This window comes from Nicotiana tabacum, chromosome 16, assembly GCF_000715075.1.
Source record: "Nicotiana tabacum cultivar K326 chromosome 16, ASM71507v2, whole genome shotgun sequence".
Lineage (NCBI taxonomy): Eukaryota > Viridiplantae > Streptophyta > Magnoliopsida > Solanales > Solanaceae > Nicotiana > Nicotiana tabacum.
In genome coordinates, this window is record NC_134095.1 from 29209408 (window position 1) to 29281496 (window position 72089).

Sequence of the window (72089 nt, forward strand, 5' to 3'; positions counted from 1 at the left end):
TAATTACATTATTTATGCAGAAAATGAATTTTTATATTTTTATAATGTTAATTAATTATTTTTAATAATTTTAGTGCACAAATGATATTTTTTTATTTATTAATTGCTTTTATAAATTATTTATTTATTAAATATTGGGTATTTAAAGACTAACCTAAATTCTACCTATTTTCGGACCAACCCCCAGCCCAATTACCTAATACACTAGCCCAATAACCCCAGCCCAATCCTAAGCAACCCAACTCAGTCCAAAACCGACCCAACTCTCTTCAAATCCCGGTCGTTGATCAAAAGTGATCAACGGCTCACACCACCTCCCCCTCCCCCATTTCCTTATATACCCTCACCCTAAGCCTTAATCCCTATTTCTCTTCAACCACTGCCTTCAAACACCTCTTTCTCTCTCTCTCTCTCAGAAACCCTAGCCGCCTCTCAAAAAACCTCTCTGAATCCGTCTCGACCATGGATTTTTCCATGATTCTCTTACCTTTTATGTGTTATATCGCCATCTCCTACGAATATATGTTATCTCCTTGTACTTGCCTAAACATGGCAAGTACTATATCCCGGATTTCGGCCATTTCCCTTTTGACCGCTTGAATCTGGACATGAATCTCGTCCATATACTTCACGACCATGGCTATATGGGTCTGATTAGCCGAGATTTCGGCCAATATTTGATTTCTGCCAACTAGGGTTTGAGTTTTCCTTTGTTCCTTACCGATTCTTAACTGATACTTTCCTTTTCTATGTTTGACTACTCTTTTTTCTTATGTTTTCCTATTTTCTACTTTATTCTTTGCCTTAAATTTGACTCTAAATGATTTTGGTACTTTTGGTGTTATTTGTATGTTTTCTTTATTGATTTACTGAACCCCTTTGATTTGTGCTCTAAAACAGATTTTTATTGATTCCAGATTATTTTTTCCTTATTTGTGTCTAAATAATTTGTTTTTCATGTTTACTTGTTAATTTCTATCACTATATAAATCCCTTCCCCCATTCCCTTTACACAGACTTTCTGGAACTCGGTAGCTTCACTAAATATAAAGCTTTACTCTGATTTACATTCTATATTCTGACTTTGACCGGCTGGAAGCGAAGGCCATTTAGTTCTAGGATCTTGCTACTCAGAATATTGTGGATTTCTCTTATTTTTGTGCATTTTTGCTTAACTGGTGAGTCACTTGACTTTAGAAATTTCATTATTACATGTCTTTGAATTGCATGTGTTCTTACTTATGAATCTATGGTTCAATATGTTTCTGAGTTCCGTTAGGTATTGTTCTATCAACTCCACATGTTTTAGTCTCTCTAACACTTAACTGGTCCTAATGCTACCAGTTCTGAAGTTATTTATTCCTAGCCTAATTAATCTGGACTCTCTTGAGGTTTATTCAGTTAGTATGTTAAACTCTTGAATGCTCATGAACATGCTTACTTAATTTGTCTTGAATCCCTCTAATGGATGCCTCACATTTGTGTAACATGTATTATGGCCTTCATTGTTAGTCATAATTTGCCTTATGGTGTTACTCAAATATCCCTCTAGTAGTTGCTTGTGATTTGGAATAGTTGTCTCATCATGTTTGAATCAGTACTTTGAGATATTAGGCTAAACCTTTGATACAAACTGGATCATCTTTTGCTAATTAGACTACTATAACAATGCTTGAATGCCTATGCTTGCTATTTGACATGATTTTACCTTCTATTCTGAGTAATAGCTTGCATATGTGTCCTAATTTATGATTGTAACCTCACCCTTTTGCTAATATGATACCATGTTCTCTCTATGATTATTTGGCTCATCACAATGTTGTCCTGTTCTCTTGATAATACTAGGTTGTGTATTTAGCATAATTCAACTATGTTTCGACCTATTTTGCACCTGTGAACAGTAATCTTTGTTAATCATGTCTCAAATTTTTCTTTTAGCATGTGACTGCTTCTGTGCTAAGTGTTGAACCCGTTTCTCAGTTTACATTAAGCTTGTTCTTTTAATCAACTATCTGCCTGGCTTGCTCAATTTGGTTGTGTCTGTTTAAACTCTTCAATTCCTATTTCTCAATTTTGGTCCTTTCTTTCACCTGTCACCTAAGTTCTTTGAATCTCATTCTTAGCCGGCTGAAAGCCAAGGCTACTTAGGTTCTGTCCTTTGACCTCCCTAGTGTGAACACTGCTCAGGGTTCATTTGAGACCCTTTTAAATTCTGACACACTAGGGCTTGGTCCTTAGTTTCTCCTTTGAGTTATCTCTGTTAACCTCCCTAGTGTGAGTACTGCCCGGGGTTCTTGAAGCCCTTGGGAACTCTGATACACTAGGGTCTTGGTTCTATATGCTCAACTCTGTTTTTAGACCATTGGGGGAATCCCTCAAGTCTTGGCTGCCTTATGTCCATGAACATATGATTTTGGGGCTATTGTGAACTGTGAGAATGAAGGCCTGGCCTGACCAGGTGTACCTTTGGGCCTGCTATAGGCTCCCTATAGCTATTCTACTTTGTAATTTATTCTATTCATTCTGGGTTTGTAATAATTTTGGTAATAACATTTTGGGGTATTAGTGAAATTGGGGAAGGGGCTTTTATCCTATATTTGCACTGAAATGGGTAGAGGTCCTACTATAGGTTCATTAGTTAGTTAACATATGTTATTATGTTCAAACACGTTCAACTATCATGTGTTAGAAATCATGCCTATAGGTATTTTATCTTTGCTCAAAACGTGTTACTTTTCAGGTATTGTAGAAATCTTGCGTATAGGTATATTGTTATGCTCAAAATGTTCAATTCTTATATGTTATCCATCCTGCTTATAGATTCTTCATTTGGTTAAAATATGTTCTATACCTACTTATTAGAAATCACGCCTATAGGATCTAAAATCAGTTTCAATTATAGAACTCATGCCTACAGGGTTTGAATCAGTTTGATTAATTGTCCTACTCGTTTCTTTAATATTCTTCAATGTTGTGCTAATTATCATCACTAGAAACCATGCATATATGACTCAATTAACCAATTCTGAACATAATCCTGTGATTACCATTATTAGTTACTGCATAAAATGCCTAGATATCATGTCTATAGGTTTAATATCTTATACCTGTAATCAGTAGGCAACCATGTAGGTTTCAGAGATTGTAAACTGCCCGCTCATTAAATCCAAATTCACATAGAGATCCTGCCTATAGGTTTATGTAACTTTAACTTGTTAAAATTTATAGCTATCTTCGTTAATCAGGTTTTGCGTGCATTTGTTGTCTAAGTGCGGAGGCCAACTTGAGCCCTTATTTGCTTATAAGTGAAAGTTCAAAAAGTTTATTTCGTCTAGTATTTTTCCTTTGGAGAAACCTAAGTTAAAGTCTAGAACCACCCTGAAATAGAGGTCCAAATGCCTCCTGGACCATAGGCATGGGACGGGTAGTGCACGCATAGAGGTACGACTTGGAATTGACTAGTGCACTTTAGGTAAACAACTTAAAGTTAGTAATCGGGTAGCAGGAGATGATAGTTTGTGCCCGCTGAATAATATGAGTAACACCCTATCTCGAGGGAGTTACGAAGTATTATTTATGTTGTACGGGGTGATCCTTTAGGCTAAAAAACTTAGGATCCCCCCATCTTTGTTTTAAAATCAATCATTTATTTGTCCTTCTCTTAGACTAATTCATATAATTCAAGTTCGGCTGGGATCCACTGTTGTGGACCTCAAGGAGTGCCTAACACCTTCTTCTCAAGGTAATTTGAGCCCTTACATGATCTTTGGTGACACAACTAGTTAATCCAGAGTTATCTGCAAATAGGTGCCCTAAGAACCTTAATGCGTTAGGTGGCGACTTTCTCTTTTAAAACCCTTCCTTAAAAGAGTTGTCAATGTCGAAACCCGATTTTGCGAGAAAAAAGGGGCGCGACATATCCTGCCAAACGTAGTCATGCATAAACTAAGCCTAGATCCTAACATCCTTTCGGTGAGCCAGAAAAATGCCCTATTGCCGAGGTCAGAAACAAATTTGTCAAAGAAGAGGTAACTCGTTTGCTTGATATCGATTCAATCCGAGAGGTAAATTATCTTGACTACTTGCTAACATAGTGGTAGTTCCAAAGAAGAAGAATAAATTTCACATGTGCGTAGACTATAAGGATCTAAATAAGGCGTGCCCAAAAGACTCGTTCCTATTGCTAAACTTTAATCAAATGACTGATGTGACGACCGGGCACAAGTTGATGAGTTTCCTCGATGCTTACTCCGGGTACAACTAAATCAAGATGAACTCGGAGGATCAGGAAAAAACTTCGTTCATAGCGAACTTTGGCACATATTACTATAATGTGATGCATTTTGGGCTTAAGAACGCCGGAGCCACTTATCAGAGGCTTGTAAATAGAATGTTTGAGAAACAAATAAGAAAAACCATGGAAGTTTACATAGATGATATGCTGATTAAGTTTTGGAATGCACGTGATCATCTTAAACACCTGCAAGAAACCTTTTGACATCCTAAGGAAGTACAACATAAATCTTAAGCCCAAAAGTGCACATTCAGAGTCAGTTCCGGTAAGTTTTTTGGGTTCCTGGTGTCACAAAGAGGGATTGAAGTCAATCCTGATAAAATTAAAGCCATCGAGGACATCCCTGACCAGCTATCAACCGTGAAAGAGGTTCAAAGGTTGACAGGAAGACTGGTCGCTTTAAGCAGATTTATTTCTACGTATTCGAAGAAATGTTTTCACTTCTCAAAAAGAAAAATAACTTCGAATGGACTCCGGAATGCCAGTAGGCTCTAAAGGATTTGAAAAGGTATTTATCGAGCCCTCCATTATTATCAAAATCGGAGGAAGGCGAACAGTTGTCGATTTACTTACCGGTCTCAGAGGTAGCAGTAAGTGCCATTTTAGCCCGTGAGGATGGAGGTATGCAATTTCCTATCTATTATGTTAGTAAAATTATAACGAGAGCGGAAAGTGGCTACCCATATCTTGAAAAATTGGCCTTAGCTCTCGTAGTCGCCGCTAGAAAGCTTAGTCTTTATTTCCAATGTCATCCGATAGCAGTGGTGACAACCTTTCCCCTGCGGAATATCCTTCACAAACCTGAACTTTCAGGTCGACTGGACAAGTGGGCAGTCGAAATGAGTAAATTTGACATATAGTATAAACCTAGAACTGCGATTAAGTCACAAGATTTGGCCAACTTTGTGGCTGATTTCAGTCCATGACTGCTGCCTTTGGCTACCAAAGAAGTAGTAGTGGTGTCAGAATCGACATTGGGAGTTTGGACCTTGTTCACGGACGAAGCTTCCAATATGAAAGGGTCTGGGCACAGTGTAGTATTAATCACACTTTCGGGAGAAATCCTAAGGCAAGCCATAAGAACTGTATCTCTGAATAATAATGAAGTCGAGTATGAGGATTTGATTGCAGGATTGGAGTTGGCCCGAGGACTGGACTTTGAGGTCATAGAAATCAAGTGTGATTCCCAACTGGTAGTAAATCAGGTCCATGGAATCTTCAAATCCAAGGAGGAGCACATGTAACAATATGTAATTAAAGTCTAGGCTCTGCTCACACATTTCAGGGAATGGTCAATTACCCACATTCCAATGGGAGAAAACACGGAAGCAAATGCATTAGCCAACCTGGGATCGTCCACAGAATAGATGGGATTGGACTTCGTTACGGTCGTGCAGCTTATGCATTTGGTATTGGACATGGATGGATACTATAAAGTGAACGCGACCAATTTGGTTTGGGACTAGAAGAATGGGATCATTGACTATCTCGAGCACGGAAAGTTACCCAAATATCCCAAGGAATCCCGAGCGCTACGCACTAAAGCAGCCCGATACTGCTTCAAGGGAGGTCAATTGTATAGAAAATATTTTCAAGGCCCGTTGGCCCGATGTTTGGGAGCCTCCGAAGTTAATTACGTCATGAGAGAAGTTCATGAAGGGATTTGCAAAAACCACTCGAGTGCAGACTCCTTGGTATTAAAGTTAGTTAGGCCAGGATACTACTGGTCCCGAATGGAACAAGACGCTAAGGAATATGTTCGAAAATATGATAAGTGTCAATGCTATGCACCGTTGATGCACCAACTGGTAGAGTTATTGCACTCGGTTTTATCACCTTAGCCATTCATGAAGTGGGGAATAGGCATAGTCGGACCGCTGTCGCCGACCCCTGGTAAGGTAAGATTTCTTTTGATTTTAGCGGACTACTTTTCTACGTGGATTTAAACGGGTCCTTACTAGAAAATCAACATGCGCAAAGTGGTAGATTTCCCGTGGGAGAACATAATTTGTAGGTTCGGGATACCAAAAGAGATAGCCTGCGACAACGGGCCACAATTTATAGGCTCAAAGGTCACAAAATTCCTTGAAGATCTAAAAGTCAAAAAAATCACATCATCAACTTACCACCACAGCGCAAAAGGTCAAGCAGAATCAACAAACAAGGTGATAATCCAAAATCTCAAAAAGAGATTGGAAGCAGTCAAAGGCAAATGGCCCGAAAAGCTGCCAGGAGTACTATGGGCGTATCGAACAATGAACAAATCAAGCACGGGGGAGACTCTTTTTTCTCTTGTATACGGAGCAGAAGCCTTGATCTCGGTAGAAGTAGGAGAACCTACCCTGAGATATTTTCGGGCAGATGAAGAGACAAACTACAAAGCATTATTGGTCAGATTGGAGCTGCTCGACGAACGTAAGGACTTGGTGCATATAAGGAAGCCAGCCCAAAATCAGAGAACGGAAAGACATTACAATCGAAGAGTCAACCTCCATTATTTCAAAGTACGAGACTTGGTTTTAAGGAAAGTAACTCAAAACACCCGAGAGCTCAATGCAGGAAAGCTAGGTCCGACATGTGAAGGCTTCTATCAGGTTTGAGCTGTCACCGGAACAGGGTCATACGAATTGGAAAATTAGGACGGATTAAAGTTGCCGAGCAACTAGAATGTGGCCACCTCAAAAGATATTATTGCTGATGAGCACCACTATTGCGGATAAATGCACACGCAAGTATACACGGTCATCAAGTAATAAAGTGATAAGATAGAGTGTCAAACCCACGAGGACTTATTATCAACTATTAATTAGATTAAACTATCCTAATTATCTAAACATGAATTGAACTCAAAAGTAGTGATGCTAAACTATTTTAACTAAAAAAAATAATTAATGAACTCTGAACAAAGGAAGATAAGATTTTTATGTTATCAATGTAATGAAAACAATCCAGAGTTGTGGGCTATCTAATATTTCTATTGTATTCTTCAATTGAATTAACAAATTAATTTATCTGGTTTATTGGTTGACAGGGTTAATATTGCTTGTCACACCTCCTTTTTCCGCACCCGCGAGGGTGCAAGGGAGTTTTTCCAATTAAAGGACAATCGAAACGGGATTGGTTTATTTATTTCAGAGTCGCCACTTGGGAGATTTAGGGTGTCCCAAGTCACCAATTTTAATCCCGAATCGAGGAAAAGAATGACTCCATGTTACAGTCTGCGTACCAGAAATCCGGATAAGGAATTCTGTTAACCCGGGGGAAGGAATTAGGCATTCCCGAGTTCCGTGGTTCTAGCACGGTCGCTCAATTGTCATATTTAACTTATTTATCTGATTTTAATACAATTATGAACCGATGTGCCAATCTTAACTTTTTACCACTTTATTATTAATATTTTTTTAAAAAATAAAATAAAATAAAATTGTGAACATCGTTTAAAACATGTCTTTGGATTACGTCACATGAAATGCACCCGCAATCCGGAACACATTTTTATTCAATGTTTTAGGATTTAGATTTGGGTCGCATGAAATGCGCACCCGAGTTTAAGAAGGTAAAATTAATCAAATCGCGCCTAAAGAGTCTAGCGCGTCATTATCTTTGGGGAAGGAAGTGAAATTCACTAAACAATCCATCCCAAATTCTAAGTAATTTTTTTTAAAATAATTAAATAAATAAATGAGATTGGAGAATCCTGTAAATTTGTATTATTTACATCTATTTATTTTTAGCGAAATCCTTCCTTATTTTAAGAATATCCTTTAATGATTACCTTTTTATTATTACTAAGTTTGTCTATAAATATAAAATCAATATCTACATTCTTGAAAATAACATATTAAATAGAAGAGAAAAACAAATATTAACAGAAAGTAATAAAAATTATAATCATAAATACAACATGGAATTGTCGAAAAATAAAATAAAAAAAATAAGAAAAAAACTAATTATCCCATAGTTGGATTAAAATTTAAATTGTTAGTAAGACTTAAGCTTATTGAAACTAATTATTTACAAATACTGAAAATTGAAAGAAAGAAAAAAAAACTTGATTACTAAACCATATTTCTAAAAAATTTAAACAATTTAACCTTAACTAACTTTGTTTTAATTCACATCATGTCCTAATACTTGTTCGCAAACTAATTCATGTTTTAACTGAAATTGACTACATGATTCCGATTAACTTATCGTTGACGAAAAACCTTATGAATAAGGAACTTAGTTAATTTTTGCCAAACTGATTCAATAATGCCATTTTTTACGTTATTTCTTCTATTTTTATTATTAAACAGTTTTAATTAATAATCAGGCTTAAATATATTTCCTAATAATCTGGTTAAGGCGTTATTTAGCTTATTTAAACTAATTATTTACAAATACTGAAAATTGAAAGAAAAAAAAAACTTGATTACTAAACCATATTTCTAAAAAATTTAAACAATTTAACCTTAACTAACTTTGTTTTAATTCACATCATGTCCTAATACTTGTTCGCAAACTAATTCATGTTTTAACTGAAATTGACTACATGATTCCGATTAACTTATCGTTGACGAAAAACCTTATGAATAAGGAACTTAGTTAATTTTTGCCAAACTGATTCAATAACGCCATTTTTTACGTTATTTCTTCTATTTTTATTATTAAACAGTTTTAATTAATAATCAGGCTTGAATATATTTCCTAATAATCTGGTTAAGGCGTTATTTAATATGTCGCTATAATATGCCTAGTTATGCCAAATGACAGTGATTTACAGAATAATAATACATGAATAACCTAAATACAATACAAAAAATTAAATTAAACTAAATTAAAAATTTAACACTCCATTCTTCATTTCAGCTTACAAAATGCCAAAATTACAGTTGTGTACCTGATATTGTCAATATAAAAAGAAGAAAGTCAGCAACGTAATACTTAACACAACAACAGCAACAATAACCAGCAATAACCAGTCAACGAAAATCTCAGTGACAGCTTTGAAAAATTCAAAATAAAATCCAGGAATGCCGAAAATAACGGACAGAAACCAAGGGAAATTTTCAGATTTTTGAAAGGCTAGTTAATCTTCAACCCTTAATTTCTACACCTGTATACCAGAATATTTATCAGGTGTGTACTACTTTCTCTTCTAATTTTCAACTTTTTATTTTTTATTTTTTTTTTGTATGTTTTTCTTTTCTTGAGAGTTTCAATGTTTTTTCGGAATAAATGTTCAGCTCCTTTTTTTCTCTAATCTCTCTTTTTTTCTGTCTGTCTATCTGATTTCAAGACTTCTATATATATAATCCCCACCCTTTAATCAATTAAAATCAATCCTTTTCTCTACCAAACCCATTATCTTCCCACTCATCCCCATTACATTAAATAAATATATCACACCACCCCATTATATTTTGTCCCCCATGCCTAACATAAAATAATGCAAGATTCCCCTTTAAATTAAATCTTGCCCCCCTTTATATTAAATAATCATATCACAACCCACCCCATTTCATTTTGTCCCCCATGCTTCAAATAAACAATTACAAAATGTACAATTCCTAAACTACCCCTTCCGACCTTACTGAAATTACCAAACTACCCCTGAACGTATTACAAATTTACCAAACTACCCATCAGCTATAACACATCAATTAATCAAACTTAACCAAAATATAGACAATATGATCAATTTCTAACAATGTTCAAACAACAATATGAACACGGATGAACATCATAACAACAATATCACATGAACATGATTTTAACAACATTTCAACAACAAATCACATGAACATGATTTCTTCAACATTTCAACAACAAATCACATGAATACAAATTGAACAACAAAGAACAACTAAAATTTGATTGAACAATATTTTAGCAACAAACAATCCTATTTTCGGATTCAATAACAACAACAAACAAGTATATTTAGATTTCTAAATTCAATCATATTGAACTTAAAATACACTCTAACAACATTACAACAAACAATTCTTATATTAAACTTTAAACAAGATTATGAGACCAATTCAAGAAATAATCACAAATGGTAAACAAGAAATCAAACTATAAACATTTCGGATTCAAAATCAAACAAACATAATATGAACATGAATTAAATCTAAAAATAAAAACGACGGATTCAAATGACTAAAACCAACATACTTCCCTTATTATAACTAAATTCTTTTAGGCAAATGACAAAACAAAAACTAAGAAGAAACAATTATGAATTTAAACTTGAACTTAACAATATTAACAATTTCCGGAAAATACATCAAATACAATGAAACAAATTGAAGAAACAATTAATTAAATTTTAATTTGAATCTAACAAATATTAAACTAACAAATATTCACTTAAACAATAATACAAACATGAAATAAATATGAAAACAACTAATTAAACTTCTATTTTGAAATCTGAAAATTAATTTTAACAAAGCACATGAACATGAACAAACTAGAAAAACGATTTCAACGATAAACAAAACAAGAATCGAATCATTTAACGATTTTGGGTCCGACAAATATCAAACAAAAAATATGTACAAAATTTGAAACATAAACCAACTAACCGATTCAAAAACAACGACGAAGACGAAGACGATGAAGCGGCATGAAGCAGCGATGGGAATTGCTGCGACGAGCAGCAGCAACAAATGGAGCAGCAACTGCGGCAACCATGGCAGCAGCTGTCCGTCAAGGAGGACGACGGCGAGAAGAAGAAACATCGGCAGAAGAAACGTGGGCAAAAACGATCAACAATGGCACGTTTGAACGATGAGGAGACAGTTACGGCGAGCAGAAGGAGTAGAAGAAACATCCACGACAGTAGCACGAGCAGTTGACGCAGCAGCAACTTAATGAAGAAGCCATCACGAACTCGACTGGACTGAAGCAGTAGCATCGCTACTGCTTGACATCGAAGCTTGAAATGGACGCAGCAGCAGCTCAGACGTGAGGAGGAGCAGCGGCGACGGTGTGGTTTGGACGATGAAGCAGTGGGCAGTCCATGGTCGAGCTTGAGCTCGTCAATGGAGAAACAACGCTGGGGCGATGGACTATCGTGGTGGTTGTGTCGTTTGGTTGTGTATGTATGTGTGAGTGTGACGACGTGGGGGGGTGTTCGTGGGGGAAGATGGTCGACGTTGCAGGCTGGGGTTTGTGGGGGGAGGCAGCCATGGATGGGGTGTTTTGAAGTTTTGAGGAAGAAGAAGGAAAATGAGGAGGGGGGTGGCGGATGACTTAGTAGTTTTAGGGTTTTCTCTTCTAATTTTTTTTTTATTTGTTTGTTTGTAAAATAATAGGGGTGTTGGATTATGGTCTGGGTCAACCCAGTTCGAAATGGACTGGGTTGTAGGGAAGATTTGGCCATTTTTTGGGCCTATGGCTTGAAATCGAAGAAGAGGCCCAATTCCGACTTTCTTTATATTTTCGCTCTCTTTCTTCTGTTATTTCTCTAAAACTAAATTATAAAAATACTTAAACTATTATTAAGAACTAAATTAAGTTATAAAAGCGCAAATTAACTCCCAATAATAATTAACGCACAATTAAGTATTAATTAAGTATAAAAATTGTATATTTGGACATTAAATGCTAAAAATGCAAACGATGCCTATTTTTGTAATTTTTAATTTTTGTAAAACAAATTTAATTAATATCAATTGTAGAATTAAATCCTACATGCAAAATGCGACATATTTTTGTATATTTTATTAATTTAGCAAATAAACACGCACAGACAAATACAAATAATTATTCAAAATATCACAAAATATCACAAAATTGTACACCAAAGAAAAATCATTTTATTTTTGAATTTTTTTTTTTTTTGGGAGTAATTCTCATATTGGGCAAAAATCACGTGCTTACAGCTGCCCCTCTTTGCCCGAAGACACGAAGGGTTTTCGTGCAAAGATAAAGCGAGCGATTTTTGCCCATCCGAGTACTCCGTGTGAAGCATTTTTGAAAAAGATTTGACCGAACCTTTGCTTCAAAGGTTTCCTACATATCCTGGGCTAAACAAGAATCAGGTCAATGTAGTTCGGGAAGTCTTGGTAGCTGGGACTACCATGGGACTGCAATGTTACTGCTGTTGCATGCTACTTTTACTGTTTGCTGACCTCCTTATTACACCATGCTTAAAAAAATAAGAAGCTAGACTAAGCTAGAAATTACAGAATCTTATCTATTTTCCCCCTTGCTCCGGTTGCCTTGCTTTTTGTCGGTTTGTGTTTCCTCTGGTGCCTTTTTACCAAGACTTCTGGCCCTTGGCTTTTTTTTTTTGAATACCAGTTTTCATCATTTTGTTCGGTCCGCTGGGGACATGGCTTTCTTCATTAAGCTTTTTGGCGGTTCCTCCGGGGACACGATTATCTTCATCAGATTCATTAGGATGGGCATGATTTAATGTTCACACACCATTTTTCAAGACGCGTCTTTTCTTTCTTTTGACTCATGCGCTTGAATTTGCGCTGGGACTTCTTGTTGCCACCTTCTGCCTTCCGGTGTTGGGATTTTTATTGTTTCCTGCTGGGGATTCTTGTTGCAACCTTCTGCCTTCCGGTGGGGTTACTGACTTCAAAATCTGCAGTATAAGACTGAAAAGTATTCCTCTCGTTATACAGGTGGGCGCCTGGAACATGAAATGAAAAGAGAAATGCATACCCGCATTATACTGGTGGGCGACCTAGAACATGAAATGAAAACATAAATGCATACCTGCATTATACTGGTGGGCGACCTAGAACATGAAATGAAAACATAAATGCATACCCGCATTATACTGGTGGGCGACCTAGAACATGAAATGAAAACATAAATGCATACCCGCATTATACTGGTGGGCGACCTAGAACATGAAATGAAAAGAGAAATGCATACCCGCATTATACTGGTGGGCGACCTAGAACATGAAATGAAAACATAAATGCATACCCGCATTATACTGGTGGGCGACCTAGAACATGAAATGAAAAGAGAAATGCATACCCGCATTATACTGGTGGGCGACCTAGAACATGAAATGAAAACATAAATGCATACCCGCATTATACTGGTGGGCGACCTAGAACATGAAATGAAAAGAGAAATGAATACCCGCATTATACTGGTGGGCGACCTAGAACATGAAATGAAAACATAAATGCATACCCGCATTATACTGGTGGGCGACCTAGAACATGAAATGAAAACATAAATGTATACCCGCATTATACTGGTGGGCGACCTAGAACATGAAATGAAAAGAGAAATGAATACCCGCATTATACTGGTGGGCGACCTAGAACATGAAATGAAAAGAGAAATGCATACCCGTATTATACTGGTGGGCGACCTAGAACATGAAATGAAAACATAAATTCATACCCGCATTATACTGGTGGGCGACCTAGAACATGAAATGAAAACATAAAATGTATTCCCGCATTATACTGGTGGGCGCCTAATTGGTGAAGAATAATTTGAATTTGTTTCCTCGATTCTCCGAGAAAATTTCCACTTGTGGCAGAAATTTTCTGCCCCAATTCTGGCGATCTTTCTTATGGCGTATCTTTAGGCCATCATCAACACTTTATTTTCCTGTTCAAATCAAAGAAAATTTAGTTAGTTTTTTTTTTTGATTAAATATGGCGAGTGGTCATGTCATTCCTGATGGGGATGATTGTTCCCTTTCCCTTATTCCTGTTCGGCGTTCTCAAAACTTGTTGGGGATGATGTTATTTGCTGGGGATAACATTCTGCTGGGGATGGTTTTTCCATTTATCCCTTCACCATTTTGTATCTCAAAAATTTCTGGAGGTTATTTTGCCGAAGATGGATTTTCCTTTCTTCCCTTCCCATTTTGTGTTGTCCGACCACCTCGGAGCTTGGTCGATATTCGGTCGGAGTCCTCTGGGGATCGTCTTGGAACTTGGCCCACAATTTCCTCAACATGTATTTTTTTTTCCGGCTCTTCCCCGTACTTTCCTTGCCATTTTAGGACAGTATTATTCGGCCTGGCAATCAACGTCTTTTGTCTTATTGCCTTGTCTCTGGATTGCCCTTTTCACATTTTATGTTGTACCATTTTGGCAACTGGTAGTAAGCTCTGAAAGACCTTTCTTAAAACATAAATTTCTAGAAAAAAATTTTTAAACAAAGAAATGAAAAGATAGAAAAATGAGAAAATCTTTCTGAACAAATGATGGAAAAAAATGAACTTATCTGGGTGATATAACCGATTCCAATGATCATGTTGTGCATTCCAGATTAATCAACCCAGTCTATTTGTGTCGATCAAACTTTCTGATGTCTTCACTTGCTGGGGATAAATAGGTGCCCAATTCTTCGCAAAATGCGGATCTTTTCCGTCAATCTATCTTGTCACCTTATAGTGCCCTTCGCGGGGTTTTCACTAACAAGGCTCTCTCATTTCTCACAACTCTCATCGCCTTATGGTGCCTGTGAAGGTTTTCACCGATAAGACTCTCTCATTTTTTATTTCTCAGCTTACGTCGCCTTATGGTGCCTGTGAAGGTTTTCGCCGATAAGACTCTCTTATCTTATTTTCTCAGTTTGGAATTGGAGTGTTGCCGATAAGATTTTTCTCTGCTGGGAATTCTTATGGCTATCAATTCTTTCAACTCATGATCCTCATGCAGTCGAGGATCGGCGTTTTATTCTTGGTTTTCATTTGCCTGTCTTAACACCTCTCGGATACTGATCGGGAGGTCTTTTTTTTTTGGACATCAATATAGGTTTTAGAAGAAAAGGATATAAAATTCAAAATAACTTTGATGGGTAAAGTATTACAACTCTTGGAATCAAACTCTTTTTTTTCAAAATTTAGAAACATAATTTCTGCCCCAGTTTTCTTGCTTGGGGGATTTTTCTTTTGATTTTTTTTTCCTTTTTTTTTTACCTTATGACCGAGCCGTGAGGCGCCTACGTATCCTCGTTGAGGAATCAGGTCGAACGTAGTTCACTGACTCCTTTGTTTTCTTGCGACCTTCAAAAAAAAAAATTCATATATTTTTTCATATTTTTTCATTAATGATTCCAAGAGAGGGGTATAAAAAGATAAGTATGGCCCAAAGGGGTAAAGCAAAGGTTAAAAGTGTTTGGATAGAAGAAAGAATTGCCTCCGTCATTTCATTATCTGATAAGCACTAAGTACAAACAAACAAATAAACAACAAAAGAAATTACACATAATATCTTTTGACTGCATCAGAATTGATAGCCATGTCGACGCATCTTCCTTCAACATCTGTCAGACGCAAAGCGCCATTGGATAATACTCTGGTCACAATATACGGCCCTTGCCAATTCGGGGTGAACTTGCCTTTTGCCTCAATCTGATGTGGGAGGATCTGTTTCAATACTTGTTGCCCTACTTCAAATTTCCTGGGGTGCACCTTCTTATTGTATGCTCTTGCCATTCTCTTCTGATATAACTGGCCGTGACATACCGCTGCCAATCTTTTTTCATCCATTAAACTCAGCTGCTCTAGTCGGGCTTTGACCCATTCATCATCGTCAATCCCGGCCTCAGCGATAATTCGAAGGGAAGGAATTTCAACTTCTGCTGGTATTACTGCTTCGGTTCCGTATACCAACAAATAAGGAGTCGCACCTATTGAAGTACGAACAGTAGTGCGGTATCCTAACAACGCAAATGGTAGCTTTTCATGCCATTGTCTGGATCCTTCAATCATTTTCCTCAATATCTTCTTTATATTTTTGTTGGCTGCCTCAACTGCTCCATTCGCCTTGGGCCGATACGGGGTGGAATTACGGTGTGTAATCTTAAACTGTTCACATACTTCTCTCATCAAGTTGCTGTTAAGATTAGCACCATTGTCCGTGATTATTATTTTTGGGATCCCAAATCTACAAATGATATGGGAATGGACGAAATCCACCACTGCCTTCTTGGTTACAGACTTGAAAGTTTTGGCTTCAACCCACTTAGTGAAATAATCGATGGCTACCAGAATGAACCTGTGACCGTTCGAAGCTGCCGGCTCGATAGGCCCAATGACATCCATGCCCCATGCTACAAATGGCCATGGTGCGGACATTGTGTGCAATTCTGTTGGTGGAGAATGAATCAGATCTCCGTGTATCTGACACTGATGGCATTTTCGTACGAAACTGATACAATCATGCTTCATAGTGAGCCAATAATATCCCGCTCGCAGAATCTTCTTTGCCAACACATATCCGCTTATATGGGGCCCACAGACTCCAGCATGTACCTCTGTCATCACTATCATGGCTTGACCTGCATCAATACATCTCAGCAATCCCAGATCTGGGGTTCTTTTGTACAAAATTCCTCCACTGAGGAAAAATCCATTTGCCAGTCGTCGAATGGCTCTCTTTTGATCTCCGATTGCCTGCTCCGGGTATATTCCCATCCTGAGGTATTCCTTGATATCATAAAACCATGGCTCGCCATCCATTTCTTCTTCTATTATGTTGCAGTAGGCATGCTGATTACGAACCTGAATATACAATGGGTCAACATGGATTTTGTCTGGATGGTGCAATATCGATGCTAAAGTGGCCAAAGCATCGGCAACCTCATTGTGAACTCTCGGGATGTGTCTGAACTCCACTGATCGAAATCGCTTGCTCAGATCGTGCAAACATTGTCGATATGGTATAAGCTTCAAATCCCGTGTTTCCCATTCACCCTGGATCTGATGTACTAGGAGGTCCGAGTCTCCCAAGACCAAGACGTCCTGAACATCCATGTCTGCAGCCAATCGTAGGCCCAAAATACATGCCTCATATTCAGCCATGTTGTTGGTACAATAGAAACGTAGCTGAGCTGTAACAGGATAGTGATGTCCTGTTTCTGAAATAAGTACTGCTCCTACTCCAACTCCTTTTGCATTAGCAGCCCCGTCAAAGAAAAGCTTCCACCCTGGTTCCTCATTCAGTTCTAACTCCTCTATATGTATCACTTCTTCATCAGGAAAATACGTCCTCAAAGGCTCGTATTCTTCATCAATAGGATTCTCAGCCAAGTGATCGGCCAATGCTTGAGCTTTCATGGCCGTCCTCGTCACATAGACAATGTCGAACTCTGTGAGTAATATCTGCCATTTTGCCAATCTTCCTGTGGGCATAGGCTTCTGGAAAATATACTTTAATGGATCCAGACGTGAAATAAGGTAAGTAGTATGTGACGACAGATAATGCTTAAACTTCTGTGCTACCCAAGTTAGAGCACAACATGTCTTCTCAAGTTGAGTGTACTTATTCTCATAGACTGTAAACTTCTTGCTGAGATAATAGATGGCTTGCTCTTTTCTTCCTGTGATGTCGTGTTGACCCAACACGCAACCAAACGAATGATCCAGGACCGTTAGATAAAGGATTAATGGCCTCACCGACTCAGGTGGAACCAATACAGGTGGATTGGATAAATAACCTTTGATCTGGTCAAATGCCTCCTGACATTCTGCCGTCCATTCTATCGCGGCATCTTTCCTCAGCAATCGAAAGATGGGTTCACAAGTTGTTGTGAGCTGAGCGATGAATCTACTGATATAGTTCAACCTTCCCAACAGACTCAGTAATTTTGTTTTGTTCCTCGGTGGCGGCAATTCCTGGATGGATTTGATCTTTGACGGATCCAACTCAATGCCTCGCCGACTGACGATAAATCCTAACAGCTTTCCAGATGGAACACCAAATGCACATTTGGCTGGGTTGAGCTTAATGTCGTACCTTCGAAGTCTTTGGAAAAACTTCCTAAGGTCTGCTACGTGGTCTTCCTGACGCTTGGATTTGATGATCACATCATCTACGTACACTTCGATCTCTTTGTGTATCATATCATGGAACACAGTAGTCATTGCTCTCATGTACGTTGCCCCAGCGTTCTTCAAACCGAATGGCATTACCCGATAACAATAAGTCCCCCATGGCGTAATGAAAGTTGTTTTCTCTGCATCTTCTTCATCCATCAAAATCTGATGATACCCAGCGTAGCAATCCACAAAGGAGCCGATTTCTCGCCCGGCGCAATTGTCGATCAAGATATGGATATTGGGCAATGGAAAGTTATCCTTTGGGCTTGCCCTGTTCAAATTACGGTAGTCGACGCATACCCTGATCTTCCCATCTTTCTTTGGTACTGGCACCACATTAGCCAACCAATCAGGATATCGAGAGACCCGAATAACCTTTGCTTGCAGCTGCTTGGTTACTTCTTCTTTAATCTTCACACTCATATCTGTCTTGAACTTCCTCAGTTTCTTCTTGACGGGAAGGCATGCCGGGTCAATGGGCAATTTGTGAACCACTACCTTGGTGCTTAAACCCCGCATGTCGTCATACGACCATGCAAAAACATCTTTAAACTCAATGAGTGCTTTGATTAATTCTTCCCTGATGCCAGGCTCAATGTGGATGCTGATTTTGGTTTCTCGGACATTATCCGCATCCCCTAGATTTACAGCCTCGGTGTCATTCAGATTAGGCTTGAGTTTCTCTTCAAATTGGGATAGTTCTCGGTTTATTTCTTCGAAGGCTTTATCCTCATCATATTCAGACTCATCGTCATAATCGATCTCTAGTATCATTAAATCAGAGTCAGATTGATTTATTAGACTAGGTCGAAGATCCGTCGTGCATGCCATGTCATTAGAACCAGTAAAAAGAGAACTGTTCAGAAAGAGAAAAGAATAAAACAAAATTAAAATGAGACAAGAAAAGAATTTTATTAAAATGTGGAGTAACAGGGTTCACACTTTTACAAGACAAAATAAGATTTGGATTACACCCTGAATAATACGAAAAATAAGAAAGCAAAAATCAAAGCCTACTACCAGGACTCTCCCCGAGTAGGAAGAGGAGTAACCGTCCAATTGTTGGTTTTGGCCTCAGGCCCCATAAACTGTATGTCTGTTCCGCTGGAACCCTCTCCGACTTCTACCATATTGACATCAGTGAACAATCTTTCGAAGCTCTGATTCAGATCCCCGTCAATCCCAATCAATGGCCCGAGAACTTTCGGGACCGGTGACCCCTTGGCGCTTGCTCTAACAAAAGATCTTGAGAGACGTGGCACAGGTTTGGGAAGAAACCAAACTTTCTTCTTCATTTTCCGCGCTCGTTTTACATCTGCCACAGTCAGTTTGAACCCCAACCCAAAGGTCTCCAAATTCTTGGGCAAGGAAACAGGTTGAACAATTCCCTGAAGTTCAGCTCCCAAGCCTTTTCCTGGCATAAACCCATTACCCAACATTTCTGAAACCATCATAACCGTTGCGGAAGCTATCCTAGGATGCTGAATGATTTCACCCTCGGGGATCTTGTTTGCCGACACTGCATTAAAAATCTGGTAGACCCAGGGACCTTTGTCATCATTGGTCTCTATGAAGGGTACAATGGCGCCTCCTACGGTGCACGCAGTGTCCTCGCCGTGCAACACGACCTCTTGTCTATCCCACTCGAACTTGACCATCTGATGCAAGGTGGATGGCACTGCTTTGGCTGCATGGATCCACGGTCGTCCCAACAGAAGGTTATAAGATACCGTAGCATCTAATACCTGGAATTCCATGGTAAACTGGACTGGACCGATGGTCAACTCAAGTACAATATCCCCCACGGTGGCTGTTCCATTTCCGTCAAATCCTCGGACGCAAATGCTATTCTTGTGGATTCTTCCGTGGTCGATCTTCAATTGGTTCAGGGTGGATAATAGACAAATATTGGCACTTGAGCCATTATCCACCAATGCCCGAGTAACTGCCGAATCTTCACATTTGACAGTTAGGTAGAGAGCTTTATTATGCTCCGTGCCCTCCACTGGCAGATCATCATCTGAAAATGTTACCCTGTTCACCTCGAAAATTTTGTTGGCAATCGTTTCCAGGTGATTTATAGAAATCTCATTGGGCACATGAACTTCATTCAGTATCTTCATCAGGGCCCGACGATGTTCATCCGAATGGATTAATAATGATAGCAGTGAGATCTGGGCCGGTGTTTTCTTCAACTGTTCGACCACGGAGTAATCCTGCACTTTCATCTTCTTTAAGAAATCCTCAGCTTCTTCTTCTGACACAGGTTTCTTTGTTGCAGCTGGATTGGGTCTTCTCAACTCCGCCGGAGCAAAACACCGTCCTGATCGAGTCAGTCCCTGCGCCTCACAACTATTCTCCTCCACTTGTTGTCCCTTGTACATCACCACTGCCTTCTCATACTTCCAAGGCACAGCCTTGCTATCAATCACTGGTGTTTGGACTACTGGTTTTATGATGACCGGTTCCCTGCAGACCCCTTTCACAACAACCACGGGTGCAGATGATGCTCCCGTTATTACCAACTTGGCTGGTTCTGGTTTCCTTGTAGCGGCAGATGGATTCTTCCCCAATATCACCACTGGCTTGACATCTTCTCCCTTCAACTGTACCCCTGCTTCCTCATTGATCGATTTTTCTTTCGGAGTGGCACGGATCATCATCACTGTCTGTGAGGGTTTCTTCGGCTCCCCTCCTTCGTGCACAAGCTCGATTATGTGGGCTTCAGGGTGCTGTGGCAATGGGTTCTGGTTAATGTTGGGTGTCTCCGGTGCCTGTACCTCGATCTTGTTGGTATCAATAAGATCTTGTATTGCATGTTTCAGCCTCCAACATTTCTCGGTATCATGTCCGGGAGCTCCCGAACAATATTCACATCTTACCGAGTGATCCATATTTTGGGATAAGGGATTTGGTAATCTAGACTCAACAGGATTTAATAAACCCAACTGCCTCAATTTGTGGAACAAGGCAATATAAGTTTCCCCCAACTCAGTAAAAGTTCTTTGCCTCTGCAATCTATCATTTCTGGCGGCCGGATTTCCCCTGAAACCCATCCCTGGAGGGTTCCTATAGGCTCTTGGTGGTGGATAGGTGTTTTGTGGTGGTGGGTATGTGTTATGTGGAGGTGGGTATGTATTGTGGGGAACCGGCGCGCGCCATTATGGGCGAACCGGAGGTTGGGTGTATGTCTGGGCTTGATGGACGGTGAAATGTTGTTCTTGTGGTTGGTAGTAGGGTTGTGGAGGGTAATTTGGAATGTGTGGGTAGTTTAGACGATGGGGTCTGGGTTGGTAATGAGGGGAAGGACCTCTAGATCTGGACCAATTGTCGGCCTCTAATGTCGTGACCTCCTCTCTCCTTTTCTTCCCTAGCGCACCTCCCGTGCCGCTCTGAATGGCCTGAGTTGTTGCCTTAATTGCCGAATAACTCAGGATCTTATTGGACTTAAGTCCCTCTTCTATCATACCTCCCATTTTCACCACTTCATTAAATGATTTGCCAACTGACGTCACCAAGTGACCAAAGTAAGTTGGCTCGAGAGTTTGTAAGAAGTAATCCACCATTTCTCCTTCTCTCATTGGGGGATCAACTCTGGCTGCCTGTTCTCTCCATCGGAACCCAAATTCCCGGAAGCTCTCTCCGGGTTTCTTCTCGAGCTTTAGCAATGTGAGACGGTCTGGGACTATCTCAAGGTTGTATTGGAAATGTCCTGCGAAAGCCTGTGCCAAGTCATCCCAGGTGTACCACCTGCTCGAATCTTGTCTTGTATACCACTCTAATGCCGACCCGCTCAAACTCTGGCCAAAGTAAGCTATTAATAGCTCATCTTTGCCCCATGCTCCCCTCATTTTGCTACAAAAACCCCGTAGATGTGCCATAGGATCACCATGCCCTTCGTATAAATCGAACTTGGGCATCTTGAACCCTGCTGGTAATTGAACGTCAGGGAAAGGGCATAGATCCTTGTAAGCCACGCTGACCTGGTTACCTAACCTGTGTATGTTCCTGAAGGATTGCTCCAGGCTTTTAAATTTCCGCATCACCTCGTCCTGCTCTGGGCTCTTAGCCGGCTTTTCAATCTCCGCCGGGACCTCAAAGTGGGGATTATAGGTATGTGGCTCGGGTGCTTTGAATGTGAGTTCAGGGGGTAATATTGTGTATCGTGAGCCTGAAACAGTGGCTCACTAGATGATCTGTGCAATGGGGCTGGGGGAGGTGCCACAAAGACGGGAACATTTGGTGGAGGAGGGTTTTGAGTGGGTGGTGGAGCTTGGGAATCATAAGCCTCTCTTCCCTGATAATAGTGATGGCTTGGGAAACTTGTTGAAGGACCGGGAGAGGGGTATTCCGGCGTGTGTGTTGGTTGGAGGGTAGGAGTAACGGGTAGTTCTTGCCCCTTCTGGGCTCTAGCTAAGGCTATCTGCATTTCATTCATTTCTAGCCTCATTTTTTCCATTTTCTCCAGGGCTTCCTTCAGCATCTGATTGGCCGTTTTTTCTGACTCAACGCTGTTGTCTGACCCAGTCATGCTTTCTGGTATAGGACCTTTTGATCTTGTTTGATAATGGTACGGTGCCAGTACGCTCTAACAACTAACTGATATTGATTGGAAAAACAACAAACTTGTCAGTGTTAGAGTCTTAACAGATATTGTAATTGCACGTTATGGGGATGCAATGCTCCTAGGCAGTTAATCATTTCTAACATGCTTTTGCTCTGACCGCATGCATCATCCCGGCTTATTTTTGCTCTGACAAATATATATATATATATATATATATACAAATATATATTCTTCCTCTTTTTTTTTTTTAATTACGGTCGAATCCTATAGAGATTGTCTACGTATCGTGACCCCGCACGAATCAGACCAAGCGTAGTTCGTGCTATAAGACAATTTTTTTTATTACTCAAAATAATGCTATTACAAGCCATCACAAAAAAAATACAGACTTCATATATATATATATATATATATATATTTTTGAGAATGTTTGAAAAAAAAACATATGGGTAGACAACAGACTCGAAAAACAAACAAGTGCAAGATTGAAGTAGGGATACATTAAAGCTTTGAATTTTGGTGCCCGCGAGGCATCATTTGGCCTTTCCGCGGGCTTGGGGGCCAGGCTTCTTTGCAAGCTTTTTAGTTCCTCCATGATCTGATGGACATAACCCATGATTGAGGCAAAAAGGATATCACGAGGCATCTCTTCACATGTTAGGCACTTCGTGGTGATATAGCGCCCTATATCATTGATCCTACCCCTGATTCTATCCCTCTCTATGCACAGCTATTCTATCCGTTGATTCTTTAGTCCCAATATTCGAGTATTGTCAATGAGCTGCTCTTGGAACCTCTCCATTTGTTCTTCCATCCGGGCTATCGACTCATAGCAGCGTTCTCTATCTGTTCTAGCATCTTGGGCTTGTTTCAGGACCCGATTATTGAGAATGGAGTTTATCTCTCTCAATGTCGCAACACTCATTTCGTAGTCCCTTTTTACTTGCCATAGGTGCTCTCTCCGTGATGTTGTAACTGTGCCCCACCTGACCCGCATTCTTGTTATACAAGCCTGGGATCTCTCCAAGTCTTCTCGGCTTTGGCTGACTTGATTTCTCAATTCCGCTATCAACCTTTCATCAGAGCGACATTTCTGTCGGTCGCTATCACTCTTACTGACTTGGTGAATTCGGGCTTTCAGTGCCTGGTTTTCTTTGGCTAATTTGTTCTTCTCACCCTGCTCTGAGGCTACTTGAACGTTGTTTTCAAACATAAGCCTTTCAATTTGTCGCTTCAGCTTCCCGATTTCAACCCGGTAGCCTTCCTCTCTTACTAACCAGCCCCACTGTTCCTGCGAATCATCCGTAAATTGTTGGACGTGAGCTCTTTTGGCAGGCCTCTGACGAATCTGGAACCTTTTCCCGAACCAAACATCGTATTTTGGGTCTACCTCACCCTTAGCCAGCTCTCGAACCATAGTCTTGGGTTCAAGGAATCTACATTCGTGCCACAACTTTCTAATTTTTCCTTCGGGGAACACGACTCCTGGACTCAACTCAATGGCGTGCTTGCTTAGATCCTCATCAGTGGGAATTACCTGAAATCTTCCTAGTTGGCGCAGTACCCGATGAGGAGCATATGGCTGGATGCTATGAAGTCCCATCAAAAGAACATGACATTCCTCGGCCGCCATGTATATTACCTCAGTATCATTCAACCACCCAAATGCCCATTCAACTTGGTCGGCTGTTGTTGACCTCAATTGTGCAAGCTATGCTTCGACGCCTTCTGGAAATATGACGCCTGTCATTCGTTTCTCAAAGCCGCTAATGCAGTTTCTCTCAGTCAACCCGTGGTTCATGTATCCCACTCGGTGATGGAGGTGTTCTTGCATCCACAGCTGGAGTAACAGATTGCATCCCTGAAAGAACTTGCCTCCTTCTCGGCATATAGTTAAAGCTCGGTAGATTTCGGACAAAATCAAAGGAACCACAATACTGTCGGTTCTTTTGATTGCAACATCGGCCATCCCTACAAGGCCTATTTCTATTTTTTATCTTTGCGGGGACAGACCACAACTCCCAGAAATGTTGTGATAAATGCCAAAGTACGTCTTGCTTCCCACTTGATTCTGTTCCCAGTGTGAATTAATCCGAGGTTTGGTTCTTCCAAACCCTGAGGAATTCCGTACTGTTGATACAAGAATTGGAGAGTACAACATCCCTTCGACAAATCATCATTCTGCACCTTCCGACTAATGCTTAGCAAATCCAAGAACGCGTGCGGAGATACTGGTCTTGGTGAAAGTAAATACTGCCCTCTTAGTTTCCCATTCAACCCCGCATATCCGGCGACTTCCTCTAGTGTAGGTGAAAGTTCAAAGTCAGCAAAACGGAGCACGTTGCGGGTTGGGTCCCAGAACGGTATTAGAGCCTCGATGATATCTGTCCTTGGCTTGATAATCAACAGATCGACAAAACCTCCCAAAACTCTTTCCACTATCTTTATACTATCTTTTCCCATATCATTCCACCACATGTGGAGTTGCAAAGGGACCTCGCTACAGACTGAGAATGGTTCATTTTGACTTGTGCTCATCCTACACATTTATTATAGTGATTAAAGAAGGAAAAACTTTTATATGACTTAAAAACTATCTATATTCTAAAGAAATATTTTTTGGATTTTAACTTTTTTTTTTTTTTTTTTGAAAAAACTTTTAAGGAGAAAGGAAATATTTTTGAACTATTATTCTGAATTTATGAAAGAAATACTACAGAAAAAAAAATATTTTTGAATTTTCTTTTGAATATCTTTTAAACAAATAATTGGGATTTTGAGATTAAAAGGAAATATTATTATTATTCTTTTTTAAAAAAAAAAATTGAGGTCTAAAAGAAAAACTTTCTAAAGAAGTGAGTAATGTTAAATATTTTTGGATTTTTTTTTAATACGGTGAGCCGAAACCAAAGAGGTTTGCCTCTGATCTCACATCCGGTGAGAATCAGACCCGCGTAGTTCAGGCTATAAACTAACTAATTTTTGAAAACAAACAAATTTTTTCCTTTTTCTTTTATAGCAAAAAAAACTATTTTCCTTTTTCATTTTTTTTTTTGAAAATAAAGCAAATTAAAATAAAAGACTTATTCCTACACATTTTCTGCTTTCTAAGCAAACAAACAATTAAAAAGTAAAAATATATATGTTTTTTTTTAAAATTCGGCAGCATTTCGACAGTACTTGGACACTGATTTTTCTAAATTAATCATCTAACTCTCCACTTGCTATTTTTATTTTATTTTATTTTAAATTATTATTATTATTATTATTTTACACTCCCGAGACTCAGAAGCCGGTCAACATGCAAGACCGAGCAAACAAATGCACATAAACAAATAAGATGCATCAGGATGGTCTTTATTTCAGGTTGCTAGCCCTAGACGGACTCAACCCCTGTGTTGAGTCCCCTAAGTCAAAATGCACATGATGCAAATAAGCGTTCCTATTAGGGATCCGGCATGAAGCTGAGTTATTCTAGGTTCAGAACTTGGGTGTTTGTTCTAGACCTGGCTTACCCGAGCGGACAGCTCGAGCCGAGGGGGAGGCAGCGTACCGGGAATACAGAAGTTTCACCGGCTTTGCAACTTATCCAACCTCGTTCTAAATTGGGAATTTAGACACTATACAGAAAAGAAGTCACACGAAGTGCACCCTTCTTCATGATTTAGAAGACTCAGAGAGGGGATGGGTTTCGGCACAATTTATATACAATTCACACAAAATCAACGCGGTAAAAGCAGTTAATTAGCACATTAAGCACAGATCATGTAACAAAATCAAACGAAGCCAAATACAACAATTATTCAAAGCTCGAATTCTGAACCCTGAACCAGAGATTCTGGGTCCGCAGTCCCCGTTCCCAGCAGAGTCGCCAGAGATGTCACACCTCCTTTTTCTGCACCCGCGAGGGTGCAAGGGAGTTTTTCCAATTAAAGGACAATCGAAACGGGATTGGTTTATTTATTTCAGAGTCGCCACTTGGGAGATTTAGGGTGTCCCAAGTCACCAATTTTAATCCCGAATCGAGGAAAAGAATGACTCCATGTTACAGTCTGCGTACCAGAAATCCGGATAAGGAATTCTGTTAACCCGGGGGAAGGTGTTAGGCATTCCCGAGTTCCGTGGTTCTAGCACGGTCGCTCAATTGTCATATTTAACTTATTTATCTGATTTTAATACAATTATGAACCGATGTGCCAATCTTAACTTTTTACCACTTTATTATTAATATTTTTTTTAAAAAATAAAATAAAATAAAATTGTGAACATCGTTTAAAACATGTCTTTGGATTACGTCACATGAAATGCACCCGCAATCCGGAACACATTTTTATTCAATGTTTTAGGATTTAGATTTGGGTCGCATGAAATGCGCACCCGAGTTTAAGAAGGTAAAATTAATCAAATCGCGCCTAAAGAGTCTAGCGCGTCATTATCTTTGGGGAAGGAAGTGAAATTCACTAAACAATCCATCCCAAATTCTAAGTAATTTTTTTAAAAATAATTAAATAAATAAATGAGATTGGAGAATCCTGTAAATTTGTATTATTTATATCCATTTATTTTTAGCGAAATCCTTCCTTATTTTAAGAATATCCTTTAATGATTACCTTTTTATTATTACTAAGTTTGTCTATAAATATAAAATCAATATCTACATTCTTGAAAATAACATATTAAATAGAAGAGAAAAACAAATATTAACAGAAAGTAATAAAAATTATAATCATAAATACAACATGGAATTGTCGAAAAATAAAATAAAAAAAAATAAGAAAAAAACTAATTATCCCATAGTTGGATTAAAATTCAAATTGTTAGTAAGGCTTAAGCTTATTGAAACTAATTATTTACAAATACTGAAAATTGAAAGAAAAAAAACTTGATTACTAAACCATATTTCTAAAAAATTTAAACAATTTAACCTTAACTAACTTTGTTTTAATTCACATCATGTCCTAATACTTGTTCGCAAACTAATTCATGTTTTAACTGAAATTGACTACATGATTCCGATTAACTTATCGTTGACGAAAAACCTTATGAATAAGGAACTTAGTTAATTTTTGCCAAACTGATTCAATAACGCCATTTTTTACGTTATTTCTTCTATTTTTATTATTAAACAGTTTTAATTAATAATCAGGCTTAAATATATTTCCTAATAATCTGGTTAAAGCGTTATTTAGCTTATTGAAACTAATTATTTACAAATACTGAAAATTGAAAGAAAGAAAAAAAAACTTGATTACTAAACCATATTTCTAAAAAATTTAAACAATTTAACCTTAACTAACTTTGTTTTAATTCACATCATGTCCTAATACTTGTTCGCAAACTAATTCATGTTTTAATTGAAATTGACTACATGATTCCGATTAACTTATCGTTGACGAAAAACCTTATGAATAAGGAACTTAGTTAATTTTTGCCAAACTGATTCAATAACGCCATTTTTTACGTTATTTCTTCTATTTTTATTATTAAACAGTTTTAATTAATAATCAGGCTTAAATATATTTCCTAATAATCTGGTTAAGGCGTTATTTAATATGTCGCTATAATATGCCTAGTTATGCCAAATGACAGTGATTTACGGAATAATAATACATGAATAACCTAACTATAATACAAAAAATTAAATTAAACTAAATTAAAAATTTAACACTCCATTCTTCATTTCAGCTTACAAAATGCCAAAATTACAGTTGTGTACCTGATATTGTCAATATAAGAAGAAGAAAGTCAGCAACGTAATACGTAACACAGCAACAACAACAATAACCAGCAATAACCAGTCAACGAAAATCCCAGTGACAGCTTTGAAAAATTCAAAATAAAATCCAGGAATGCCGAAAATAACGGACAGAAACCAAGGGAAATTTTCAGATTTTTGAAAGGCTAGTTAATCTTCAACCCTTAATTTCTACACCTGTATACCAGAATATTTATCAGGTGTGTACTACTTTCTCTTCTAATTTTCAACTTTTATTTTTTTATTTTTTCTTTGTATGTTTTTCTTTTCTTGAGAGTTTCAATGTTTTTTCGGAATAAATGTTCAGCTCCTTTTTTTCTCTAATCTCTCTTTTTTTCTTTCTGTCTATCTGATTTCAAGACTTCTATATATATAATCCCCACCCTTTAATCAATTAAAATCAATCCCTTTCTCTACCAAACCCATTATCTTCCCACTCATCCCCATTACATTAAATAAATATATCACACCACCCCATTATATTTTGTCCCCCATGCCTAACATAAAATAATGCAAGATTCCCCTTTAAATTAAATCTTGCCCCCCCTTTATATTAAATAATCATATCACAACTCACCCCATTTCATTTTGTCCCCCATACTTCAAATAAACAATTACAAAATGTACAATTCCTAAACTACCCCTTCCGACCTTACTGAAATTACCAAACTACCCCTGAACGTATTACAAATTTACCAAACTACCCATCAGCTATAACATATCAATTAATCAAACTTAACCAAAATATAGACAATATGATCAATTTCTAACAATGTTCAAACAACAATATGAACACGGATGAACATCATAACAACAATATCACATGAACATGATTTTAACAACATTTCAACAACAAATCACATGAACATGATTTCTTCAACATTTCAACAACAAATCACATGAATACAAATTGAACAACAAAGAACAACTAAAATTTGATTGAACAATATTTTAGCAACAAACAATCCTATTTTCGGATTCAATAACAACAACAAACAAGTATATTTAGATTTCTAAATTCAATCATATTGAACTTAAAATACACTCTAACAACATTACAACAAACAATTCTTATATTAAACTTTAAACAAGATTATGAGACCAATTCAAGAAATAATCACAAATGGTAAACAAGAAATCAAACTATAAACATTTCGGATTCAAAATCAAACAAACATAATATGAACATGAATTAAATCTAAAAATAAAAACGACGGATTCAAATGACTAAAACCAACATACTTCCCTTATTATAACTAAATTCTTTTAGGCAAATGACAAAACAAAAACTAAGAAGAAACAATTATGAATTTAAACTTGAACTTAACAATATTAACAATTTCCGGAAAATACATCAAATACAATGAAACAAATTGAAGAAACAATTAATTAAATTTTAATTTGAATCTAACAAATATTAAACTAACAAATATTCACTTAAACAATAATACAAACAAGAAATAAACATGAAAACAACTAATTAAACTTCTATTTTGAAATCTGAAAATTAATTTTAACAAAGCACATGAACATGAACAAACTAGAAAAACGATTTCAACGTTTAACAAAGCACATGAACATGAACAAACTAGAAAAACGATTTCAACGATGAACAAACAAAACAAGAATCGAATCATTTAACGATTTTGGGTCCGACAAATATCAAACAAAAAATATGTACAAAATTTGAAACATAAACCAACTAACCGATTCAAAAACAACGACGAAGACGAAGATGATGAAGCGGCATGAAGCAGCGATGGGAATTGCTGCGACGAGCAGCAGCAACAAATGGAGCAGCAACTGCGGCAACCATGGCAGCAGCTGTCCGTCGAGGAGGACGACGGGGAGAAGAAGAAACATCGGCAGAAGCAACGTGGGCAGAAACGATCAACAATGGCACGTTTGAACGATGAGGAGACAGTTGCGGCGAGCAGAAGGAGTAGAAGAAACATCCGCGACAGTAGCACGAGCAGTTGACGCAGCAGCAACTTAATGAAGAAGCCATCACGAACTCGACTGGACTGAAGCAGTAGCATCGCTACTGCTTGACATCGAAACTTGAAATGGACGCAGCAGCAGCTCGGACGTGAGGAGGAGCAGCGGCGACGGTGTGGTTTGGACGATGAAGCAGTGGGCAGTCCATGGTCGAGCTTGAGCTCGTCAATGGAGAAACAACGCTGGGGCGATGGACTATCGTGGTGGTTGTGTCGTTTGGTTGTGTATGTGTGTGTGAGTGTGACGACGTGGGGGGTGTTCGTGGGGGAAGATGGTCGACGTTGCAGGCTGGGGTTTGTGGGGGGAGGCAGCCATGGATGGGGTGTTTTGAAGTTTTGAGGAAGAAGAAGGAAAATGAGGAGGGGGGTGGCGGATGACTTAGTAGTTTTAGGGTTTTCTCTTCTAATTTTTTTTTTTTTTTATTTGTTTGTTTGTAAAATAATAGGGGTGTTGGATTATGGACTGGGTCAACCCAGTTCGAAATGGACTGGGTTGTAGGGAAGATTGGGCCATTTTTTGGGCCTATGGCTTGAAATCGAAGAAGAGGCCCAATTCCGACTTTCTTTATATTTTCGCTCTCTTTCTTCTGTTATTTCTCTAAAACTAAATTATAAAAATACTTAAACTATTATTAAGAACTAAATTAAGTTATAAAAGCGCAAATTAACTCCCAATAACAATTAACGCATAATTAAGTATTAATTAAGCATAAAAATTGTATATTTGGACATTAAATGCTAAAAATGCAAACGATGCCTATTTTTGTAATTTTTAATTTTTGTAAAACAAATTTAATTACTATCAATTGTAGAATTAAATCCTACATGCAAAATGCGACATATTTTTGTATTTTTTATTAATTTAGCAAATAAACACGCACAGACAAATACAAATAATTATTCAAAATATCACAAAATATCACAAAATTGTACACCAAAGAAAAATCATTTTTTTTTTGAATTTTTTTTTTTGGAATAATTCTCATTTTGGGCAAAAATCACGTGTTTACATTGCTCATAAGAATCTATCGAGTTCTTACTCGCCTATTTAAGATAACCTTACGCCTATATATCTATGAAATTAGAACTAACAAGAACACATTTGCAATTCCTATAAATCAACCAAGCAAGGCAATCAAGTATATGTCTATCCTAACCACGAATCTGTTCCCCGATGCCAGGTTCAAAAACATGCTCTACTCAATCTTATGTGCAATCTAGAATTCTCACTTTCGAGTTCAATTCTAGATTCGTAGATAGTATTAAATTAGTGATCAAGCAATTAAATAATTAAGCGCAAGATTATAAATAAACCAAACAACAAATCAAGAAATCAAAATCAATATTCAAATAACAATAGTTATGAAAGAATCACAATCCTAGAACGTAAAGTGTAGATCCACATAGACATGGTAGCCAACAACAAATCATACAAAGAAACATAAAAATTACTAAGTTTGGTGGAAGAAAAGATGAAATCCGGCCTCCACGGCGGCTTTGTGCTCTCGCTTCGTCAAAAATTACTCTAAAAACGTTCTTCCCCTCCAAAATAGGTTTAGAACCCTTTTTAAACGAATTGGGGTCGTGTAGGACCGAAATAACATTGTCTTGGACAAAATAGAAAAACCCCCACCTCCAGCGTCTCGACCAGCGCCTAACGCTGGCCCTGGCGAAGAAAACAGTAAAGATTCCGGCATCCTTTCACTATTTGATTTGAATTGTATTCCTCTTTTTTCTTTTTTTTTGTCTTCAACTTGGGGGAAAACACCAAAGGGTGTCCCCCCCCCCTTTGTCTTTTCCTATTTAATTATTTTCTTTTCTTCTTTTTTCTTCTGTATTTTATTCAATTTTGCTCCAAATCTCTTCATCTTCACACCACTTTATTCTTACATAGTTAAAATATAATAATAAGCACAAAATAATATAATTAATACTAAAAAGATAATTAAAAGTACTAGATTATAAAGCAATAATGGTTAAATATATGCAGTTTTTAGCAGAACATCAACCGCCTATACTGAAAGTATGTGTTGCACCCTTTTTCCTTTATCCAATTTTTATCCCAGTTGGATTTTTTCTGGCAAGGTTTTTAACGAGGCAACAACGAAAAGCATACAACGAAAGAAGCTTCATCAGCAGAAATAAGACCTTTAAATGACAAGGCATGCAAGCAATGAGCCACTACGGGACGGTTAGATAGTTTTTTGCTCGATAGCAAAGTTCCTACGGGGAAAACAACTTGCTATCGGGCCAAAGGTTACCTGGCCATTCACGAGTGCAAGTCACTGGGAGTGGTTAGGTAATATTTAGCTATATTGCAAAATTCCTAACGGGAAGCGAAACTTGCTATCGAACCAAAGATTATTCAATCATTCACTAGTGGAATTTTCAAAAAAGTAAGACTTCCAGTGTTCAAATTCGTATTATTCGCATTCGAATACTGGGGGGGGGGATGATGTGAGAATACAGCAAGATGACTGCCACATCAACTGGGACTACAGAATCCGGTAACAAAGTTTTATCATTGGTACCGGGGACTGTGCGACCAACCCCGTAGAAACAAGTTGTACAAATTAGCCATAAATATTGGCAATTTCTTTTTAGTACAATGAACTTATTTACTTTTGAAAATGGAAGGGATAAAGTAAAGTCCTTTTATTTTTATCTTGTTTCTTATCTGAACGATGAATTAATTTTATCATTTGAAAGTTAAACAAGTACTTCAAATGCTAGTGCCAGAATGAACATGAGACGTCCTCTTCTAAAGCACTGTAAACATAAGAGGACCTTTCTTATAAAACCCTTACAGTAAAGGGTCGATTTCAGAAGAACCTATGCCCGAAATCCAAATACTATCGGGGAAAAATACACCCAAAGCCTTGCATAACTCAACACAAAAAAGTAAAATTTGCGCAGTACTTAAATGACAAAGCACTTCTATATACAATAAATGTGCCAATAAACACGAGTACAAAAGTATGGAAAAGAAAAGCAAAGTGAAAAAAAAAACAAAAAGCTAAGCTACTGCATCCCTGGAATCCAGGGGAAGAGAAGTATTTGCACCCCTAGGAGAAGTAGGTGGGCTCAAAATCTTGGCCTTCACCATCATCCCCTTTAGGTTCTTCTTCAGTTCCTGAGAACTCGGAACGGGAACTAGAAGAGTCAGTCGCATCAGGTTGGACCGGGTGATCCCTTCGGGCAGTTAACTCCAGCTCACGGGCCTTGGTGATTCCGGCATCAAAATCAATGATGCCCACTTTGGCCTCTTCCAAGGTTCTTCTCCCCATACTATACATAGCATATATTTTTTCAACAATGAGGAAAGCCGCTCGGTGCTAAAGTTCTTCCTTAAGTGCAACCTTGGTTGAAAGGTTATTCCGCTCAGATCTAGCGGCCTAGAGGATGACATCAAGGTCATAGATAGTGGAGTTAAAAATTTTATTATGATCTATGACCCTCTTATGCCTCTCTTCCAACGGGGCATGCTTTTCCACAGCAGCAACAATTTCTTCAGCTTTGGAGTTCAAGGCTGTCTCCAAATTATTCAGTCTTTCAGTAGAGGTAGCCTCACGATCGGCAGCAGCAAGAACAACATTTTGGACCTCGACCCACTTTGTCTTGGACTTTTCAAATTGTACCCTTTACAGGACGACCTCTTGATTGAGGGTCACCAGCTCTTGTTCACTTTGCTGTAACCGAGCCTCTAACTCAACGACCTTAGAAGTTTGTGCTTCCAGTGCAGGGAGGCGAGCAACAATTTGATCGCAGACGGCCAACAATTGATCGCGCTTGGATGTGTGTGTTTCTTTATCAAGGATCAACCTTTGAAGGCCCTCGGAAGCAAGGAAGTTAACCTGCAAAGCAAAAGTTCAAATTAAAAATCTTGTCATAACAAAGATACAAGGAACAATAAAGGGAAAAGATATCTTACTTCTATTGCATTGTGCATGGCATTGTTTACCATACACTCTCCCGAGAGAGATTGTATTTTATTCCTATCTTTCTCTGAAGCCAGAAGCTTCAGGTAATTGGCAAGTTCCACTGGGCGGGACAGCAGACGGCACCTGATAGAGACTGAGAGGGAAATGCTCCTCCTCTTCTGAGGATCTTCGGAAGGGGGCAATAGTTATGCCCCAAATTCCCATGGATTGGGGACTAGAGATGGGGGACATTCTCTTCTCGGGTGTTCGCGGACAGTGGAGATGATGTAGCAGTTGCTGGTGGAGAAGACACGATTAGCGAAGAAGAAGATAAAGTTTATTGCGTTGTAGATTGAGAAGCAGTTGTAGTGAAGGCAGTGCTAGTTATTGTTTGCTCGCCAACCGAAGATAGAAAAGACACTGTACCCAGCAACATGGTACCAGGAGCAGCGACAAGGGCTCGGAAGCGAGAGTTAACATCTTCCACTATATTAAAATTCTCCCAGAGCATCGGGACATCGTCTACCGTTGGCGTAACTAGATCAATAGATTGAGCTGTCTGTTGAGCTGGTGAAGGTCGTCGTCTTCTATGTAGAGAAGCCCCCTCATCATTGGCTCCTCCATCATCATCGATCACCATGGTGTCTGGGCTGGCTCGGGCTCGATGCTCTTCACCTTTTATTTTTACCCTCGGCCGTAGAGGAGTGTCGCCTTTTTTGTTGCTTGTTCTCTGATCGGGGACTCCGAGAGGAAGTGGAAGTCAAGACCGGGGCCAGCAGTCTCGGCTGGCACTGGGAAGCCCTCGAAGGGAATGTTGCTCATGAGGGCAAATGAATACATGTCACCTGATAGTATTCAGTGAAGATATTCTGCAGTATTAAATACATAATCCGTTATATAGAATATGACATTCATAGCCTGCCGTTACACATTCTTCAATGGCCTCCGTAATTATCATTTAAGAAGAGATTGATCCTAGGACCTTGTTCCCTAGGTGCCACTATAAATAAGGATTCCAACAACCATTGTAAGGACATGAATTTTCTGACAAACTTATGCTACGTACTGTTCTAAGCTCAACAACACTTTATTTTCTTGCTTCTTAATAACATTATTACTGCCTTCGGAAGCTCTGCTCCCGGATCCAAGTTCTCTACTGCCTTATCTTGATTTCAACGCTAAGTCTTACATTCTTATTTAATTTATTTATTATTTTGTGATCAAATCGATTCGCTTGTCGATAAACCACGTATAAATTTAACCGTATCATTTTACGGGTAAACAGTGATATACTTAGATTTTAGTAAAATGCAAATTATATATCTTAAAGTTTTGTAAATAATGAGTACTAACCCAGTACACACCGCAAATTCACAATGATTACTATTGATTAGGTAATAGTCTAATAGATACTGAAAGCATTGAATACATAATTCAACAAATGTGAAGACGTTACATAGGAAAAATATGTCAAGCTGTCACCTTGTAATTAGAAATTAAGAGGTATCCCAAAAATTAATAAAGAAGAAATGATAACCAATAGAAGTACAAGTTAATTTGATTTGTATTAGCAAGAGAAAGGGGGACAAATTTTTGTACTTCCTCTTCTTGGATTTTCCGTAAGATATGAACAGCAAAGATGTTTTAAGAGAAGCAAAGGACACGTGTCCCTCTTTCACAATAATAAGAAGGTTCCTATAGGGACAAGGAAATTATGCCTTTTCAATTATTCAGCTCACTGTCCAATTGTGTTACCATAACAACAAGCCTCCATTTAAGGACAAGGAAATTTTGTTTTTTAATTTATTCATTCTTCGCTCCAAACAAGAACAGACACACCAAAGTATCTTTTTATTTACTATGGATGAAACAATCGAACTTAGAACTCATGTTCACTCTGATTTTATATTGAATTATGTCATCACTTTGTCTAAAAGTTTAAGTACTTATAGTGAAATACTTTTATTTATTTATTTTATATTGTAACTCTTATTTTTCCTTTGATGAGCAAATTACACGACTACAATCACAACAATTTTGTCAAGAGTTGGAATAAATATAGATTAAGAGCCCATTTGGATATAAGAAATTTTTTCAAAAAAAATTCATTTTTTCCAAATCAGCGTTTGTTCATACTTCATAAAAGTTTTTGAAGATGCATTTTAGAATTTTTCGAAAATTTAAAAAACTCAAAAAAGTTATTTTTCACAATTTTCACTCAGATCACTCACAAAACTTAAAAAACAATCCAAAATTATATTCATGTCCAAACAGAACTCTAAATTTCATATACTATTTTCACTTGATTTTTTTTTTTTACCCTTTTTTTGAAATTTTACAATTCTTATGTCCAAACGCCCACTAAAAGCCAATACTGCTTAGGGGCTCCAATTGCGCAGGACTCCTGTGTATATAATACAGAAAGCTACGCCAATCAGGAAAAAGAAAAGATAAAGAAACGTTGATTAATAGTATAATTTTCTTTTCTAGTAAACAAGAAGAACGTCAAAATGCTATAATTCAATCTACATTATTAAGAGTTTGAATTCGAGTGTTTAGTATCTATGACTTTGTGCAAAACAAAAGATTAGTATGATTTTGAAATTAAAAATATTAACATTCGCAAGTGTTATTGGAATCAATAGCGAAAAAGAACAATCAAATGAAGTTAAAGAATATAATATAGAGAAAATCTCACTTTATACCCATTAATTTCAAACTATTTATCTTTTAGTGTCAGATCCAAACTATTTACTATTCCTATCTATGCGTTCCAAACTATTTACCCGCTTATCACGCGTTTTAGCCACACCCATTTTTTCACAAGCTTTAAACAGCTCACTGTATCCAATAACCTCAGTATTCTCCATACCTAATTTCCACTTTAGCTCCTCAACATTCACCAATCTCATCACCCTTTTTGCTTCCTCGTGCGTAATAAATCCCCATTATTCATATTATTCTTGTTTTTCCCATTCCCTGTTGAAACTGAGCTGATATAGTATCCACCCATCAATCGGGTCGACCCGCAAAAACAAATTTCCAACACCAAAGTATAGGGCACAATTCAAAACTAGATCATATGAAGAACGGATCAATTTTTGTTGTTAACCCATAAGTTCAAAATGTCAAGATGTGATTTTTTATGGTGTTTTAGTGTTGAAATTCGTTAGCTATTATTTTTTGATGTGTAGATTGTACCTTTGATGATGGTTTTTGGAGATTTATTGTAAAAAAATTTAAATCCACCATAAGGACCTTGAAGCTTGAAACTCATAACTTGATTTATTTGAGTTTTTAATTGTTTTGATCCGATCCTGCATGGGTTTGTTTGAAAAGTTTGATTGGAGGTTGTAGCTAAAGTTTTAGTCAATTTGGTGGAGATTTTGTAGCAGATTTTAGAAATTTGGGTTGAAATATAGTTGAACCAGGGAAGAAGACGGATTTATATTGTATACCCAAATAGTATACAAATATACCATTTTGGTATACTTTATAGTTTACAATATACTGCAACGGTATATTGTAATAATCGAAGAAGAACACAATACCTAACAGTATACCGTTATAGTATACAATATACTATAGGAGTATATAGGTATACTGCAACAGTATACTATTATAGTATACTGTAACAATATACAATATACTGCAACAACATGTTGTAATAGTATACAATATACTATATAATAGTATACTTATTACACGTAAAATCACTTGCCTTTTCCCTTTTAATTTAGTTCAAGCTTTTACCCAGCGTGAGGGACAAATTGAAAATGCGAAAAAATAATAATATTATAGTATGATATATGATATAACGGTATACTCTTACAATTAGATCCTTTTAGAATTTTTTGAAATTTTTTATTGACAACTGATATTATTTCAGTTTAATAATTGAATTAATTTTTTTTAAACTCTTTGCGTACAATTGTATACCCTGTTGATATAGCTATATACTATACTGGTATCATATGTTAGTTAATATTTTTTTGGTTATATTAGCTACATTTAATTGGTACACAATTTGATTTTTCTTTAGTAATAATATAAAAAAGAATAATTAAAAATAGTGAAAACAGTAAATGAAATTAAATTATGAAGAGAAAAAAAATATAAAAAAAAGAAGTTAAATGAAATTAGAAAAGGAAAAAAGAAAAAAATAAGAAGAAAACGAGAAAAAAGAAAAGGAGAAAAGAAAAAAAATAAAAAAGAAAAGAAAAGAAGCATAGAAATAAAAAAGAATTGGAGAATAAAGAAAAAATTCCCCACAAAACCTACTATGGGTAGGAAATGTAATTAATTTATGGGTAAAAAAACAAATGAGTAGACAAAAGTAAATAATTTTATTCTTGTGGATAATTGTATCAAAACTCCTATAATATAATAGTCTAATACAAATCTTGCATAGGATGGACAAGATATTTTTTAACTTGTTTATTTATTAGTTGACATATAGGATATTCAAAGTACTCAAGATTGCATTTGTTTAACGCCCACCTTTTACCATTTCTATTTACATAAGTCTACATCTTTTGTTAAGTTTTAATTAAAGAAGAATTCCCCATTCTATATTGGTATTTTAACAAAATGAAGGGTCCAAAACAGCTGTAAACAGTTATAAACCTTCTGTAAAAGCAACTTGGCATTGATCGCCGATCCTCCGCCATTCTATTACTCACCATGTTTTTCTTAAAATAAGAAGCCATTGGACAAAAAGAATAAAGGTTGTTTCTTGTTTAAAATAATTACTCCTATTTAGAAGTGGCAAAATTGTTAAAAGAAAACAGTTATCCACTCATATTATTCATTAAAAAATGTGTTGGATAATGAACTTTTTAAAAGCGGACTGAATATGAATAAAAACTATATTATCTACTTAGAAAATGGCTAACCAAATGAATAACCAATGTGTTTGACTTTTACATTTGTAAAGCCTCAAACAGGGAGTTCCTCAAGTTTGGGAGACCAGGAATTCTCCCAAAAGTGATCATATTCAAGAAGCCATGGATATCCCTATTATCCGTCGGATAGCCCGCTTTTTATCCGTCTCAAATACGGGTCGGATAATTTATCTGTTTTTAAAATTACTCGTTTTCGACCCACTCATATCCGACCCGACCCGCTCGTTTGCCATCCTACTCCTATTCAAGGGTGTGGTGAAATGACAAAAGTTTATTGGCATTTAGTTAGATATTTTGACTTTGATTCTAAAAAATGAAGGAGATCTTTCGGTATGAATATATACCTCTTTAATTGATCTTTGAGCCTCCAAGTATGTGACCTGGTGGTCAATGAATTGGGTAAGAACGAGTTCAAAAGCAAAAAATATTACATTTCTCATCTATCCAAATTTTGATTGATAGAGTTACTGATACCTGTTACTGATAAGAGGGATAATTATGAGTTAAGTGGAAGCACAGGACCCATACTCCACTTCCCAAATCATGTATAACAATGTTATATTCTTGAAAATTAGTGAACCCATGTTATCATTTTCAAGTGGGAGGCATTCCCCACTAAAAATCTCTCCTTTTCAACCACTGGAGCGTTCTGCTACTTGTATTAACTGGTTGTCATTCCAACTTTACCAAACGAAATCCCAAATACATACTCTAAAAAGCCCCACAAAACCACTTTCAAATCCCCCAATCACCTTTTTCCCATTCTCTAACTTCCTTTTCATTTTCAACTCTTCACAGTTAATTACATATTCCATTCTTCCCAATTAATCCCATCCATCCATCGCAAATATATTAGTCATAGTCAAATAAAAGCGACAAAGAAAGAAAAAAAGCCAAAATCTTGTTTGTCAAGCCCTATATGCTTTCCTGAAAAACCAGAATGGGTTGAAGAAATTTGGAACAAGAAGAAAAACGGTCTCGTGTTGGTAGGAGAAGATGGTGATAAGGAAATTAGGCAAGTATGAAGTAGGGAGGACGATAGGGGAAGGAACATTTGCCAAAGTTAAATTTGCACAGAATACGGAAACTGGTGAAAGTGTTGCTATGAAAGTCCTTGATCGTACTACTATCATCAAACACAAGATGGTTGACCAGGTCTATCCATATTTCTTCTTTCTTTTTTCTCCCTATTTTTGAATTGAGAATAATTCCAAAAACCAAAATACCCAGCTGGAGCTTCTTTCTTTTTTAGTTTTCTTTTCATATTTAAAGTACAAAGTGTTTTTCCTTGTTTGGAAATGTGTGGGTGGTAACTGAATTGGAAAGTGGACTGATTATTCCTATTAATTATATTTAGCACTTTTTAATTAATTTCTCGACTTGTTGTAGCCTTTTGATTTTATCAATTAATGAATTAGGTTTTTGATTAATGGAATCAATGCAATAAGTTGATTCTCCCTTTTAAGTCAATTAATAAACATTCCACTGGGTTGATGTTGTTGTTGTTGTTGTGTTAAGTCAATTAATAAACGTACTTGAAATTTTAGTTAATTGTTTCTCGACATCATAGAGAAGCTTTTAGTTGTTTAGGGTGTTATTTTGACTGACCCTGCCATATTGAATGGTGATTTTCGGCAATTTGTGGACTGCAAAGCAATGGAGGGGACAATGTTAGCATAAGAGTGAATTCGGTTGAAGAAGGAAATAGACCTTTAGCAGCTTAATGAAGTTCTCATATGATAGCAAATCAAGTTTGAAGACTTCTATATATTTTCCTTATCTGATCAATAGATTCAGATTAGCTTATAGATTATTTTCGAGAATGTATACACGGTGCTGCTAGGTAACAGTCCTACAATCTTAGAATTTGTCGTAGTTCAAGAGTTCAACTTCATTAAAAAAAAAAGTTAGAATAGTCCAAGTCTTCTCTTCGAATGTCAATTTCTAAAGCATTTCGTTCCGTACATATACATTTGAATTTTGTAAACTTGTGTTGTGGCAACAGAATTTCTGTTATACTACTGATTTTTCTGTTCTCTAATAAGAGCTTTCTGCATTGTCATCTTGCAGATAAAGCGGGAGATATCGATAATGAAGCTTGTCCGACATCCATATGTAGTTCGATTACACGAGGCATGTGCCAAAAGCAAGAGCCTTTGGCTTTTAGTTTCCTGAAATTCATAGTCTGTTTCACTTTTAGGTTATCCGTTATTGGTATCTGGAAGATTCTCTATGCTGCTGATATAAATAAATTTTGCTGTCAGGTTATAGCAACCCGCACGAAGATCTATATTATCTTGGAATTTATTACAGGCGGTGAACTGTTTGATAAAATAGTAAGTCGTACTTTAAAATGGACTAAAGAGATATTGCAGATAATTTTGCTTAAGCATATATTTTTCTTTGACTGATCTTTGGTATGTACTTGTAGGTTCACCATGGGCGATTAAGTGAAGCCGAGTCCCGTAGATACTTTCAGCAATTGATTGATGGAGTGGATTATTGTCACATCAAAGGAGTCTATCATAGAGATTTGAAGGTATTTGTTGATAGAAATGTCAAATTGAGAAAGTAATAAATTATTACGCATTTAAATAAAAGTCTGACCTTTTTGAAATTTCTCAGCCTGAAAATCTTCTGCTAGATTCCCAAGGAGATCTGAAAATATCAGATTTTGGACTTAGTGCTTCGCCCGGCGAGGTAAGATCTCAAGGCTCTACCCTTTTTTCTATAAATAAAACCTTCACAATTTTAGCAAAAGTCTTTATGCTGCTAACTGCTGTCAACAATGTTCTAATAGGGAGTCAACATTCTTAAGACAACATGTGGAACCCCCAACTATGTTGCACCAGAGGTTAGTTATACAGCTTCCTTATAGGGATGGAAATGGGGCGGTGCGGGTGCGGTGTGGGGCGGGTCGGGTCGGGTCGCAGGTGGGGATTTAATTTTTTTAAACTAATAGACATAAAGGCTAAATATTAAAACCCTTGTCCCGCATTGGAGTTGAGAGATGATGATAAAATTATCCTAATTCCACACACAATCACTAATTCGACACATTTTCGTTTTAATCGAATTCGGGAGCTTCTCGGGCTGCTTGTTTTTCGGATTTCGTATCCACTGCTTGTTTCTTGTTTGCCTAGATGGTTTGCAGACAGTATTACAGAAGATTGACTCATGAATTGAGCCTCCTTATTTTGGAAAGCTTAATAGAAGTATGAAATAATGTCACTATTCTGACCAACATGTTAGCTTTTGAAATTTTGATGAACGCCCTTTCAACAGATGTTAGGCATTCAGTTGTTGAGGCTGCATTTTACCAAAAAAAAAAAGCTGCAAATCGTCTTTCAGATGGTATTTGAAAGAAACCATCTCGTTGCTAAAAATTTCCAACGTCTTCCTAAAAATAATCTTTTGCTCTCAATTGCTTTACTTAGCAGAATCACAAATAGACGTGAGATTTGAGAAAACAACAAACAGAATCGTAGTTGAGGGTGGAGTTTAATTGTTCTATAGGAAAAACCACTAGATATAGAGGCAAAATATGAGAATTTAAGAACAATTTGGATATAATTAATTGTTTTGTTAAAAAAATCAGATTTAAGTCTAGCTTTCTAAAAAAATAATAATTTATAAATAAAAAAAAAATTGCGGGTGCGGGGCGGGTGAATAAGGGTGGAGTGTGGGGCGGGTTTAAATTTTGCGGGTTCAGACAGAACCCGCCCCGCACCACCTGCCGTTCCTACTTATAGTAGTCTAGTCCTTTGGTACAAGTATATCTTTGAACGAGTAGTTCGATCGATAATGTGTATCCTTTACTTTTATTATTATGGATTAAGATTCCCTTTTTGTCCTTGCTATTGAAACTTTTTACTAGGTTCTTAGTCACAAAGGTTATGACGGTGCTGTGGCAGATATCTGGTCCTGTGGTGTCATCCTTTATGTTCTGATGGCAGGTTATCTCCCCTTTGATGAGGTTGATCTCACTACACTGTACGCGAAGGTAGTAGCTTTGCATTTTCACTATTGTGTACTTAATGGAATTCCTTACTGCGGTTGCAGAGCAATGTGACATGATAATCATGCTGACATTTTCACATTTCATCACAGTAAAAGAAGATTATTTTGTAGCAAAGTTTTAATCACCAACATGTATGTTTATATTTTTTCTGCAGATTGAAAGAGCAGAGTTCTCCTGCCCGTCTTGGTTTCCGGTTGGAGCAAAATCACTCATTTCTCGAATTTTAGACCCAAATCCTCAAACAGTAAGTACTTAATCAGGAACGTACATGTGGTAAATTGCGCCCATAAACATATATTGTTTCGGAAACTTATCTGTCAAAAATTAATTTACCTATTGAATTTGTACAAGATTGCAACTTATCCAGTCTGTTAGTATGTATTAGCAAACTTGTCAAATAAAAGCAAGAAAGGAATTTTAATGTAAATCCTTTTCCTTTTCACCTCTCTTCTTTCCCCCTCTCACAAATGAAACCACATTGCTGTCCTTGGCGCTCTCCCACTATGCTTCTGGGTATAAGTCAACTTCCATTACTATAGAGCTAGATGGCGTCAAAAATATGTACTAGGTGTCTATGTGACTTAAAGCAAGTTATGCATAGCTTCGTATGTTTAAGGGTGCGTCAATCCACTGTTTTGTGCCTTTTGAATCAGAAAGTACATTGAAAATGAATGGAAGAAAATTAACAAAAAATAGATGGAAGAAAAATAGACAAATTATGCTGGTTCTAGGGAAGGAGGTAGAAAGAGAAAGTGAATGAATGAAAGAAAAGGAAAAGCAGAGTGCTTCACATTTTGTTTATATTTCTTGTTTGTGCTGAAATTTCAGTTCTTCATGATGATCTCCATTATCATGGACCAAGGCAGCGTCCAGTAACTTCTGCCTTTTGGGTTTTACCTTTCATCTTTTTTCTTTGTATCATCACCATCACTGACATAATCCAACTGTTTGAACCATTTTGTTCATTTAACCTTTTTCTGTATGATTCCCCCTTTCTTTGTCTAGCATTCCTGTTCTACCTTTACATATTCTTCTCATCTTAGTACTAAAATATCAATAAACGTAGAACAACTCAGGAATACAAGAGGAGAAAGAGAAGAAGAAAGGAAGAAGGAGAACTGTTGGGATAGTAGGCAATTGCAGATGGATGGGGGTTCATTTCAAGGAAAGAGGAAATAGGATTCTCCTTAGTACTAACTGGCTCGTTTTTAAAGTTTAACAGAAGTGCTAAGTTGCAACGTTTTAAAAGGTTCTGTGTGTAAGATGCTAATATTTTTTATGGCTTCTTGAGTTATTTATTCTTTAAATTATCGTTATATTCTCTTACTCGACTTCATAACTTTTGGGTTGTTCTTGGAGTGAAGTAGCTGTATTGAGGTTTAAGCATTATACAGTTATATTGATCATGAAGAGAAATTTGTTCTTTTACAAAAATTTACGTCTTTTTGCGATGTTACCACTCTTTGATATCCTGCTATTCTGTGCAGCGTATTCGGATTGAAGATATCCGTAATGATGAGTGGTTTAAAAAAGGTTATGTTCCTGTCAAAGCTATGGAGTATGAAGATGTCAATTTAGATGATATTAATGCAGCTTTTGATGATACCGAGGTTGGTAAGGCTTTGAATTGCTGCTTTTGATATATAAAACATTTTGCTGTTTAACTGGGATTTTAAGTGAAATCTTGCCAGGTCTTGCTTGGTGGCAAGCTGGTAAGGATCTTCCCTGAAGCATCAGTTTGTACTTGTTTACTGCTAAAGTGGAATGTCCTCTTATCATTATGTTGAGAATGTAATTGTTTAGTGTTGAGTAATAAAACATATTGGGGCTAACACTTGTATTTTGAGGATGGAAATAGTTTTATAAAGGTGCTTTTTTTTTTTTGGATGACCGAGAAATCCGTCTGGGGCCGATCCTTTGGACCAACCGCAACCTTCGAAACTCGGTGGATGGGCCCGCCCCTCTACCCTTCTCCACTTAAATACCAAGCTTTGCTTTGCATGTGGGGGCTTGAACCTGTGACCTAAGACACAAATCCACCACCCTTTGCCACTTGAGCTAGGCCCCGGGTATAACTTTTTGCATTATCCCGAATCTTGCTGAAATTTTTCTTCGGAGAAGCAGAGGATATGGACCAAAAAATCAAAGAAATTTCAATTTGGTAGGGATTTTAGGGAGTGTTTGGTATGATGAAATATATTCCTGGGTTGTTCTAATTATTGACTGTTTATGTTGTTTTTGTTTGCTTTCCCCTTGTTTTTATGGCACCCTACAATGTCTTATAGGGGGTGCGATCCAATGAGCAATGTGACAATGCGGATGCTGGGCCTCTGGCTCTAAATGCCTTTGACCTTATTATTCTCTCTCAAGGATTGAACTTATCTGTATTGTTTGATCGCGGGCAGGTATAAGTTCTGAAATTTATACCAAATTGACCATTTACAATGGAGCTCTGATTGTTCCTCTCTTTCATAGAATCATAATTATTATAGTGTCCATTAACATATTTATCAACTAGTTAAATATATAAGGTGCTGGTCCTAGTTTCTTGTCATTATTAAGGTGCTGGTCTTCAACTTAGATAAGTGAATTGTGGATGCTGGCTTTACAGGATTCAATGAAGCAGCATCAAACACGATTTCTTACGCAGAAACCAGCAAAAGTTGTTTTATCAAGTATGGAAGTTGTGGCCCAATCCATGGGTTTCAAGACCCATATCCGCAATTTTAAGGTAGACCATACCTTTACTTATTAATAAGGGGGATCTCGAGTTTCACCACTTGGGTTCCCTATGTCATTGTTCCTTTCCTTAAGTTCTATGCTGCAGTTTTCTTGGAGAACCCTCAAGGTTAGTCTTTTTTGTGCATGTATGTCGCAGATGAGGGTAGAAGGTCTGTCCTCGAACAAGACTTCACATTTCTCTGTAATTCTGGAGGCAAGTTTACATCTTACATAAGTTGTTTCAATTTGTGTGGCACTCTTTGTTTGGTAGCTAAATGTTTATTATTCATCAGGTGTTTGAGGTTGCTCCGACATTTTTCATGGTAGACGTTCAGAAAGCAGCTGGTGATGCTGGTGAATTCCTTAAGGTTAGTTCTGTCCTGTGGATATACATTGATATTCTTTATTCCAACCATTCTCTTTGCTTCTTCTCTTATCCAAACATGCCTACACGCAAGTGCTTTGACTGATACCTACCGTGATTTACAGTTCTACAAGAACTTTTGTGGCAATCTGGAGGATATTATCTGGAAGCCATCAGATGAAACATGCAAATCAAGGGTTACAAAAACAAGGAGTAGAAAGAGATGATATTCGTGTTAAGGAGAATCTGTTTGTATTTTTGTGTTTGTATGATGTTTACAGCATGTTGTAAACTTTTATAGATTGACATCTAACCTTTGAAGCCACGATAGGCAGTGAGTACTTTTTTATAGTTGAGCCAAGTGAGGGCTAAAGCTCCCATGCTTTCCCCAGGTTTTGTATCTTTAATCATTTCTATGTGGTGAACGATCTATCATCTTAGAGCAAAAAGTAAACATATAAACACTTTTAGAGAAGAGTTTGTCAAGTCGATAACTTTGACCAGCTTCTGCGCAACATTTCCATTTTCAACAATCTTATAGTGCCATTGTTCTTAGCAAACCATGCAATTTTATTTTCTGGTTTCATTAAATTTATGTGAACAGCTGAGGCAACTGCTGTGAAAGCCATGTTCTGCCCGACACCTGAGCTTTAGCAACTAAGTCATTTTCCGAAAAGTGTTTTCCAACCTGGACATCAACAATATGAGTTGTTCTAAAGTTTCTCGCCAGTTTTTATTCTTCTTAAGTTTCGTACTGTGTTTCCTCTGAAATTTTCAGTCTTAAAATTCCGTAAAATTTCATCTAAAGTATAGCAATCCCAGGTTTTACTAAACAACAAAAATAAAACCTTGTTTCAGATGTCATACAAAAAGAAGATGGCACGAGAAACCTCAGAGTATAACTGAAATAGCAATTGGAATTTAGAAAAAATACCGAACTCAATATGCTGGTATTGCTGCCGCACCACATTAATCCAACCAAATTAATATAAGCCACTATTTGTTTTCTGATTTTCCTTTCATATGACAAGCTACATGATCTACTGATCAGTCAATGAAGAACCTTTAGGACATTATGGTATTGCGTGGAATTAGAGAACAGAAACTTGACAAGAAAATTGATAATCAAGAAAGTAAAGAAAGCCAAGGCTTTGAGAAAGAATTAAACAAGACTACCAAAATCACCACAAGAACAATGTCCATTTACAAATTTGTGCAGCCTTTTACTATCTCTAATGAGGATTTTTCTTGAAGTTAGCTGTGAGATGAATTTCATAAAGCTGTGACAATCTCTACACATGCTAATACTCTTAATAACTCGGATGGGTGCAGCACTTGGTGTGCTCAGCAATCCAAACGCAACAGCCAACTTCTCACCGTGTCGACCTCTAGGAAAAGCTGCTTCATCATCTTCTTCAGTTCGCAGCTCCAATGTTGTCTGTAACTCAAATCCCATAGTACTTGCTTTGTCATCCAAATCCCTTAAGAAATTGTCTATATTTTCATATGGAGGATTCAACCGATCACCTGTTCTAAATGAATGAACTTTGTCCCTGATGCTGATCCAGCTCCAATCCTTTAGCTTTCCAATTTTTTCATCTTTCATTAACTTTCTCACCTTGGAAACATCCTTCCATCTCTCCGTTGAGAGGTACATGTTTAACAACAAGAAGTAAGCCTCTGAATTTTTCGGATTCAGGTTTAGTAGTTGTTCAGCAGCATAAAAGCCGAGCTCTGATTTCCCATGGCTTCTACAGCCCGCTATTAAAAGTGACCATATAAATTCATTAGGCTCAAAATCCATCTTCTTTACGAAGTCAAAAGCTTCATCTATCCTACCTAACCTCACAAACATATCAATCAAGCATGCATAATGGTCCATCACGGGCTTAATTTTATACTCTTTTTTCATCATGTCGAAATATGCCAATGCCTCTTCAACTAGTCCAGCATGGCTACACGCAGAGAGCACACCCACAAATGTAACCTTGTTTGGTCTAGCTCCTACGAACCTCATATCCTCAAAGAGCTGCAACGCCTGTTTAGAGTAGCCATGTTGTGCGAAAGCTATAATCATAGATGTCCAAGATATCAAAGTTCGCGTAGACATCTCCACAAAAATTTTACTTGCCCTGTCAATGCTTCCACATTTACTATACATGTTAACTAGGGCAGTTCCCACTACAACATCAGACAAAAAACCGGACTTAATAACCTGAGCATGGATTTGCTCCCCTTGTTCCAAAGCAACCAAACTACTACATACAGTTAACACACTTGAGAAGGTGAATAAATCAGGCTTCATCCCTGATCGATGCAGTCTCAGAAAAGTGTTCAGCGCCTCAATACCACTGGAATGCGCATTGATGATACCATCCTCGGCAAGATCCATCATTTGAGCTAGACCTGCAATCATTGCATTCCATGTAACCAAACTAATTGTGTCCATTCCATCAAACAGCTTTTTTGCCTCTATAATCCATCCATTTTTCAAGTATAAGTACATAATTGAATTCATTACTCGTAAATTAGAACCATACCCTAGTTTAATGCTCAAAGAATGAATTTGTGATCCCATCTTTAGAGCCTGCATTATGCAACACATGCTCATTACGCTTGTCAATGTGAACTCATTAGCCTCCACATTCGCGCAAAGCATCTCAACAAAAAGGCTTAATCCCATTGCAGAATCCCCATTATCTCCGCAGGCAGATATAGCAGTTGTCCAAGAGATCACATTCTTATCAGAAATCCTCCGAAATGCTTTAACAGCAGATTCCAGATTACCGCTTTTGCAATACAAGCTACAAAGAGCATTGCCAATACTTGTATCATCCTCAATTTCATATTTTACCACATACCCATGAATCTGCTTTCCTAACTCGAAATCAGCCAACAAAGAGCAAGCTTTGAATGCAACACCTAACGTATAATTCGTGGGAAATCCACCAACTTCCAACATTTCCTGAAACACGGAAATAGCTACCTCCGGCTGTGCATTGTGAACATAGCCAGACATCAAGGATGTCCAGGTAACAACATTTCTTTTAGGCAAATTATCGAAAACCTTACGTGCACAATCCATAGTCCCACATTTCGCATACACATTAACTAAGAATGTCATGAGAAACAAGTCCTCATGGATACCCATTTTGATTATGTGGGCATGAATTGCTTCAGCTTCTGAAACTGAATTATTCTTGATACATTCTTGTAATAGTGGAACATAAGCAGCTGATTCCACTTTCTTTTCACCTTCTTTTATCAGTGAAAGTGCTTCTCTGAAGTCAAGATTGAATGGGTCCAAAGCTTTATCCAAAATCATAGGACTATGATTTCTCTATCATAAATTAAACCAGAAAACAAGCAAAAATAACATGAGCACTTTGACATAAATGAAATTATTGGTATTACTCAATTTAAGCAAGTAGTAGTAAGTTAATGAAATAAACTAAGAGCCGAAATAACTTACCTTTTCTAATGGTAAAGAAGCGAGTGTAGGTTTCTTGAAATCAGGTTCGAGCTTAAGGGTGCTGCCTACTATAACTGAAGGCAGAAAAGCCATGATTTCTGTCAAGTATAAAAGAGGAAAAATATTTTGATTTTAGTTCATTGTTCTTTGGTTATATATTTATCTGAATTTTGAAAAGAAGAAAGAAAAATGTTATCTTTACAGTTTTGATGTGTTTGGATGAAATTGAACTGAAAATCCTAATAAGGGAGACCGGTAGAGATTGATTATGTGGACCCCAGCAACAAGTTATCGGGAATTAATCATTAGCGGGAAATTCACAATTTGTTAACAACGTTACGTCACGCTTGTACGGAAGGGTACAAGTGTATATAGCAATACAAAAAGTAAATCGATAAAAAAATTCTAACTGTATAAAAAGAATTACTACTTATAATATAACTGTATATAATTTAAATCCAATTTTCAATGAAAAAGAACATACTATATATACTAGCCGCAAATATATCGAAATAGGATAGTTTCTGTAGTGTGTTTGTGATCAAAAGATGATCAACTGAATAAGAAAGTCCAACTAATAAACTCAGTTCATATATAATAGGAGTAGCAAACTTCTTCTCACCTAGCAATGAAATGACTAGGAAATAGCCTCCTATCAAAGTTATTCACCTTCATATTCTTGAATGTGAAATTCAAAAAATTCTTGAATGAGATCCATGATATCGCCTTAGCTTGCCCGTGACAAACATTTTTGCTTTTGATGGAAACTAGACTCTCCCTGTAACTACTTAGAACACCACATGTCACAATACTTATCAAACAGATGTGTAAATCCACCGTCATAAATTAAAACAGTACATTTTCACCATTTCCAAGAATTAGCTTATCATGACCCCAGAACCCAAGAGGGTTATAATCAGGTGTACTAGGCACTACATTGAGAACTTTAATCCACAACTTTTCCTCGTTCATCAGCCATATATCAATACTTCTTTTATAAGGATCGAAGTGACTCACTAGTAGACAAACGACTCCTTATAAAGAGTAAGATGAACATCAATGCCATGCCTGATATACATATATATATCAGGCATGTAGGTCAAAATATTCGAGTAGAAGGACCTCTTCAAATCCAATGTCTCTTGTTTTACTCCAATAATAAACTCCGTTCACACAGGTCGAGCACGATGATTGTTTCAGATTTGAAGGACTGATTTCAAAGTTGTACGTTAGATTTCTCCAACAGTCCTTGTTTAATGAATAAACAGCAGCAAACTCTTCCCAAAAATGCGAAACGCAAACCACCTTGTAATCGTCACTTAATGGATCAAACCCAAAGCCAAATATATGAAGTTCATAAGGTTCGTATAATTGGCTGAGTTCGAGGAAATATGGGGGAGAAAGAAGAGGTCGGAACTCTCTTGTAGCTGGGTTCCAAAGAGCCATCCGATTATTACCAAAATCTTTGTACAAGAAAAATATATGCCATTGACGGGACCAATAAACTCATCCAATTCTATAGGAATCTGTAAATAAATAGGTTTTTCAAGTACAGGAATCATAGGGGGCGATAGCAGAATAGAGGTCATGGATTGTGGGGGAGGTGGGTTGTAACTCAGAATGAAGAAACGGCTAAGGGTTTTCCTTGTGATGAAGGTGTTTTCTAACAATAAAGGAGCTTGTAATAAGAGAGTACATTTGCGATTTAACAGGTAGCCTCACTAGAATATCTGTTATTAAATCATCAGGGCAATTAGAATGCTCCATTCTGCAATTTAACAAAGTCTTCACTGCTTCAAAAGTTTGGGAGAGTTGTAATGAATAGTAGTAATTACGTGGGGAATATATACACTAATATTTATAGAGTTCAGTTCACTACTGAGGCGGCCTTTTTTTTTTTTTTTTTTTTTTAAAACTCCTACAAGGACTAGGAGTCGTTCAAAGCTTAATTAAAATTCCGAGTTAGAGTCGAAATAGCAGTTAGGTGTCCGCCCCAAAATATTGGGTTCTTGATTTGTCTCTGATATATACTATCCTGTGAAAAAATGTGGAGCAATTGTCTGCGTTATTAACGGTGGCGGACCCAGGATTTTTATCAAGTGGGTTCAAAATTTAAAGAAGCAAATATACAAAGAGGTCAACAAAAACTATATATTAATAGAATATATTATTACAACTGTCCTCTACGAGTTTTCATGTCCTGAAACGTATTCATAATAGTCTCATCAGAAATGACGTTAAATATTTTTCTTTCTACATAAGGTACCAAACAACCGCTCATGAATTCGTCATTCATTCGGTTTCGCAATTCACTCTTGATCAACTTCATCGCCAAAAAAGTTCTTTCAACTGTAGCAGTGGCAACTGGTAGAAGCAAAGCAAATTTTACAAGGCGAAACACAAATGGATAATTCAAATGCTTCTTTGTCTTAACTAGTGTTTCAGAAAGATCAACAAGTCTTTGTAGATTTGAGAACCTTTCATCAACATCACGAACATCAACAATATAAGTTTCAAGTTGATTCTTGAGCGTAACCATTATATTCTCATCAAAATCGTCAGGATACAATTCAACCATCATCAATATCTTGTTTATGTCAAAACTGGAAAACGAATCAACTGGATTTAAGCAAGCTACTCCAACAAGCAAGTTCGTTGTCACCTCATTAAAACGAGCATTGAGTTCTTGAACTTGCCAATCAATAATCTTAAAAAATATATCAACACGATAGTGATGTAAAATAGTATGATCAGCAACTTTACGTCGAGATCTTCCAGAGTTAACATAAAAGTCATCAAAGTTTGGTATCGAAATATTATACTTGACACAAAATGCAGACACCTTATCAACAAGTAAACCCCATTCTTCTTCTCTTAGTTTTTGCAATCGTTTTTTTGCCACTTTAACAAGTAGAATAGCATTTGCAATATCTTGCTCCTTTTTTTGTAAGGATGTATTAAGCTCATTTGTCATCCCCAAAACATCTCTCATTAGGTGCAACATGAAAGCAACCTCAAACGCTTGACAAGTGCTAAGATATCCCTTTGCCTTAGCTCTTTCTTCTAAAGTCCAGGCATCAACAACGATAGTATCAAGAACATCAATAATTGAGCCAAACATAGAAATAAAGTTCTTAAAAGATTTGTAGTGCGAACCCCAACGAGTATCGGCAGTTCTTGCAAGACCAAGTTCTTGATTCAAACCCCTACCATTTTCAAGTTCACCCATGTCTAATGCCTCTTGAACTTTTTCTGCTTGAGATTCTCGAAGATCATCCATACGTTTAAAAGAACCTCCCACTATATTCAATATATTAGAAACCAACAATACAAGTTCTTCCACTTCAAGACATTTTTTGGATACCGCAACAAGAGTCAATTGAAGTTGGTGTGCAAAACAATGGATAGAATAAGTGGATTTACTTTCTTGTTGAATCAAAGTTTTGAGGCCACAAAAATTCCCTTGCATGTTGCTTGCTCCATCATAGCACTGTCCACGCACATAAGATAAACTCAAAGAATGTTGAGCAAGGTAATCAACAATTGCTTCCTTTAAACATAAAACACTAGTATTACGAATATGAACGATCCCAATAAAATGCTCTACCACATATCCACATCCATTAACATATCACAAGACAATAGCTAATTGCTCTTTGCGTGATACATCACATGATTCATCAACTAGCAATGCAGAAAAGTCTCCATTTAGATCATCCATAATTGCTTTAACTGTTTCAATTTTATATGCAATAATAATGTCTTTTTGAATTTTATGGGAGGTCAACTGATCATTCTTTGGAGCCTTTTTCAACACAAGATCACGGATTTTATCGCACCTCCCTACATACCATGAAAGAATCTCAAGAAAGTTGCCCTTGTTTAGTGATGATTCATCTTCATGATGTCTACGAAATGCCAATCCTTGATTCAACAAGAGTCTCACAACCTCAATTGAAGCCTTTAAGCGAATTTTGTATTCAAGCTTGGTTTGACTGGATTGCCTATCAAATGAAGTTTGAATTGACTGCTTTTGTTTTAATAGATCTTCACATTTCCTTTTTGCATGATTATGAATACTGCTCGACTTGCCAACATGCATATCAAATCTTTTTTTCCAACTCTTAAATCCTAAACTTGAAAATACATCGCCTCCAGCTTGATGAATGTCTTCATCTTGAAACAGGTAACAACACAAACAATAAGCTGCATCTTCTATCACACTGTACTCCAACCAATTACGATATTCATCAAACCATTTAGGATTGAAACGACGCTTTAAGCCCGAAAAATCTCTTTGAGGAAACTTATGATGTCGGGGTTGGCAAGGACCTCTTCGGAGATATTCTCTTCTAATCTCATCACGCTCATTTGGATGATAATCTCTAATGGGTATTCTCTCTTTTGGATCAGTCGGTAAAGAATCAAGATTTATTCCTTGTCTTTGTCTTTTAGAGGATTGAGGTTGCTCTTCTAATTGGTTCAAATTTTGTTCCACGGGAGTAGCAATTGGAGAGGATGAACTTGGTTGTGGCAACTTGGAAGATACTGAAGGGTAAAATCTCTTCATTGTAACACAAACTGGATTACCAAGCAACCATAAGCAAGTCAGCAACTATAACAATCAAAATTCCAGCAACCATAACATCAAAATTCAGGTAACAAGAATAACTGATCCAACAGATTCTTGGTGTTGTTTGGTATAGAAGATGTGTTCTGATTGATAGTGAAATTCATTGGATTTCAATAAAGTCTAAAATTAACAATTGTAGTCCTTTCAGATAATTACAGTGAAAGCCACAAAATCAATCAACTTTCAAAGACTACTAAAGATTCTTATGAAAATATAGTCTCGAATTCCTTTAAAAATACCTAATTAAAGGATTCAACCAAAATCTTGAACAAAATTGAAAACAAGACTTGAGAATAAATAAATTCTGATGGCATATTAGTATTTCTATTTCTAGAAGACATAATGCCTAATAATATCAATTCAGAGAAGAGAACAATCAAAAAAAGATAAGAAAGCAACTGGTGATGCACAAGCATAGAGATAAGAAAGTACATACATTTAAAAATTTGAAAAACATGTCCTCCTTAGGCTTTGTCACTGAAAAAAAAAAGATTAAAAATCAAAGAGAAACCTGATAGATACCAAAATGAAGCCCTTTGTCTTTGAGAGAGACGACCTTCTAGGCAGCTGCTAATGGAGGAGATGACTATGGAAGCAAATCTTGAGAGAGAGAGGGAGAGAGAGAGGGAGAGAGAGGCATCGAAGGGCTTGAGATTACAACTGATTGTGTTCTGATTTGGGGAATTGGGATATATTTTTCTGATTTGGGGGATATTTTAAAAATTGTAAACGGCGTCGTTTCAGAGTAGAAAAAGAGATGTATATTAAAAAATCCAAAAATAGACACCATTGTGACTATCCAGTTTCAAACTCAGGACCATATAGGAAATTTGAACCCTCTTTACCATCAGGCTAGGCGATTCACTTGTTTGACGCGGGTTTAAAATAAGTTTTATACCATTACGTTTTTGAAGACAGAAAAAATATGCGTATATACACAGTATTATTTTTCGACGAAGCGGGTTCATATGAACCCTCTTGACCCCATGTGGGTCCGCCCCTAGTTATTAAATAGGAGAACACTACTAATTAGAGCCGTCAATATGGGTTTGGTCTAATTGGACGGCCCAACCCAGGTCGTTATTCAGTAGAGCTGGGTTAAGAGTTTTAGAGCCCATTTAAAAATGAGGCTTTTAAGCCCGGTCCAAATAAGTCTGTGGCCCATGAGACTTGCTTGAAGCTAAGTAGGATAAATAAACGTATTTAATTAAAAAGAATATAAGGAACTAAAAACAACATGAAGAGTTGTACAAATTCAAAATTAATAATAGTTGGTATGTGAATTTAAATACTATTTTTTACTCTTAAAAGTTTAATTATTTTTTAATATTTAACTAATTAACACTGCATATAATTATAGATTTAGATCAAAATGAAGATCTTTTGAATCTTATTAGACCTTCAAGAAAAGTTATTTCTTAAGCATGGCATGCCTGTATGTACGATCCGGTTAGAGCGGTCAAGATTATCTATGTAATACGGTGCTTGGATCTACCCAACGTTGATATGATGGATATAAAATAAAGGAAATTCTTTTCTTCTAATTATTCATATGTTTCGCAGAATATATATATATATATATATTTGTTCAGTTTTTGGGTTAGTAGGAGATCTTTATATATATAACAACAAAACTAGAAAATATATTGCAAAGTACTATCAGTATCGGGGTATTGTAGTTCCCCCAGTACCACGATATTTTGATTAATTGTATCAATATTACATGCAAAAAAATTTCGAACAACTTCAGTTTCTAGGATGTCAGCCCAAAATACATCATTTGCAAACATCACAGGAACTGCTAGTAAGCTTGATCTTCCCAAAAAACTTGGCTTTGCTGTCTCTTTTGCTAGTGCATCTGCCACCCTATTCTACCCCCTATACCTGTGTCTCACCACAACCTTGTCCATCCTTTGCATTAACAACCTGCATTCACAAATTATGGGATCATATGTTAAGTTACCTGTAAGAAGCATTTGGATTATTTTGCCGAATCTGTATTTTTGTCCAAATGTCTGGGTTACCTCTAGCGGCCCCATCTGTATTAAGTTTATAGTACCCTCTCCTAGGGGGGCTCCCATTTCATATTGGTTTGGAAAGACTTCTTGATGGTGTCACTTTTTGCCAACAAAAAGTATTCGGTTGCTTTAGAGAAGCTGTTGGTGGTGCTGATTCTATCTTTTTTTTGTTGAAAAGGTTGTGATTCCTAGTTAGCCAAATGTGCCAGAAACAGAAGGGAATGATATTCTCCCAAGGAACGTTTTCGTTAAAGAGTGTGTTCCTAAGTTTATTCCATGTTAATAGCCATTGTTGTGGTGAGAAAATGGGATTTTGTTGCCTACTCTCATTCGAAGCCTTGGATATCTACTCCTGCCAGAATTGAGCTACATTTATGTATTCAAAGAAAATGTGGTCACTTCTTTCTTGAAAGCTTTGGCAGAAGCAGTATTATGGGGTTACAGTTAACCCTAATTCTGTGAAGGTAGGATCTTGTAGGTAATCTATTTTGGGCAAGAAGCCAGATAAAGTTCTTGACTTTGTTAGGAGCTTTTAATTCCCAGATCCAAGTAAAAGTCTCTTCCTCCTCATTTCCAAAGTGTTCCTTACTTTTGCTAAGGAAAGTGTAGGCTGAGCTGTTGGTGAAGAACCCATTTGGAGTCAATCCCCAAATTAGCATGTCTTCCTTGGTAGGGTTGAAAGGGATGAAAACAGAATTGATCATGTTAGAGATACTTGTAGGCAGTTCCATAGAGACGGAAGAGAGGTCTCAAGTCCTTGAATTGTAGACGGAGTCTACTTTGATAGTTATGTCATTTGGAGTAAGGGGTCCTTCAATCATATCTCTAATGGTTGGCTGGTTAAGGATCCAAGCATTATTCAGGAAGCTCACCTTGTTGCCCCTTGTGGATCACCCATCTGCTAGCCTTCCTGCATGTATCCCAACTCTTGAGGATACATTGCCAGGTGGGAGATTTAAGAATCCTAGGAGTAAGGTTCCAATTACAGTGCTTAGAGATCAGAACTCTAGCCCAAAAGCTTGAGGTATTGTGATAGATCCTCCAAGCTAGACCAACATAGGCTGCTTTGTTTTTGAAGTTTGCTTTTTGGAGGCCCAGCCCACTATTGGCCTTCTTCTTGGTGACCTTATCCCAATTAACCAGATGCGTTTTTTTCTTATTTGGGGTAGTGCCCCAGATAAAGTTCCTCTGGATTCTATCAATTTTCTTAGTGGTTTTTGTGGACAAATTGATATATTGCATGACATAGTTAGAGATACTATTAAGGGATGACTTAGCCAGAATGGTCCTACAAGTCATGTTTAGACAATTTATTTTCCAGCCAGCCAGCTTGAATTGCATATTGTCTATTATAAACTAAAAGTTAGAGCTAGTGGGTCTCTTATGGAACATAGGAAAACCAAGGTATTTTTTAAAGGAGGTAATAACTTGGATTGATAGTGCATTAGTGAGACATTCCATGGTGTCTTGACTAGTATTAGAGGAGAAGAGTACTCTGGACATAATGAGGTTGATATTTTGGCCAGAATTCTCATTGAAGGACTGCAGAATGTAATATATGGTAGTGTAGTTCCTATTGTTTGCCTTGGCAAACAGGGTAAGGTCATCGACAAAGAAGAGGTGGGAGATTCTTGGGTCAGCCCTGCTGATACTTATAGGCTGTCATTGGTTGTCTAGCACAACCTGGTAAATCGGCCTGGAGAGTCTTTCCATGCACAGGATGAAAAGGTAAGGGGATATGGGATCCCCTTGTCTGATGCCTATGGAGGGCTTGAATGCTTCAATTTTACCTTCATTCACTAAGATTGAGATGCCGGAAGAGCTAATGTAAGACATAATTAGCTTAGTCAGTCCAGGGGGAAAGTTGAAAGCATGGAGTGTGTCCCTGATGAAGGACCATTCTAGTTTGTCAAAGGCTTTTCTAGATCTATTTTAAGGATCATATGAGTCTGTTTCCCTTTCATTTTCCTAAAGTGAGTAATATACTCTTGCACAATGATAGCATTGTTAGAATCTCTCCTATTTGAAAGAAAATAGGCTTGGCTAGGTCCAATTATGTCAGGAAGCATTGGCTTGATTCTATTTATAATAATCTTAGTGATGGACTTGTAGATTGTGTTACAAAGTCCAATTCGTCTGAAGTTTTTGAGCATGGAAGCTTGGGGCACTTTGGAATGAGACATAACAGAGTTTGATTCATGGTATCATCCATGGATTTAGTAGTGAAGCATTGCTTGCAAAAATCAATTACTGAATTTCCTACAATGCTCCAGTACTTTTGATAGAAGAGGGGATGGAGGCCATCAGGCCCTGGGGTCTTGAAGGACTTGAAGGATAAGATGGCCAATTTTATTTCTCCCATTTTAAGAGGTCTATTCAGACTATTACTTAGAGAGTCAGATATAGTATGGGTCATGTCTATATGGTTGGTAGTGGAGATGGGGGCTTGTGACTGTGAGGAGGTATAGAGATTCTTGAAGAAGGAGAAGATGGATGTCTTGATGCCTCCTTGATCATAGAGCCAGTATCCACTCTCTTCTTTAAGAGAGAGGATCCTGTTTCTTATTCTTCTATTGAGAGTGGATGAGTGGAAGAATCTAGTATTGGCATCCCTATTATTTAGCCAGTTAATCCTAGATTTGAGCTTCCATAAATCCTCCTCATTTTTGAGGATGGAATCAAGCTCATTGGTCAGGTTGGTTTCTAGGTTTAACAAGTAACTGTTGAACTGATAATTAGGGGATTTTTGGATTCCTGTAATTCTGGCTAAAATTCTTTTTTTATGGAATATATTGCCAAAAGTGTTCCTGTTCCACTGGGTCACAATCCTCTTAAAGGACTTAGTAGATTGAATTAGGGTAAAATTAGGGGTGAAAGCCTCATTGATGATATTGGAAAAGGATGGGTGACTAGTCCACATGGATTGAAACCTAAAAGGCTTGGTGGAATTATTGAGTGAATCCCCTTTTAGCACAACTTGAATATGGCAGTGATCAGAGTGGGTCCTAGAAAGGTGGATCACAGTAGCCTCAGGGTACTGGGAAGTCCAACTCTCATTAGCAAAATACCTATCTATTCTTTCAAGAATCAGATTAGTCTTATTCGTGTATCTTTTATTAGTCCAGGTGAATTTACTTCCTTTGTAACTTAAGTCTAATAACTTGCATTCATTAAGGCAATCCCAAAACAAGTTACTACAGCTAGGGTTTACTGGGTTGCCCCCAAATTTATCCATAGATTTCAAGACTTCATTGAAGTCACCACCCACAAACCAATTGTTTATGTAGATTTTAGAGATAGTAACTAAGCTCTCCTAGAGTAACTTTTGTTAGCTAAAATATTGCTAGCATAGATAGCAGAAAATAACCAAGGGGTATGGTCAGAGAGTACCTTTACCATGGCATGGATACCCTGAGGGATGGTGGAAATCTCTTCCATGCTAACACTATCCACTTTCCCCATTAGCACTATCCCCCCAGATAAACCAATAACTGGAGATTGGATTAGCATATCAAACTACAGTTCCTCTGCCAACTTTTTGTGGTCAGGCATCTTGGTCTCTAGCAGTACCAGCAGAGCTGGCTTGTGGAGCTTGACCATTTCCATGCAGTGCCTCTTGGATTCAGCTTTGTTACCACCCATAACATTCCATATGATGTAGTTCATCAGGGGTGGTTGCAGGTGTGGGAACTGGCTTTCCTGAGGTTTCTCCATTCCCTGTGGAGTCCTCTTGGAGTTGCTTGGTTCTTTCCCCTCATGCTGAGAACTGGAGTCAGGTTGAGAAGCGGCTTGGTCACTCTCTAAGAGTGTTGAGACACTAGGCTCAGTCCACATTTGCTCACTATTCTTGGACACAGCAACACCAGTACTTCGCTGGTCTCCACAGTGAACTCTATCACCCTGACTAAGTCCAGTAGTAGAGAGTCTATGCGAAGGGGACCATAGGTTATTCCTTCCATTTCTGGTGGGCTTTTCCTTTTCAGAATATTTAGGGCCTTGTTTATTTCCCTTGTGATGTTGCCCAATGGTGGTGACAGATTCTTCTCTGGTGGAGCAGAAAATGATGGGGCTTGATGGATTTGGGGTTTGATGGTCACAAAGACTAGTGACGCTGCTGGATCCTCCGTTCCCGGATCTAGGAAGAATGGTATTGACTGGAAAGCTTGGGAAATTAGACTGTTGAGCAGAGGTGGATCGATGTTCGATTGCATGTTGTTGTTGGTTGTCATTGTTTGCCATAGGCATGGACCAAAGGCAAACAAGGCCTTGTTCAGTGCTTCCACTGTTACCCTCTGCAAATGCGCTGGATTCTGGACAATCAAGCTCACTGGTTGATTTCTTAGGGTGACAGTGTAGGCTAAACCCTGCCCCTGTAATGCAACCTCCAACTAGGATGCTGGTAGGTGGTCCGGTGGTAGTAGTAGCAATGTCACAATGGTGGGTAGATTTTGGTTTTTTTCCATTTTTGTGTTTTTTGATTTGCTACTTTGGGTAATGAGGGGGATTATGTTAATGGACCGATTCACTATTACATCTCTTGGTGTCAAATATTGGTCAGTGAAAAAGGCATCGATTATTGTATCTGGGGAGAGGGATTCAGAATTAATGTGGTATCTTGTGGAATGGACGGAAAGTGTCTTTTTACCTGAGCTTGAGTGGATTCTCAGATGTGGCACTTGAGTGTTCATGGAGTGAGGTGAGTTTTTCCCACTAGAGCCTTTCTCTAAGAGAGAGGTAGGGTACACATAGGTGTTTGGGTAGTGGTGATTATTTGGGCTAGGTATCTCCAATTGGGTGTGTGACCCAACTGGCTGATCGGGACCAGCCTTTTGATCTAATGCACTGAGATTGACATTTTTTGCATCAGCCTCGTTGTGGGTGTCGATGTGTGTCCCAGGGGTGGAGTTCGTGTTAGTTTCTTCGGGCCACATTCCTGCCTTGCATTTAGTGTTATGTTTAGATTGGGGCGGCGTGGAAAGGGTTTCAGGAGAGTGGGGGATGGGGCTTTGTTTATTGGTTGGGCCGTTGGGCCTGCTATAAAATTTTGATATGGTATTGTTTGACTTATAATTGTATTGGACAGTTTGAGTGTGTAGGAACTCACCTGAATTTGCGTCGAACATGTTTACTTGGATCCGTTGTGCTTGTGATGCATGGTATTGGTTGTTTGCGGATCCATTATTCCTCACCTTCATCTTTTGTTGTTCCGCTTTCTTTCTTCTTAGGAAGGTTACTGTCTTCCATTCATCTTCACCCTCTTGTTTCATATTTTTTCTGAGGTTTCCGGTGCTTCTTATGGCATGGGTGATTGTATTTTTTTGTAGTTGCAATTTTTTGATGTGTGCCCAATTCTTCTGCAAGTTGTACATAGTGTGTCTTCGCCTTCATAAATCACTATTTGCTTGTGGTCTCCAATTATAACTGATGTTTACACTGGGGTTTCCAAAGGTACCTGGATACATATGCGTGCATATCTTCCTCTCAACATGGAGGAGGTGCATGTGTCAATTTTTAGTAGTCTGCCTAATTTTCTCCCAACTTTTTCTAATATTTCTTTGTCATAGAACTCTGTTGGGAGTTGTGGGAGACGAATCCATATCGCTGTGGTGGAGAAGGTAGCTTCTTGCGGTATAAATTTTGGTTCCATTTACGTACTGAAAAGAAGTTCCCAGAGACAAATCATGGTCCTAAATGTAGTGCTTTAGCCATATTTTCTTCCAGACTAAATTTGACAATAAAGAAATCTCATCCTAGGTCAATCAAAATTAACTATTCAGATGATTTTCATAAGTCAATTAGTTTAGAGCGAAGATATTGATGTGACATTCTACGTCCAAAGACCTCTATGATTATAGAGAAGCGCCATGGGAAGTATAGGCGGTTCTTCTCTTCCTGGGAAAGGGGGATTAAGCCTTCAATGTTTTCCCCTTATCATCTTTGATGATTATGGTGGCGTCTTCCTTTTAGTAATCATTTTGGTGGATTACCAGTTTATCGAGAAGCATTTCCTTGTAGGAATATGGTGTTGTTTCTTCCACGTCCATATGATTGTTCTTGCTTGATGGTTCCGGTGGTAAGAGTGGTGTAATAGCGGTTGTATTCATGGGAGTATATCTTTGAAAGAGGTTAGACTTTCTCTTTCTAAACGTAATGGGATCAAACTGCGAGCTATATATAGGATACTCTATGCTATAGGATGGTCTCCTTGCAAATAATATTCCATTGTGATTCAAGAGGTCTTTTGGCAGTGTAGGTAACGAGGTAGTAGTGGGCTAATTTTAGGTACATGATTTTATGGTTGTCCAGGGGGCAACTTTACAAGTTCGAAGGAGGATCTGAGGGTTGAGGAATAGCCTATTTTCAAGACCAAATATATATAAAAACTCCAATTATAACTATTTTATTTGGTGTGAATATTTTAACGTAGAATTTCTGTACAACCTGTTTTAACAGCGGGTTTGTCGTATCGACTTTCAGAATCAGAAGGCCCAGTATTCGATGTGTGATTTGATCGAAATTATGATTTTATGGACTTAGAGGGAGGTCATTTGATCCAATAGAGACGCCCCAAACCTGACATGCCAATTGAAAAAAGTAACATAAAGCTCAGAATTGGGGTGTAGTCAATAAGACTAAATTATGGGACGTCTATGCCCATAAGAAATTGCGCGGAGCCACCACTAATAGTAATAGAACTTTATGCAAAATATGAGTTAATTAATCACTTATTGTAATGACCTGACCGGTCATTTTGAGCTCTAACACATTGTTCAGTAGTTTGAGGCTCTGAGTAGCTTTACTTCAGGTATTATAACTTGCATGCGTGGTCGGAATTGAATTTCAGGAAGTTCGGAGTTGATTTGAAAAGAAGATTCTCATTCGGAAGCTTTAAGTTGGAAGAATTGACTAAAATGTAATTTTTGAGTAAACAACCTCAGAATCAGTATTTGAAGGTTCCAACAGGTTCGTATGATGATTTTGGACTTAGGCATATGTCCGGATCGGGTTTTGGATGACCTGGAAGTGTTTCGGTGCATATTGTGAAAGTTGCCATTTTGGAAGAATTTCATAAATTTGGGTTGAGGTGTATTTCAATGTTATCGATGTCCATTTGGGATTCTGAGTCTAGGAATAGCTCCTTATAGTGATTCTCGTATTGGGAGCGCATCCGGAAGTGGATTTGGAGGTTCGCAGGTCATTTCGGGGTCATTTGGCGAAAGTTAAAAATTTGAAGGTTTTTGAGAAGTTTGACCGGGGGTGGAATTTTTTATATCGGGGTCGGATTCCGATTCTGTAAGTTGAAGTAGGTTCGTAATGTTGAATTTGACTTGTGTGCAAAATTTGAGGTCAATCGGACGTGATTTGATGAGTTTCGACATCGAATGTAAAAGTTTGAAGTTCTAAAGTTCATTAAGCTTGAATTGGGGTGCGATTCATGATTTTGATGTCATTTGAAGTGATTTGAGGCCTCGATCAGGTCCGTGTTATGTTATGGGACTGGTTTGTGTGACTGGATGGGGCCCCTGGGCCTCGGGTGTGTTTCGAAGGTGTTTGGATTGTGTTGCGCTCTTATTTGATGTTTCAGTGTCGTTTCTTTGGGCACAAAGAGCACTATATTGAGCAAACGACCTTTGATTTGTGATTGGATTGAACCATTAGATTTGTATCATAATTAGAACCATAGCAACAAGAATCGTCGAATTTCGATGTTGTATGTGAGAGTTATGCCCATTTCCATGTCTGACAAAATTGATGGTTTCTGGTGCGAAGATTTGTTCTTCGCGAATGCGAGAGAGGTTCCGCGAACGCGAAGAAGGATTTCTGGGTTGACCGGTCAACGAGAAAAATTGCTCTTCGTGAACGCGAAGGCGATGAAGAAAAATCGTCTAGACAATATTTTAAACTGAGAATTTTAGTATTTTGGGCATATCTTGGGTTCTAGAGCTCCGTTTGAGGTGATTTTCGCGGCGTTGTTCTTGTCTCAAAAAGGGAGTAAATATATGACCTTTATTTTGTTGTTTATCCATGATTATTTCTGTTGGTTTCTATTTTTATCCGTATTTGGATTATAGAAATTGAGATTTTAAGCCCCAAAGTTGAAAAATGGTAAATTCTTGATTTGAGCGTCGATTCATGGACGAAATTGGATGAATTTTTGGTTATAGACCATATGAGTTATGGTAATATTTATTTTCAATAATTTTTGGAGTACGGGCACGTGGGCCCGAGTGTTGACTTTATTGACTTTTCGAGCGAAATTGAGAGTTTTTATAAATTGATTTATTATGAGTATTAGAGTATATTTTTATTGTTTACACATTGCTTGACTAGTTTTGGAGCGACTTACACCGGTTTGAGGTGTTAGAGTGATGTTGGAGCCGATTGTGGAACTTCGGAGCGAGGTAAGTCTCCTGTCTAACCCTGTGAGGGGGAAATAACCCCTAGGTGTTGTATATTTATGTGTGCTACTTGTTGTCGGGGCTACGTACGCGCTAGGTGAAGAGAGCCCGTGTGTAGCTATATTCACGTTATTGTTCGGGTAGGCTTAGGTTCACTTCATGCTATAGATGTACTATTTGAGCAGTCTCTCGCTTATTAAATTCCTCTGTTTTACATTTCTACTTGAGACTAGGCTTGCTATTGTAGAGACTTCACTAGTTCATGATTAGTCACTGAATAATTTTACTCCTCTTACGGCATGTTTCCGTGATATATATGTTTCATTGAAAGGTTTTTGTTAAAGAAATTACAACTCACATGTTTATTCGTGAGTGGGGTCAAGGGCCCGTCAAAGCTTCTTATTCTAATGGGATCAGGCTGTTCGCCTCGACAGGATTATGTATTTCACATCTTATGTGATCGGGCCGTTCGCCTTGGCAGGATTTATGTACTACACTCTCATGGGAGTGGGCTGTTCGCCTCGGCAGGTTAATAGATGCATCTATGGTTCGTGCTGTTCAACCCTCGGCAGTGCACAATTTAAATATTTATGTTGGATAGGGCCGTACGCATCGACATTTCCTATATCATATCCTCATGAAATTGTGCGTAATATTTGACAAGAAGCTAGTGTATCCGTGAATTTTTCCTGATTTGAATTATGACAATCTATTTGATGAGATCCACTACACCGATATGTGTGCTCCCGTTAAGGAGGAAATTTCTAATGGGAAGCTTGAGTTTATTGTAAAGAGGGGAATTTGTATTACGTATTTTATGCTTGTTTATTTCATTTATTTACTCTGCCTCATGTTTATTATCTCTTTTACTGTACCTGATATTAATGGATCACTAGTGAGTGTCGAAGTCGACCCCTCGTCACTACTCCTCCGGGATTAGGCTAGATACTTATTGGGTATACGTGGATTTACATACTCATATACACTTGCTGCACATTTTTGTGCAGACACATATATATGTTTAGTGGCCTTGTGAGAGCAGAGACGTGTATACATGCAGGGACTTAGGTGAACTGCACTCCATATTACGACCCGCAGCCAGCAGAATCTCCATCAGAGTATTTATATTTCTCCTGTCCAATTTGTATTTCGTTCAAGTAACGGATTCTAGCCAACTGAAAGGATCTTCTGATCAATCCAGGCGGTACCCCTATCACAACAAGGCAAGTTCAATTGGTCGGACAGATACTGTATTTTATTTTATATTCCTAGTTGATGCTCATGCACTTGTGACATCGGATTTTGGGGTGATTATGGGTTGTCCTGTACTGAAATTGTTAAAAATATTATTATTTATTCTGTAAATACCATCTTTTACTATTTAATTGAAGGAAAATATGATTTCTAAAATATTGAAATGAGAACCAAATTAAGTATTTATTGTTGGCTTGTCTGACAGTGGTGTCCGGTGCCATCACGATCTTTAACGGATTTAGGATCGTGACGAATATACTGTCCGTTGAAATCCCGCTGGTATCAAATGATCTTTGGCGAGCTAATTGTGTGGTAAAAAGATGTAGAATAAAGGGTTGTACGCGAAATGTAAAGACACACAATGTATATAAACAAAGATGTCTACCAAGTAACCAAACAATATTCACAATTTTCACTTCAACAGAAAATATAAAACAGAGGTCGCATACATTATCTCATATTCTCAATCAAAGATAAACTAAATGACAAAATTCTTTTAAACTCAGTTCACCACCATATTTTGTTTTTCTAATAGCAGACTTCTTCCCATCTTTGTACCAAGCAAAGAATGACACAAAATCACCTCCGATCCGTTCAAAGTTATTCATCTTCGCTATCTTAAAAAAAATTCTTGAATGAGATCCAAGACATTGCGTTGCCTATGACACACGTTTTCCCATTCGATGGAAACTAGACTCTCCCTGTAATTAAAAACAGAACTGTAACACCGTTGTTCATTTTTATCAAGTAAATGGGTAAATTCATGAGTTTTAGAGTCATATAACATGATATTTTCATGACGTGAAAATATAAACTTATCATGACCCCAAAACCCTATAGGCTCACACTCAGATATTGTAGGCACCACATTAAGAAGTTCAATCGTTGTAGGAACCACGTTGAGAACTTTACTCCACAATCTTTCGTCGTATACATCAATTGGAGGATCAGAGTAGTTGTTGTTATGATCATCGTCGCGATCAAGATGACGCACGAGTAGGCAAAGGGACTCCTTATAGATAGTGAGATCACAAAATTAAATCAAATGCTAGCTGGTATATGGTTAGGCCATGGAAATTCACCTAACACTTCATTGTGCATACCAAAATATCGGATTAGGAGAATTTTCTTATGGGTATTGTGGATGGCTGTAACAGTACTGTCTGCAAACCAATAATAAAATCCATTGAAACATTATTGGCCTATGTATTAATAGATTAGCATCAAAATTGCAACTTATCTTTTTCCAACAGTCATTGTCTAATGAATAAACGGCAGCAAACCACACATAATTAAGGAATAGACGCACCTTGTAATCTTGACTTATTGGATCAAATCCAAAGCCAAATACACTATCAGAATACCGATTGGGTAAACTTGGGAAGATCTAGTGAAAGAGGTCTAAACTCTCTTGTAGCTGGGTTCCATAGAGCCATACGATGTGAATCATTGACATGGCTCATATATGAAATATTGAGCAAGAAAAATAAGCCATCAACAGGACCAATAAACTGATCCAATTGTACAGGAATCTGTAAATGACTAGGCTTTTCAGGAATCAAACCGGGTAATATTTTATACGTTTGTGAGATCACATCTTCGCCATAAATAGCCTGGTATTAAGAGATCATGGGTAGGGTTTTCTTTGTGACGAAGGTGTTTTCTAACAAAAAAAGAGCTTGTAATAAGAGGGTACCATTTCTTATGCACACATTTGAATCGTAAAAGAGATTTCACGGGCAGTCTCACTAGAATCTCTGTTACCAATGTAGGATTGCATAGAGGTGTTCATAACACGCAGCGGAAGATAAAAGCAATTCTAAGCAAAAATTTTCGTGTTTAAAATTTATTTACATATCAAAGATCGGATCTAAGACGTACCTTGTGAAGAGAGTCTCGTTTGTAAATTTTTTCGATAGTGCGAAGACTCTATGTGTATCCACACCGAGACTGGTCCTTGCTATCAACTCCTTGATCAATGAAATCTCGTGAACAAATTGAATGAAAATATCGTGTTGAAATTTTTCTCAAAAATCTCAACTCAAAGGTAGAAGAACAAGAAACAATTTTCTTGTACTAGTATTTTCTATCTTGGTTTTATATTGCACTATTACTTTCTCAAAGTAATTTTTCTTCTCAAGAATAACTCTCTTGATTTCTTTACAATATGTATAAGATCTATGCCTCACTAATTCTTAATACACACACACACACACACACACACACACACACACACACACACACACACACACATATATATATATATATATATATATATATATATATATATATATATATATATATATATATATAATTGGAAAATACAAATCACATGTCTTATGGTAAATATTTTAAGAAAAAACATGTAACTTATTTATGGAATTCAATTCTAAATTGAATTCTATAACTTAGTCAACATTTTAAAATAAAAATATGTAACACATTTATGGAATTAAATTCTAAATTGAATTCTATAACTTAGTTAATATTTGAAAATAAAAACATGCAACACATTTATAGAATTCAATTCTAAATTGAATTCTTTTATTAATATTTTCCTATTAAAAAATTATCTCCCATATCAAATGGTTTGAAAACTGTAGACAATACCATAAGGACTTTCATGTTAATTAATCCAATTCAAAATTGAATTTACTAACAAGACTTTATTAATATTTTATATAACATCTCTTATATAAAATAAGTGCTAATATATATATATATATATATATATATATATATATATATATATATATATATATATATATATATATATATATATATATATATATTAACCAAGAGATATAATTTTGTTTTTCTATTCTAAATAGAATATTTCAATTTGTTCACAATATTAATTATATCCTCTGTGCTAGCAAAGAATATAATAATATGTTATTTGGACTAATAACTAAATTTATTTGACTAATTAAATTCTTTAATTTAATTATCAAATAATAAAGCAATTAGTTATAAGTTGCTTCTCCCAAGTCTTTCATGGAGAACTGTTTAGATAGCCAAATCTTGGTACTTTGCAGTGCCGATATATCATTCCCTATGAGCAATATATCATCAACATATAATACTAAGAATATAATTGTGCTCCCATTAACCTTTTTGTACACACAAGGTTCTTCTTCGCATCTAACAAAATTAAACTTTTCAATTGTCTTGTTAAAGCGAATATTCCAACTTCAAGTAGCTTGTTTCAGTCCATATTTGTAGCTTGCAAATTTTATTATGATCAGACGGAGATATGCAACCTTCAGGTTGTGTCATATACACATCCTCTTCTAGCTCACCATTAAGGAAAGCTGTTTTCACATCCATTTGTAATATTTCATAATCATAGTATGCCGCTATAGCAAGTAGAATCCGAATTGATTTGAGCATTGCCACATGAGAGAAAGTCTCGTCATAGTCGATGCCTTCCTTTTGACAATATCCCTTGGCAACAAGACGAGCTTTGTAGGTCTCCACCTTTCTGTCTGCTCCAATCTTTTTCTTAAAAACCCATTGACAATCTATAGGTTTTATATCCTTTGGAGGTTCAACTAAAGTCCATACTTTATTTTCTTTCATGGATTCTATTTCGGATTCCATGGCCTTTTGCCATCTCTCATAGTCAAAACTTTGTATAGCCTCTTCATAGGTCTTAGGGTCATCATCATTATGATCAACCTCACTTGATACATCATCTTGTACCATTAGATTTAATATAATTGGTACATGTCGTTCACGGGTAGATCTTCTAAGAGGTACTTGTACAACTTGTTCACCTTGTGGTGGATTTGATTGTTGTTCAATTTGGTTTGGAACTGGTTCATTAACCTGTTCTTGAACTTCAATCGTTGAAGATGACAACTTCCTTGGCAACTTCAAAACATCCAATAAAGGTTCTTCAACTTGGGTCTCATGATCTTTATTTTGTGTTGATTCATTAGTTTCCTGAACTTCATCAAGTTCTATATCTCCACTATAATTTCCTTCCAAAATAAATTTCCTTTCCAAAAAGGTTGCTCCTCTAGCCACAAACACTTTATGGTCAGAAGGGTGATAGAAATAATATTCCATTGTTTCTTTGGGATACCCAATAAACCTACACTTATCAGATTTTGAGTCAAGTTTATCAGACTGCAGTCTCTTAACATAAGCTGGACAACCCCAAACTTTAATATATTTAAGGTTAGACTTACATCCTTTTCATATCTCATATGGTATTGTAGAGACTGACTTAGTGGGAACTTTATTTAGTAAGTATGTTGCTGCTTCCAAAGCATATCCCCATAAATTTATTGGAAGATCAGTGAACTCCATCATAGATCTCACCATATCTAATAAGGTTCGATTTCTCCTTTCAGACACACCATTATGTTGTGGTGTTTCTGGAGGTGTCCACTGTGAGAGAATTCCATTCTCTTTGAGATACTTAGTAAAATCTTCACTAAGATACTCTCCACCTCTATCAGACCTTACTACCTTAACACTTTTACCCGTCTGTTTCTCAACTTCACTATGGAACCTTTTGAACATTTCAAAAGATTCAGATTTGTGTTTCATGAGATACACAAATCCATTTCTTGACATATCATTAGTGAAAGTGATGAAGTAAGAATATCCACCTCTAGCTTGAATTTTCATGGGCCCACAAATCTGTATGAATTAGTCCCAATAATTCAGTAGCTCTTTCTCCAGTTCCAGTAAACGGAGATTTGGTCATTTTTCCTTTGAGACAAGATTCACAAGTTGGATATGATTCAAAATCATATTTGTCAAGGTACCCTTCCTTGTACAACTTGTTAATTTTTTTCTCTCCAATATGACCAAGCCTACAATACCAAAGGTATGTATGATTTACTTGATCATCTCTTTTTCTCTTAAGACTTGAAACATGCATAATCGAATTAGCATTTACATTAGGTAAGACATAAACATCATGTTGGAGATAGCCATTCACATATAAATTATCACCATAATAAATAGAGCAAATACCATTGCCTATATTTATGTGAAAACCACGTTTGTCCAATATAGAAGCTGAAATATGTTCGAAACAAATTTAGGAACATAATAACAATCATCTAACATAAGTACTTTGCCCGAAGGCATTAGTAAGGAAATTGATCCAACAGCTATGGCTGCAACTTTTTCACCATTTCCAACTTATAGATTAATTTCTCCCTTCTTTAGTCTCCTACTTATCTTGAACCCTTGCAACATATTACAGATGTTATAACCACTGCCAGTATCTAATACCCACAGTGAAGAATCAGTAGTAGCTAAAGAAACCTTGAAAACATTTTTCATTAATGTCTCACCTTGTTTCTTGTCCTTTAGAATTGCAAAATACTCCTTGCAGTTTCTCTTCCAATACCCTTTCTTCTTATAGTGAAAACATTCATCATCATATACTGACCGCAAGATCAAATCTTCAGAAAGCTCTTTACCAAGCTTGTACCCCAACTTCTCATGTTCTTCGGCAAGAAAAATCACATGATTGACAAGGGGTCCAACCGGAGAGTTTTCAATGTCCAACTGTATATCAACTATCTTCTTAAGATATTCAATAATTGCAGTTGAATCCATATTCTGATGTTTCCTCTGGAGTTCAGAACTCATAGAAGCGAGAATGATGTGTTTAATAGCAAGGCATTCTTCCAAGTGTTTATGATAAACCTTAGTGCCTTGAACATCATTCTCTGGTGGGATTATCTTTACAGGCTTATCGATCATATTAATAAGCTTTTCATGCATGAGAACAATTCTCAAATTTCTATACTAGTCATCAAAGTTTGGTCCTACCAATGTGTTGGTCTCAAGTATTTCACGCAGTGATATAACAGACATATTGAGAAATCTAAAATATTGAAAAGAAAAGGCAATAATATAAGAACATATTTACATATATCATAAAGACATTGACTTTTATCTAAATGATATTTCCACTAATTATTTTAAAC

At 37.2% G+C, this 72089-nt stretch overlaps 4 protein-coding genes across 6 annotated transcripts; 1 reads left to right on the forward strand and 3 right to left on the reverse strand.

Moving 5' to 3' along the window:
• The first annotated feature begins 39829 nt into the window (after positions 1 to 39829).
• LOC107780181 (CBL-interacting serine/threonine-protein kinase 8-like) lies at positions 39830 to 46856 on the forward strand. Of its 3 annotated transcripts, XM_016600713.2 has the most exons (15): positions 39830 to 40402; positions 41318 to 41380; positions 41512 to 41583; positions 41679 to 41786; positions 41873 to 41947; positions 42048 to 42101; positions 43125 to 43250; positions 43423 to 43512; positions 44756 to 44878; positions 44960 to 44980; positions 45554 to 45673; positions 45880 to 45999; positions 46147 to 46203; positions 46283 to 46357; positions 46479 to 46856. In XM_016600713.2, the coding sequence occupies exons 1-15, from the start codon at positions 40244 to 40246 to the stop codon at positions 46578 to 46580; spliced, it is 1365 nt and encodes a 454-aa protein (XP_016456199.1). In that variant the 5' UTR covers positions 39830 to 40243; the 3' UTR covers positions 46581 to 46856. The 3 variants fall into 3 exon arrangements, with proteins under 3 accessions (XP_016456199.1, XP_016456208.1, XP_016456216.1); XM_016600722.2 differs by lacking the exon at positions 44960 to 44980; XM_016600730.2 differs by lacking the exons at positions 44960 to 44980; positions 45554 to 45673.
• A 583-nt stretch (positions 46857 to 47439) lies between these two features.
• On the reverse strand, positions 47440 to 50047 carry LOC107780202 (putative pentatricopeptide repeat-containing protein At5g52630). The gene is made up of 2 exons (XM_016600741.2): positions 49826 to 50047; positions 47440 to 49693 (listed from the first exon to the last, which is right to left on the reverse strand). Exons 1-2 carry the CDS (start codon positions 49916 to 49918, stop codon positions 47516 to 47518), a joined length of 2271 nt encoding a protein of 756 aa, XP_016456227.2. The 5' UTR covers positions 49919 to 50047; the 3' UTR covers positions 47440 to 47515.
• A 1948-nt stretch (positions 50048 to 51995) lies between these two features.
• LOC107780167 (uncharacterized) lies at positions 51996 to 53105 on the reverse strand. The gene has a single exon (XM_016600691.1). It carries the CDS (start codon positions 53103 to 53105, stop codon positions 51996 to 51998), a length of 1110 nt encoding a protein of 369 aa, XP_016456177.1.
• A 5454-nt stretch (positions 53106 to 58559) lies between these two features.
• Positions 58560 to 59938, reverse strand: LOC142170186 (uncharacterized). Its single transcript, XM_075232024.1, has 2 exons — positions 59873 to 59938; positions 58560 to 59789 (listed from the first exon to the last, which is right to left on the reverse strand). Exons 1-2 carry the CDS (start codon positions 59936 to 59938, stop codon positions 58560 to 58562), a joined length of 1296 nt encoding a protein of 431 aa, XP_075088125.1.
• Between the last annotated feature and the right edge of the window lie 12151 nt (positions 59939 to 72089).

What these genes read in the sequence shown, in the direction of transcription:
- LOC107780181 (XM_016600713.2), top strand. Translation starts at nt 40,244, where the DNA reads ATGGTGATAAGGAAATTAGGCAAGTATGAAGTAGGGAGGACGATAGGG. An exon ending in CCCATATCCGCAATTTTAAG is followed by an intron (nt 46,000 to 46,146) that starts GTAGACCATACC and finishes TGTATGTCGCAG; the next exon opens with ATGAGGGTAGAAGGTCTGTC. An exon ending in ATGCTGGTGAATTCCTTAAG is followed by an intron (nt 46,358 to 46,478) that starts GTTAGTTCTGTC and finishes CGTGATTTACAG; the next exon opens with TTCTACAAGAACTTTTGTGG.
- LOC107780202 (XM_016600741.2), bottom strand. Translation starts at nt 49,918, where the DNA reads ATGGCTTTTCTGCCTTCAGTTATAGTAGGCAGCACCCTTAAGCTCGAA. An exon ending in CTTCTTTACCATTAGAAAAG is followed by an intron (nt 49,694 to 49,825) that starts GTAAGTTATTTC and finishes AATTTATGATAG; the next exon opens with AGAAATCATAGTCCTATGAT.
- LOC107780167 (XM_016600691.1), bottom strand. Translation starts at nt 53,105, where the DNA reads ATGGATGATCTTCGAGAATCTCAAGCAGAAAAAGTTCAAGAGGCATTA.
- LOC142170186 (XM_075232024.1), bottom strand. Translation starts at nt 59,938, where the DNA reads ATGGGGAAAGTGGATAGTGTTAGCATGGAAGAGATTTCCACCATCCCT. An exon ending in CTCAGGGTATCCATGCCATG is followed by an intron (nt 59,790 to 59,872) that starts GTAAAGGTACTC and finishes AAGTTACTCTAG; the next exon opens with GAGAGCTTAGTTACTATCTC.